We start from the raw sequence: 53,882 nt of genomic DNA on the forward strand, positions 1-53,882 counted from the left end.
CGTCAAGGTGAAAGGAAATAGCCTTAGTTTCTTTTGTGCTTCCGTCACGGTGGCTGGTTGCACACAAAACTCGCAGGTTTCAGCAAAGCGGCTCAAGTGTTCATGAGGACTCATAGCTTCAGTCCCATCGAATTTCTTGTCCCTCAAACCGTTGAGGACAGTTGTCTTGATGTCGAAAGCTACGGGGTTAGCTGGTTGAAAAGTATGGGTCAGTTGACCGCGATGAGTGGCTAACCCGTAGTCTCCTAGCTTAGGTCTCGGTGGTACAACTTCTTCTCCTTCCATAGTTGCAGATTTAGGAGAAGAGATCGTTTCAGATTCAGTTGAGAGTGGCTCCGGTATTTGTTCTCGAACACCCGGTGGAACAGACTGAGCTAACCTTTGCGACCGGACAGCTTTCCGAAGTGCTCTAGCAGTCCTTTCAATTTCCGGATCGTACTCTAAGTCGTCTGAGCTCTGTTTACCTCGCATAAACAGCAAAATACCTTAGTAGCACTGCACAACGCAAAGTAATCAAGTGAATATGAAAGCAGAAAAATAAAAATTAAAAACAGAAAATTAAATTGCAAAAACCCTAAATTATAACGTAATTGCCTTGTTGAAATAATTCAACAGTCCCCGACAACGACGCCAAAAACTTGATAGACGTTTGGCAAGTGCACCAAATACTATCGAAGTAGTAAAAATATCGATCCCACGAGGACTGTTTTTAACTTCAATAATTCAATTTCGTTATATAATTAGGATGTGTAAAGTTTATTTTTAGTTTTCCACTAGGCAGAAGATTTGGTTTGATTTTATGAAATCAAATAAAAGAGAAGATTTGATTAAGAAAATATGAGAGAAAGATGAGATCAGATCCGTCGAATCCTCTAAGTTCCCCTAATTGGTCTACTGCACCTATTTGTTATGAATCCTTTTCTAATTTACGATGATTAACAAAATAGCCCTAATCAATCCCTTGAGTTAGGACCCTCTTCTTAAACTACAACCCCTAATTCCTTAGGTGGTCTAATAATTCTTGAAGGTTTTACCGAACGTTAACCTGTTATCACTAACAAACGATTATCTATTCCTAGACTAACCCTGTTTATTAGAACAATTCAATTAGGTCTAAGTTGAAAGCCATGGTTAGTGGTCATTCATTCTCACAAAATCAAGTTATATGTGATCAAGATATAAAAAGCATAAAGAACGATTGAATTGAATAAACTAGAATTGAATTCATAAACAAAATAGAGTTTCACAGCAACATGTGTCAATTAGGGTTACAAAGATTCATCTCGGATCTAATCTCTAAGAGATTTAGCTACTCATAATCGAGTTTACAAATAGCATAATCAATGAAATAATTAAAACATACATGAATTGGTAAAAGGTTGAAGAAATCGCCCTTCTAGCCGTCTCCGATGTCTCAAAATCGCACTTTGCTCTCCAAAATCGTAACCCTTTTTCTTCTGGCTGAGTGCAGTATTTATAGAGATTTATGGGTCTGACCTAGCAAAATCGCGCCGCGCCATGTATATAGGCGTGCCGCGATTTCCTCTTTACAGGAAGTGTGTATTTTTTTGTTCCAAAATCGCGGCAAGGCTCCATTTTGGCGTGGCGCGATTTGGTCTGGCAGAACTTCAGTTTTTCATCTTTTTGTACCCCGGAATAGTGAAAATTGCATGAGAACTCTAACAAAATGTCACAATAAGTCCTAAAAATTACGTAATGACAGCATGTCATCAATTTATATTTTCAATACAATATTTATTGTTTCATTCTATTTTAAGATCCTTATCTTGTGCCTTAAGGGCACAAGTTAACATTTTCCTTAGGTTGTTTGTTCTCTAAAAGAAGAGATTCATACGCAGTGGAGAGCAAACTTTCGGTGTGGAGGATAAATGGACTCACTTTATCACTCCAACGCTTAAGCCAGTAATATAAGAGGTGAATTTGTGCAAAAAAGTGATAAATGAATATACCTTTGGATCACGCTTATATAGGGGAAGAAGTTGGGCAACCATCTCCATGATTTGTGACATCATCTCTGGAAGCCGCTAATAAGGGCTTTAAAATTGAAGATTACTACGTTTGTTAGGTTGTTTGTGGACGGAGGCCCAGACTGATGTCTGAAACAATTACATATCATTGAATGGTTAGATAAAGGTATATTAAAATAATGGAGGATCGGGCACCAGTATAGGACATTATTTTCTTATAAACCAACCTGCTTAAATCATCAAATTTTCTCAAACTGTTACTGTTAATATTAATACCTAAAACCAGGTCTGTTTCTTTGAAAGTTTTCTACAAAATTTGCTTTAGGGACCAGACAGGCCTGTTTCTGAAATGTCAAAACAAAAACCAAAATTAGAAAACAATACAATCTGCAAATTAAGCTTAAATTAGATCAAATATTAAAGAAAGGAATATGAAAGAAACTTTTTAATATTTAAACATGAAAATTTGAATCTTGGATAGACATAAAAACAGGAAAAGGATTTTCATTATTTAAACAAAATTTAATTAATTTCAGAATAGAAAGAAAGATGTGATGAAAAGAAAAGACAATATTTTGAAAATCACATCACACATACGATACAGGGACATAACAGATTTCTTTGACAAATGAAATTCAAAATCCAAATGTAATGCAAGACCAAACAGAGCTATGAAGCTATATCGAACCTTGTAATCAGATATATGATCTATCATTCAAAAATTTCAGTCAGAACTAGAAGTATGAAATATATAATTAACTACACAAATGTTTAGAAGTTTGAGGAGAAATAATATACATAGAATCAGTGGCGTATCCAGGACCCTGGGCCAGGGGGTGCAAAAAATTTAACTTCGAAAAATTCAACCTCTAAGATACTTTTTTATTTTGCTGATAAAATATTTTACCAAATTTTAATTTTTCCATTGTTCCAAACTATCCAAAAGCATTATTTTGGAACCAAAAACATGCTCATGTAATACAACTCTTATTGGAAAATTGTTTTTTAGGCACCCATGATTCGCTCTCAAACAACCCGAAATAATAAAAATATTTTCAACAACAATTAACTACCGTTGAAGAATTTTTTTTAAATATGGTTAAACCAAAATAGAGCAATTAGATGATGCTAAAAAGCAATTTCCATCTTAGTGTCATTAGACAAAAATAACATTTGGAAGGCCCAATCCCGTAATAGCATAACACAGTACATAACCCTAATTATTTGTTGCAAGGAATATGCTGCCGCACTACATCTTCTTCTCTGGTTCCACATTACTGATCTCAAACTAAAACTAATTATGCACTCTTCTTTCTCTAGCCTGCTGCACCTCTTCTTCACTTCTTTTTCTTTTCTTCAGTTTCTTACTTATTTGTGAGAAAAGAGTGGATCACGGGTGCAAAGAGAAATTTTCAGGGTATGCAAAGTGTAAAATATATAGCATTATGCATGTAAATGTTGAAAGTTCAGGGTGTGCAGGTGCATACCCTCAACTACATGTAGATCCGCCCCTGCATAGAATAGAAAACAATGACATAAAATTACAATTTACATTAAGGGTCTATTTGGATGAACAACTTATTTATATCTTATAGCACAAACGCTTATCATAATAAACACTTATGCATAACCTTACAAAAGCTATTTTTATAGAAAAAAGATAAAATAAAGTTATTAGTTTTTTATATGCTATAGGCTATTGTTAAAAGTATTTTTCTTTGAAGGAAGCTAAATTAATCTACCGAAATCAACACATGAGAATCGAACCTAGGTCTTAAGGAGAAACACACTTCAGACTCGAACCAACACTATTAGATCAACCCAAATGAATTTTTTCCATAAACTATATTTAGAAACTTGTAAAAATAAATCGAAAAAAGCGTGCGAAAATTGTTGTGTCTTTATAAGTTTTTCTAAACAATCTCACAAACATATAATTCAATATATAGAATGAACAATGACAAAGAGGAAACAAGACTCTTAACCGCACAAAGATTCTAAGACGCTTCTTATCAATTTTCCAACATAACAACAAAAATAAAATCTCAGTTAGAATGAGTGAGAATGAGATGACAGTGATAATCGATTATCTTTTGTAGCTGAAGAATGCTTTTTATCTTTTCCGTCAACGGTCAATTTCATTATTAACCAGGCGGTGGTGGGGCACTTGTTGTAATTTAATTATAGCCGTTGGAGCATTTGGAGGTTCAAACAACTATATAATAATATCGTTTTTCTTGCGTTTTTTTTTTTTTTAAAAAAATAAATGATATTCATTCATTCAAATTGATAGAGCACATCGATATAATGTAAATTCGTTAAAAACAAAAAGGATGAATCTGCGAACAAACTCACAACATCCATGTTAATAGCATAAAATGGCAAAGTACAAAAGCCTACACATATGACTATATTCAAGTCTTTGGAATATCCAATCTTCGGATCTGCAATGTTGACGACACCAAAGTCATGGATTGGATCTGCACTGGATCTAAGCTGATATGACAATCCAAACCGAACAAATACCTGAATAAAACAAGAAAGACATTAACCCCACACAAAGACGAGGAACAAAACAACGTTGTACTAAGAGGAAATCACGAAAGAAAAAATGAAATAGATGTGAAAATCACTTATTTCAATAAAAAGGAAAGAGAAAAACGAGTTAGAGCGACGATTTTGGGTCAATAATTGACCCTAAATCACCCCTCTTTGATGGATGAAGGAAAGGATGAAGGAAAAGAAACTATAGTTTTGACGACGGCTCACAAGAGAGAAAGAGAAGAGAGAGATAGTATAAGTTTTTTCTTGCGCTTATAATAAGATTTTAATTAATATACACTTTAAATCTACAATTATTTTAAAATTTCAACTAAAGATTTTCTAACCCTCTTCCCTTTCTCTCTTTTGGAGCTGTCACCAAAACCCTAATTTTATCTTCTTCGTCCACCAAAGAGGAGTGATTTAGGGTCAATTTTCGACCCAAAATCATCCTATAACTCGTTTTTCTTTCTTTCTCTTTTATTGAAATAAGTGATTTTCACATCTATTTTGTGATTTCGTCGTCTTAGTGTGACGTTGGTTTGTTCGTCGTCTTTGTGCGGCGTTGTTTGTCTTCCTTGTTTCGTTTAGATATTTATTCGGTTCAAATTGTTAGATCAGCTTCAATCCAATGCATATCCAATCAATGACTTTGGCATCGTCCACGTTGCAGATCTAGAGACATGAGTATTCTGAAGACTTGAATATAGTCATATGTGTAGGCATTTGTACTTTGTCGTTTTATGCTATTAATATGGATGTTGTGAGTTTGTTTGCAGATTCATCCTTTTTGTTTTTGGCGAATTTGCATTGTATCGATATACTCGATCAATTTGAAAGAATATCATTTATTTTTGTAAAAACAATCTACAAGTATTTTACGCATATATATAATAATGTATTTTCATATTAATTGTCATATTTATTGATTGATGTAACAACATATCATTGAATGTATGTACTTACTCTTTCTAATTATAATTGCCTTTTAAAATTATGTTTGGATTGATAGATGTAATAGAATGTAGTGGGATGAAGTGGTATGATATTATGTTTCATTGTTGGGATTTTTAATAATTGAATGGGATGGCATGAAACATGGAATTCATTCCATCCTATACCACCATCTTTATTTTCTCTAGCGTTCAGACGATCATTTCGTATGTACGCTGATAGGGCCAAACCGCAAGCGCACGGCCTATCGAAGTAATAGTAGTAAGTAGAGTTATCGTTCCGCTAGGGAGTTGTTCAACTTAATTAACTTTTAATGAATGATTAGAGGAGAGAAAGTTGATAAGAAAGAGTTTGATTGCTGTAGGTAAAAACAATAATAATAAAGGGCCTTAGGATCATTGGTTCATCTTAATAACTAATCCTTCACTAGACAAAACCTAAACATCTAATTTCATGATTTACACACTAATTTCTAAAGACCGGTTTCCCTTAGCCCCTCACCTTTCCGATGAAAGTCCGGTGAGAGTTTACTTCTAGCAACCAAGCCTATTTCGCTGACATGATTACTAGAAGATGCATAGAGGATTGAAACTACTCTTTGTCTCAATAATTGCAAAGACTATTTCACTGTTTTGCAATTATTGTCTAGATTCACTTGTTCCAACATCAAGACTCCGCTCTCGCTTTATGAATTGATGTTTGGGATGATGGATTAACGATTATCAAACCCTCCGCTTTCGCTTCCACAGTTTGATAATTGTTAATCCACGTTAAGACGGTGAATCTAGATTAGAAATTAGGGTTACATAGAAATTAGGGTTTAGACATGTTTTGTTTAGGATTGAGTCATTAGACTCCCCAATAATCCTAAGACTAAGAAGTCTACTCACTCATGTTCATCGTAGACATGGAGGAAGAAGAGAGAAATACGGTAAAATAAATTGCAAAGAAAGTAAAAGGGAAAATAAAGACTTTTATTAAAATAGCAATTGAAATAAACAAAGTAAAGCATGATTGTTTATGGTGGAGAGCTACTCTATTTATAGCTTTACATCTGACTTAGAAACTAAGCAACTAGAAGGATAAAACGGTAAAGCTGCAACAGGGTAACTTGGGCTTGAAGAAAAGCAGCAAAAGAGTATCCTGGGGACGGGCACGGCCGTGCCACATGTTGGCACGGGCCGTGCCAAGCTTCTGAGTTTGGGGGAACTTATTTTTGTCCCGTATCTTCGTATTCTTGCGCTGTATTTGCTCCAGTCCTCTTTCTTTTGCTCCAAGGCACCTTCCACCATATATTTATTCCTAAAATAAAATAAAAGACAATTTGAAGTAAAATATTCTAAACTAAAATAAAATGCAATAAAATAAAATCAAATCTAAAATAAAACTAAACTAAATAAGGCAATAAATAATACTATCTATGACTCATCAAACTCCCCCACACTTGAATCTTTGCTTGTCCTCAAGCAAAAGGCAACAAACATAGTAGCAACAAAAGATTGATTATGGCAATATTAAGAACAATGTGTCTCAAAAGAAAGGCTTTGCTTCAAGTACACTAATTACAACTTCAAACACTTCTCATGAACCTATTCTACCCAACATCAAGTCTCAAGTGAGTGTGTGTGTGCAGTCCAACCCTTTTCTTGCTCCTGTATAAGACAGATATTATGAGGAATAGATTCTATCCTTAGTGCTAAAGTAACCGAGAAAAGTCCTTTCTTCATTTCGTATAAGAGTGATGGGAATTAAAGTTAAGATTGAATTAATTTAACAATTAAGCACAAGGGGCTGCAGATGCTTAGGGGCTATCTATCCTCGTAGGAAGTCTTCTCGGATGTAATTGTCCTTTCCCCCTAGATTCAAAATCACCCTAAGCAGTGCTGCAAAATTATTATTTGTTTCATCTCCGCGTAGGAAGTCTTTTTGGATGTAATTGTCCTTTCCCCCTAGCATTGATGAATTTGTTTCACTTTAAGTTCAAATTAAGGAGTCACCACCACAATTAGGAAGTTAGGATGTAATTGTCCTTTCCCCCACATGTTGGTGCCATTCTCCTGCCCCATTTAACATTAACAAATTAAGGAGAATATAACAATTAAGAATCAATTTGATTAATTTTCCCACACAAACTTATACTACTTTTACTCTTAAGACTTTAAAGGGTCTAAGTTAACACTAAAGATAGAACGTGCTCCTTAAAATACCTATTTATACATTTACTCAAGGATTGCAACCGGGTGCTTTTCTCATTGGAGAATTTTCACATTAAAACAAGACATGGGTATAGCAAGAACATAAGAAACACAAGAAACTATTTTCATGTACAAGAAGCAACCTAAGGAAGAGACAAAACAAAAATTTTCATGCCATATTTACATTAAAAACAAGCTACTTAGTTATGCCTCTTGCTATAAAAACAAAACAAAAGAATAAAGTTCAAGGGAGTTTGGGAACACTACGACTCTAGACACTTTATTAGGCCCCCCCCACACTTAGGGGAAGCATTGTCCTCAATGATTCAAAAGAAAAAGAAATTAAAAAGAAGAAGAAGAAATAGAATGGAAGAAAGGGGTGCAGAAAGCTCACAGTGTGCTATAAACAGCAAAAATTGATGAATTTTGGGATCTGCAAGCTGGCACGGCCGTGCCAACCTCAGCACGGGCCGTGCCAACATTCTGTTTTCTTGCCCCTCATTTTGCTTGAAAAACATGGCACGGCCGTGCCAATATTAGCACGGGCCGTGCCAACCTTCTGGTAAGGAGGCTTCAAAAAATTTCAATTTCTTGAATTCTTGTCGAATCATACTTGGACAATTACCTACAAAACAACTTAGAACAAAGAAAAACAAAACAAAAGCAGTTAAAAGCGTGGGTTGCCTCCCACGAAGCGCTCTTTTACCGTCATTAGCTTGACAAAAAGAAAAACAACTTTAAGGCGGGTCAATAAGTCTCCAAGCAGCCACTACTTCAGTTCCTTCCCCTATGTTGTAAACCTTTAGCCTTTGTCCGTTAACTTTGAATGGTCCGGTTTTTTCAGAAAAGATTTCAACAGCCCCATAGGGATAGACCTTGCGGACTTGAAACGGACCCGACCACCTAGACCTTAGTTTTCCTGGAAAGAGCTTCATCCTAGAATTAAAGAGTAGTACAAGGTCACCAACTTTGAAGTCCTTTTTAAGGATATGTTTATCATGCCATTTTTTTGTTCTTTCTTTGTAAATGCGGGCATTTTCATAGGCATCTAACCTAAGTTCTTCTAGCTCACTTAGTTGAAGTTTCCTTTTTTGACCGGCTAGTTTTGGGTCCAAGTTAAGGTTCCTAATTGCCCAATAAGCTTTGTGCTCAAGTTCAACTGGGAGGTGACAAGATTTCCCATAAATTAGCTTAAAAGGAGTCATTCCAATGGGAGTTTTGTAAGCTGTTCTATAGGCCCAAAGAGCGTCATCAAACTTACTTGACCAATCTTTCCTAGAGATAGAAACTGTCTTTTCAAGAATGGCCTTTATTTGTCTATTTGAGACCTCAACTTGTCCACTAGTTTGCGGGTGATAGGGTGTTGCAACTTTATGTTTCACTCCATATTTTTGTAAAAGTTTTTCAAAGTGTTTAGAAATGAAGTGAGACCCTCCATCGCTTATGACAACCCTTGGCACCCCAAACCTTGGAAAGATAACCTTTTTGAACAATTTTATAACTACATGTGCATCATTGGTGGGGGAAGCAATGGCCTCAACCCATTTGGACACATAGTCAACAGCCACCAATATGTATTGATTACCAAAAGAGGAAGGAAATGGCCCCATGAAATCAATACCCCATACATCGAAAATTTCAACTTCAAGGATGTTGTTTAAGGGCATTTCATTCCTTTTTGTAATATTACCGGTGCGTTGACAATTGTCACATTTAGAAACAAAGAGATGCACATCCTTAAAAAGTGATGGCCACCAGAAACCAGATTGAAGTATTTTAAAAGAAGTTTTTTGACTACTGGCGTGGCCACCATAGGAGGAGGAGTGACAATGGTGAAGAATACTACTTACCTCGCTTTCAGGGATGCATCTTCTAAAAACTCCATCCGAGCCTCTTTTGAAGAGGTAAGGCTCATCCCAATAATAGTGCTTGAGATCATGGAAGAATTTTTTCTTTTGCTGGTAGTTCAAGTTAGGTGGTAGTACTCCTGCTGCAAGAAAATTAACAAAATCTGCATACCAAGGTGTGTTAGCTTGTGCCAATAAGAAGAGTTGGTCATCCGGGAAGGAATCATCCAAAGGCAACTCATCCTCATTGGGTTCCCTAAGGCGGGACAGGTGATCAGCTACAACATTTTCAGTGCCTTTTTTATCCTTTATTTTAATGTCAAATTCTTGGAGGAGCAAAATCCATCGGATCAATCTTGGTTTGGCATCTTTCTTGTTTAACAAATATTTTATGGCCGAGTGATCTGTGTAAATAATGATTTTTGATCCTACCAAGTATGACCTGAATTTGTCAATAGCATAGACTACTGCTAATAGTTCCTTCTCAGTTGTAGCGTAATTTACCTGTGCCTCATCAAGGGTCTTACTTGCATAATAAATGGCGTGCATCTTCTTGTCTTTTCTTTGCCCTAACACAGCCCCAACTGCATAGTCACTTGCATCACACATTATTTCAAAAGGTAAATTCCAATCTGGTGGTTGTATGATTGGTGCAGTGACCAGGGCTTCTTTTAACCTGCAAAATGCTTTTAGACATGCATCATCAAACACAAAATTTGCATCCTTAAGGAGCAAGCTTGTTAGTGGCTTAGTGATTGAAGAAAAATCTTTAATGAAACGGCGGTAGAATCCCGCATGTCCTAGGAAGCTTCTAACTTCTTTGACCGAGGTAGGAGGAGACATTTTCTCAATAATTTCAATTTTTGCTTTATCTACCTCTATACCTCGTTCAGAGACTAAGTGTCCTAGGACAATTCCTTCTCTTACCATGAAGTGACATTTTTCCCAATTCAACACTAAGTTCACCTGTTCACATCTTTCCAAAACCTTTTCCAGGTTAGTCAAACAATTATCAAAACTAGATCCATGCACAGAAAAATCATCCATAAAAACTTCCATTATATTTTCAAGAAAATCAGAAAAAATAGACATCATGCATCTTTGAAAGGTAGCGGGCGCATTGCAAAGACCAAAGGGCATTCTCCTATAGGCAAAGGTACCAAAGGGACATGTGAAAGTGGTTTTCTCTTGGTCATCAGGGTGAATAGGTATTTGGAAAAATCCAGAATAGCCATCTAAGTAACAAAAGTGTGAATGCTTAGCTAACCTTTCTAACATTTGGTCTATAAAGGGGAGTGGGAAGTGATCTTTATGGGTTGCTTTGTTAAGCTTCCTATAGTCAATGCACATCCTCCAACCGGTGACGGTTCTAGTTGCAATGGATTCATTTTTATCATTCTTAATGACTGTGAGACCACCCTTTTTAGGTACTACTTGAACCGGGCTAACCCATTTAGAATCAGAAATTGGATAGATGACACCTGCATCTAGGAGCTTTAAGACTTCTTTTTTCACAACTTCTTTCATGTTAGGATTTAGTCTTCTTTGGTGTTCAACGGAGGGCTTATAGTCCTCTTCAAGCAATATCCTATGTGTACACAATGAGGGATTTATTCCTTTAATGTCATCAATGGTGTATCATATGGCTTTAGGGTATTTCTTGAGAACATAAAGCAATTTTTCAGTTTCTACCTCATTCAAGCTTGCATTCACAATAACAGGGTAGGTTGAGTTAGGGCCCAAGAATTCATACCTCAAGCTTGGTGGGAGTGGTTTGAGTTCCACCTTTGGCGCCTCTTTTGGTAGAGGGGCTGCTTCTTCTTTCATTAATTCTTCCATGCCCAAACCTTCCATGGGAGGGTTTTCATTCAATAGCTCCTCGTAGGCTTTGGCATCTCCTTCTAGCTTTGTACCTGCATCACTAACCAAGCATACTTCCAAACCATCATGTGTAGTTGATGCTAAGGAGCATTCTTTCACACAACGGTCAATTATATCTAACATGCAACAAGAATCTTTAATGGAGGGATTTTTCATAAGTTTAGCAAGTTCAAATTCAACAGTATCTCCACCAACATTAAATTCCAATTTCCCATGTTTAACATCAATTATAGCCCCTGCGGTAGCAAGGAAGGGCCTTCCCAAAAGTATGGGTACTTGGTTATCCTCCTCTATTTCCATCACAACAAAGTCCGTAGGGACGTAGATTTCTCCTACCTTGACAGGGACATCCTCTATGATTCCAGCTGGATACTTAAGGGAACGGTCTGCTAATTGTAGGGTCATCCTAGTTGACTTAAGCTCTCCCAATCCCAATCTCTCGTAAAGAGATAAAGGCATCAAACTGACACTGGCTCCTAAGTCACACATTGCTCTCTTTACTACTTCAGACCCTATGACACAAGGTATTGAGAAACTTCCTGGATCCTTAAGCTTGGGTGGCAACTTATTTTGGATGATGGCACTACATTCCTCCGTAAGGTTCACCGTTTCACTTTCCTCAATCTTTCTCTTTTTTGAAAGAATTTCTTTTAAAAATTTAGCATAGGTGGGCATTTGAGTTAGGACATCGGTGAAGGGAACATCAATGTAGATTTTGTTCATCATTTCAATGAACTTTTTAAATTGCTCATCAAGCTTAGACTTGGCAAATCTTTGAGGGAAAGGAATCTTTGGTTTAAAAGGAGGTGGTGTAACTTCCTCATTTTGTAGTTTCTCACTCTCTTCTTTAGCCATCTCACCTTGCGGTTCACTAGTCTCTTCCTCACTAGGCTTGACTCTTAAGGGGTCTTCTAATTGTTTACCACTCCTAATTGTAACGGCGTTCATTCTAGGTTGGCAAAATTGAACAACTAGAGAGAGCTGAGCTTCTAAGACCTTATTGTGAGAGAAGATAGAGTCTACTTTTGATGTAAGTGAAACAAAAGAGTCATTCAAAAGTCTAGTTTGATTTGCAAGCTCTTTGAGCTGCTTGGTTTGGTTAAGAAGATAATTTTCCATTAGAAGTTCAAGATTAGACTTTTGAATAACCTTTTGGTCATTAGCATAACTTGGTGGTGTTGTTCCTTGAACCAAGGGATTTTCATTAGGGCTTTGGTCAAAACTTACCCCTTGGTTGTTTTGAATAAAGTTTATTTTCTCAACACTACCTAGTTTGCATTCACTACATGTTTTACAAGGGGATGTAAGAGTAGTGTCACTAACATTAAGTTTTTCAAATTTGTGGGTTAGTGCATCAATCCTAGAAGCAAGGTGGTCATAGTTAGAGACTTCGTACATACCTGCCCTCTTTTTGGAGGGTGAAGACTTTGTAGCGAGTTCTTCATCAGTCCATAGAAAGAGATTTCGAGCCATGTCTTCAATCAATGCATAGGCTGTTTCGAAGTTTTTGTTCATTAGAGCACCACCTGCAGCTGTATCAACAAAGGTTTTAGTAGCATGAGATAAACCATTGTAAAAAGTGTGGATGATCAACCATTCTTCTAGTTCATTGAGGGGGCAAAGTTTAAGCATGTCCTTAAAACGTCCCCATGAATCATGAAGAGATTCCCCTTCTTTTTGAGTAAATTGAAAAAGCTTTGCCCTTAGTTGGCCGATTTTTGATGGGGGGAGGAAACGGATGAGAAATTCACGCTTCAATTGGTCCCATGAAGTGATGGAACCAACTCTTAGGGAATGGAACCAATTGAGAGCCTTGTCCTTTAGAGAAAAAGGGAAGAGATGTAGTCTCAAGGTTTCTTGGTTTTTCTTATATGTTACGGTGAGCCGCCAAAAGGTTGAGATATGGAGATTGGGATCCTCATCGGGGGATCCCGAAAAATAATTTTGCTGCACCATCTTAAGTTGGGCAGGCTTAATTTCAAAATCTTCATCTTCAACCGTTGGATACACAATAATAGCGTATGGCTCTTCCATTGAAGGAGTCACGTATTCCTTAAGAGCACGTCTTTCAGCCATGTTGGTATTATTTTTATGCTTTCCAAGAAGTTAATGATGAAGAAAAATAAAAATAAAAACAGAAAAAGAAAGAGAAGAAGAGAGAATTCTAACCACTAAGAAAAAGCTAATTAAATTAGTTAACTCCCCGGCAGCGGCGCCAAAAACTTGATAGGGCCAAACCGCAAGCGCACGGCCTATCGAAGTAATAGTAGTAAGTAGAGTTATCGTTCCGCTAGGGAGTTGTTCAACTTAATTAACTTTTAATGAATGATTAGAGGAGAGAAAGTTGATAAGAAAGAGTTTGATTGCTGTAGGTAAAAACAATAATAATAAAGGGTCTTAGGATCATTGGTTCATCTTAATAACTAATCCTTCACTAGACAAAACCTAAACATCTAATTTCATGATTTACACACTAATTTCTAAAGACCGGTTTCCCTTAGCCCCTCACCTTTCCGATGAAAGTCCGGTGAGAGTTTACTTCTAGCAACCAAGCCTATTTCGCTGACATGATTACTAGAAGATGCATAGAGGATTGAAACTACTCTTTGTCTCAATAATTGCAAAGACTATTTCACTGTTTTGCAATTATTGTCTAGATTCACTTGTTCCAACATCAAGACTCCGCTCTCGCTTTATGAATTGATGTTTGGGATGATGGATTAACGATTATCAAACCCTCCGCTTTCGCTTCCACAGTTTGATAATTGTTAATCCACGTTAAGACGGTGAATCTAGATTAGAAATTAGGGTTACATAGAAATTAGGGTTTAGACATGTTTTGTTTAGGATTGAGTCATTAGACTCCCCAATAATCCTAAGACTAAGAAGTCTACTCACTCATGTTCATCGTAGACATGGAGGAAGAAGAGAGAAATACGGTAAAATAAATTGCAAAGAAAGTAAAAGGGAAAATAAAGACTTTTATTAAAATAGCAATTGAAATAAACAAAGTAAAGCATGATTGTTTATGGTGGAGAGCTACTCTATTTATAGCTTTACATCTGACTTAGAAACTAAGCAACTAGAAGGATAAAACGGTAAAGCTGCAACAGGGTAACTTGGGCTTGAAGAAAAGCAGCAAAAGAGTATCCTGGGGACGGGCACGGCCGTGCCACATGTTGGCACGGGCCGTGCCAAGCTTCTGAGTTTGGGGGAACTTATTTTTGTCCCGTATCTTCGTATTCTTGCGCTGTATTTGCTCCAGTCCTCTTTCTTTTGCTCCAAGGCACCTTCCACCATATATTTATTCCTAAAATAAAATAAAAGACAATTTGAAGTAAAATATTCTAAACTAAAATAAAATGCAATAAAATAAAATCAAATCTAAAATAAAACTAAACTAAATAAGGCAATAAATAATACTATCTATGACTCATCATACGCTCTTTTTATTGTGTTAATGCACATAAATTACAAAAAAAAAAGTATTTCTGTAACTTTGATTATATTATTTTGATTTTGATTAAAATTATAGTTATACATAATAGATATTTTATAGTTTCATATTATAACAAATTATACTTATATTTTTTAACGATGACAAAATTATAACAAATATAATTAAAATTCTTATATTTTAAATGACACAAATATAAATTATTTGGGAGGTATGCAAGAGAATGAAACCACTTAATTCCATCATTACTCCTTTACCCCTATTTTATTTATTTATTTATTTTGTCAAGTAACATAGTGGCTAGAATTCACCTTAAGTAAGGTGTTCTGCATGTCCCTACCAACTGAACTATGCTCATAGAAACCTATTTTATTTTATTTTATTAGTTCATCACTGCACCGATTCTAATGATTATATTGAAGTGTTATTGTGCACATGTTTCTTCTTGTTCTGTACTAGTGTGTGACACCCGTGCGTTCGCACGGGTTGAATTAGCTAATCAACCGACTAATAAAAAGCAAGTTATCACGCAACCATACGAATCACACAAAATGCAAATCAATACATCAATAAAACAAACAAACCAAATCACATAGTGGATCAGAGTCCATTGTACAACACGAACGACCAAGGCAACACTTAAAGTACAACTAAATCATCGAACATATTAAACATTAAACCACACCCACAAATAAACATAAAGCATAACACACGTCAGTCAGACAATTGGACATCGCTAAACTCGAACACATACGAAATTAGACAATTGGACAACGCTTGACTCGAATTGCCACTAAACGTACTAAGATATATCTTTGGCCCAGTTTGACAATTGAAGCAAGCCATTTGACTACCCTTTGTTCACTTGTGAGGTTATAAACTACATAAGACTTCAACAATATATAATAACTAAATGCCAATACATATTTATTCAATAAGATGCCTTCCCAAATACCATGAGCAGTATATTACCAAATCTCCCATTAACAAAAGTTCAATTTCAATGGTACATTCATCACAAATTTGTAAAAACTCTGCTAAGATAAATTGTTACAGAGAATATAAGACAAATAAAAAAATATTTTAATATACATTACCAAGATGTTCTCATTTTACATTAACTGCTGAACATGAGTACACTCGTATTCTTTTTAACAATATCTTCATAATATCTCTCTAGTGCTCAATACTCAATAAATTGCAAAAAATAACCTTACAAATAAAAAAAAAAAAAATTAAAACATCAAGCATAAATAAGATCAATTAACTTTTTATAAAACAGATTTAACTTGTGTTCTCTCAAACCATGCTTTCCACCACTTCATTGTATGCTTTCGACATCTATCACACAAAGCCTGCACAAAAAAGACACCAAATAACCCACATCTCATCAGCAAAATGACATGAAGAGATGAATAAAATAACTAAATTTCACATAGCATAAATCAACCGACAGCACTAAAAGCATATAGTCATTGATTCCATGATCAAATTTGACAGTAAAATAAGAGGTTTCAGGACACTTTAATAGATAATAGATAAATGGTAATATACATGATAGCATAGTAGGTAAATCCATACCATAATAGTAAAGGTAAAGTTGTCATCTAGAAAGGAAAAAGGAAATTATATTTTTTAAGATAGCAGCCACCTTTTAAGCATAAGGACAACACTTACATTTGTCATCACAAAATTTCTTGAAAGGTTTCTCCACATTTGAGTCTACACATACAAAGTTAGTGATCACAATTTAGAGATTGTGTTCATGACTCAATCAACGAATAATGGCATGTATCAAATTAATTAACTATAATAATTAGACTATGTAATGAAGAAGAGACACACGGTATAGCTGAGATTGATTATTAATTTCTCTGCTATTTATAACAGCTTTTGATTCAATAGTGAAACAACACTGCTATATAATGGTATTATTTTTCAAGTACTATACTAAATATCTATGTTTTAGACCAAAAAACGAAGAGAAAAGACAATGTTGGTAACAAAACTAAGACGACAATGTCAATAACAATGTTGACAGTATTTTAATATACATTACCACACCATAGTTGAATATGCATTACCATAAGAAGGCAATGACAAGTATATATGTCTACCACAATGTTCTGATTTTACATTAACTGTTCAAAATCTACACAATGTTCTCATTTTACATTAACTGCTCAACATGAACTTGTTTTATTTACTTTTGAATCGGCAAAATTTATTACCACACAGTCAAGGCAAACAGGAAGGGAGAGAAAAAAATACAAAGATACAGTTGACACAAGTGAACAGAACCAAGACAACAAACACAGGCTACACAAAAAAAACTAAAAAGCCCCAAACATAATTCCCAAAACAACAGCACCAATCAAAACACCATCAAGGGCTTGAACATCCCACCCAATTTGCTCAAAACCAAAGCCATCACCACCCGAAAAAGTTCCAGCCAGACCCGCAAAACTGAAACCAGAAACAACCGAAACCAGCAACAACATACAACAGAAGAAAATAACCATCATCTGAGAAAACAATCTCCATGGTACCAACTCCATTCATAAAACATACACAGGGGACACCTTTAAGCGGCTCAAATACTCAATCTTATTCAACGCACACCCTTTCAAATACTCAAACGGAATAGCCAAATTTGGGGGAGTAATCATGTGAACACCAAACCAAGAGAACACCTTTTGCCAAACTCTAGCAACCAAGAGATTACTCATTCTTATTAACAAATAAAATTCTTCCTACCTTTCTTATTTATCAAATGTTTATGTCCCTCCTTGATGCTAAACTTTTTTAGACTACTCAAATCACCTATGCTAGATGTATGCATAAACCAGTCTTTTTGGTCATGAGTACACTCATTCTTATTCACAATATCTTCATAATATCTCTCTAGTGCTCAATACTTAATAAATTGTAGAAAAAAACTCTTACAAATAACATCAAGCGTAAGATCAATTAACTTTTTGTGTGTTCTCTAAAATCATGCTTTTCACCACTTCCTTGTATGCTTTCTACATCTATCACATACACCCAGTACAAATAAATCGAACATCAATAATAAAAGCTTATAGTCGTTGGTTCCATGATCAAAGTTGACAAAACACGTATAAAAAGGAACCAATCAGAGCAATGTGAAATCTCCAAAAGTTAGGGAGTAAATCAATAACAAAACATGCATATCATGTCACACAACCAACCCCATCATAATTACTGCAAGAAAAAGGAGAAACATGGTGAAAGTGTTGCAAGACAGATAGGCCAAACCTTGATAGAATATTCCAAATCGTATACCAGCTTTTTAATTGTGCCTTCAGGCTTGTATTGTGCCAGAGTATAGTCCATGTCAAATCCCACACCAAAAATGCTCTTCATATTCAATGACCGGTTACAATATATATGTTCTAGAAAGATATAGTCCAAGGGATGGAGATAGACCTCATAATGAGCTCATGCCCATATCATAAAGCATTCAAAGAAGCATGAAATAGATGATTCAACCAAGACTGCAGGTGGAAGAAGTTAGAAGGGAAACCTATCAATTTTAGAAAGAAAAAAAAAATAGATGAACAATAAGAGCAAGAAATCAATCACAGTGATGAAAATGAACACCAATTTCTTTCCCCGCCACAGCTCCGTCACTTTCTCTGTTATTTCCTTCTCAGTGATGGATAGGGTGGTGCCGTAAGTCTAAGTTCTTAAAGGTTTGTAGTAATCACATAATTCTAATATAAAAGGCTTGCAAATCTAAAGAGTGTATTTTATTCGCAGCTTGTTAAGAGATTGATATTGATTGATATATAATGCTAAAATCATACACATAGCCATTGATGCGTCAAATAGACTCCTTGAGTATGTGCAGGGAACACATGATCTGTCAAAATTAGTGCATAAGAAATATTGATCTAACCTTTACTTGTTGAGCTCTTCTTTTAAAATGAAACATGCCTTCATCACAAATTAGTTTGAAAACTGTTAATGTCTTTAAGATATGTAGAAGAGTTAAAAAATTCACCTTCAAGCACTGCAAAGTGGCTCTATTATATAGACATTTGGTGTCTCTCCAATATAAACTTGATGAAATTAATGAGAAAAAATTATCATCTTTCCATGAGAGAGAGAACAGTATAACAAACAAAAGGCAAATATTTTTCTCATGGACATTTTCTCAAACACCTACAATGCAGTTTATCCCTACTATTGATTCTAGCCCTACTAAAGTACCCACCCCTCAAAATCAAGTAGTTTAACAACTAAAACTGACATTGGGATAACAAATCACAAAATTTTAACAGCTTGACATATAAACTTGCAAAGGGAACAAATAATTTTACCTCACAAAATCTGCAGAGAATGGTAATATTATACACAAAAGCTGATTATAAAAAAGAAACATAGGGAAGATAGAAATTTACCAAGAATTGATGTGGTAGATGCTTCAAACGAATAAAAGAATAGCAAGAACAAACCAGCAAGAACACAAAAATTAGAATAAACAAAAAGACAGCAATAAAAAAATAATGGAGAAGTTGACGTTAAACTTACCCTATCCTTAATTCTCCACGAGTCCATCCCATGAACAATGTCAGCCAACATATCTCCATTGCAATAGCAAAACTCACTGCCAAAACAAAATTCTGGAAACGAATTTGATTGTGAAAGAAAAATGAATGCACACAACCATTAAATATAGCATCAGCACCACACAGAACAATATCATGACAAAACGGCAATCAGGCACCACCAACAACAAAACAAAACTGCAATCAACAAAAGAAGACAAAACCCATATAAAATGAAAGGAAAAACCAACCCCACCACAGAGAAATTATGGACCCGAATTAAAGTACTGCCGGAAATTTTTCAAGTACCGGACCCATTATCTGACAAATCCAACTACAATCTCTGCAAAATCCGTATTAACATCGGGAACGCGCGAGAAATCCATACAAAGAAGTCTTCTTCGAGCAACTTTCAAATTATAATCCACAAACCGACATAAATCCCCAAATTAAAACAGCCATTGAAGAGTTGGATCTAGCGCAAATAAACCCTCCTACAGGACGATGTCCCAAAGTAAATCCCTGCACAATCCACATAAACAACAGTAACGCGCAATCAAGGTCTGCAAAGAAGTCTTCTGATAGCAGCTTTCGGATAATTTCACAAAAAAACGACGGGAAAGAAGAAAAGAAAGACCCACCACAAAGCAGCTTTTGAATTATCCACCACAAAGCGACGGAAAACCAGATCTCGAAGGGGCCATGGAGGTTCTGGATCTAGCGCAAAGAACCCTTTCTACAGGATGCTGCGTTTGGAACAGGGAAGCTCGCTATGTTAAGATTATAGATTTATGTTTCCTCTCTAGCAATCTCGTTGATTGTATCATTTCAACAAATTTTGTTAAATTCCATTTTTTTTCTTTCTTAAACCTTTGACTTTGAAATTAGACAAGACGTTACAAAACTTGATGGGAACACCCCAAATGAATAGTTTTGTGAAAAACTGAAGCTATAAGAATCTTACTTAAATTAGGGTCTCAATAATAATTAAATGAGAATATGCTTGGTTGTTATTGAGATACATTCATTTATTGAGAAAGGAAACATAAAATACCTAACAGATTCTTGTGTTTAGAAAATGAATTTAACATAAGATAAAAACATAGGCTTGGATTTTTAGTGATTTGTTATTACGACAAACCAATAATCCCTAAACGCTCGTATAATCTGAACTTTAAACCAAGAAACTATTGAACTTTTAAACTCTAATCTTTTCAGCTAATCAACACTAGAAACAATATCGGTAATTACTTTTAACTCCCTGTGGACAATTATCTTTTTACTACTCGATAAGAACCATACGCTTGCGGATTCGTGTCAACTAATCTACAACAACATTATGTAGACTAACTTTTTGGTAATTATGCATGAAATCTAATGGTAAGATCCCTCTGCAGGTATCACCAAAAAAACTAATCCAAGTGAATTCAGAAACAAACGATAGTAATACCAAATATCAAATATATCATGGAGTACTAACTAAATGTAAATCTAAAGAAAAAAGAGTATTTTCAAAGCATACCAAAATTGAAGGCAAATAAATCATCATTAGAAAGATGGATTACTAATCCAATTTAATTCAGAATAACAATCATACCAAATATCAAAAGCATTGAATCATATATTTGAAATAAAACAAATACAGTTTCTTAAAACTGGAATTTTGGCAATAGATATAATGTGGATGTAGATCATTTTCATGTACTAACATTTATGTTGGGCTTCCAATACATACTTCTACATATATAAACAAAATATCAAATTTACAAGTATTCAAAACTTTCTAGTTAGAAGATTCAAATAGAAGTTTTAACCTAAACAAAAACATACTATGATAGTTTGCATCACTAACAAAAAATAAGTATGAAAAAAAAAGTAACTACTGAGAGATTTCAATGGAAAGAACTTTAGTTCATGCCCTTGTATCATGGCTTTAGTGAGATTGTGGGTTTAAAAAGCTTTTTCGTTCAAGAAAATATATAGGACTTAAAGTTGCTTGTGTTTGACATATGAAACAAAGAGAATGTAGTCTGATGTTAGATGCAAAATTGTAAAAGATCTAGTATGAATATTTGAGAAGCATTACTTTTATAGTGGCGCAGTTGTTATTATTAGAGTGGTGCTAGCATCACTCTTTTTACAACACCCTCTCCACCACTCATTTTTTTTATTGGTTTAAATCATGGTGGGTCTCATTTTTTGGAAATGGGTTCCACTTAAAGTGGTGAGCCATACAATGGTTTCTTCCAATAAGAAAATGAGTGTTGGAAAGAGAGTGTTCCTAACATTCCTCTTATTATTAACAATGGATTAAAGATCAATTATGCATGATTCCAAAATCCCTCATGATCCATATGATAACAAATTCCAAAAACAAATCATAGTCTATTTAAAAACTTTTCATCTAAGGAGATATTTTATGGCCCAAAATATGATGCACCAAATCACAAGGCAAGGACCCTTATAAAATAAAAATAAAATAAAAAATTAAAGATATACAAAATGCCAATGAGCATAGCCAATGAATTGATATTACAAAGGTGTACACTACTTGCAGACACACAGAGGTCCAAAATAATTACAAAAATGAAACCAAAACTCACACCTATCATTATGACTATCAAACTACTATTACTCATAACTTTGTTTACCTTTTTTTTTTTGAAGAGACACTGATATATAGCAAACTACAATATGAAACACCTCTGCTGCGCAACAACAGTCTACATGCCAAAATCCAACTCCGAATTATGGAGAAAATTATCTCGAACTCTCTCAGAATTATACAGAGAATTACCTTCAACCAGCTCTGAATAGTTACACACAAACCTCTGAATATGAAAATCCAAAACAGAGATTGCATTAGCATATATTTTGAAGTTATGATAACAAAGGCTAATACATTATTCGACAAAGCTATAGAAAAAACATTGAAAAAACCTATTAATTGGAACCTTCAATTTCGAAACATGTTAGCTACTTGTGTTCATTCAATTTGCACTTCCTCATAATTTTTTTCTTTATCATGCTTACTAAACAAATTTGGAACATGTTTGACTATTTTATTTATACCTCACAATGATGTCAAGTTGTGATCAAGTAAAACAATAGGTGAATGACCCTATGCAAGCTATCCAAAGAGGTCAATTGATAAGTACAAATGCAAAAACAAAACAAAAAATAATCGGATGCCATACTTAACCTTTGACATTAAAAAACTACACTAACAATAGAACATTACTAAATATCACTTATTTCTTAGATCTAGATTAGGTATTAGTATCTTCAGATTAAGTTTAAAGAATAAATAAAAATTAAAAGTAGAATATTTGGTTGATAAAGTCATAAAGTAACAAATTTTTATCCCCCATTTGCATTTCCATCTTTGTAAACTTCTCTCCTTCAATCAATTAGCCTGTCAACATTATCAATTTATGTAAAAAGTAAAATAAAACTAAAATGACTTATAAATGTAAAGCATGGCAGGTTGGACTTAAATGGGTTGACAAATTACCTAACTACTGCTCAAATTATCATGTCTAGAAAGTAGCATACATACATACTTATAAGTCAGTCCTTGAGATGATCCAAATGAGTTTCAACAAAGAAACCATTTACAAACAGAATGCAACAACCCAATAAGAAAAAAATATGCTTCGGACCTGAAGCTAGCCAAACCACCATCCCTAAAATAAGAAAAAAACCAAAACGTAAAGTTCATAAATACAAAAAGAGACCTGTCAAATTTAACAAAAGTAATAAATTAAAAGAAAGCCTCAGTTATCCTTTGTTTCCTTGATCTTAGCCAATTGACAACTACAAAGAAAATTGGATACAAGACATAACAATTTGATAGCTTTTGTTTCTTTGATCTTTGCTAATTTAAGCACCATGACAACATGACCAGTTTGCAATTTTTATACAAATAGGGGCTATAATGACAGCGCCTAACACATTCAAGGAGAAAGATGGCGGTTTAAGGATCAAAGAACACATTACTATGAGTGGTGACGTATAAACATAAGCTCTTCATTGTTGGTTATAGTTTTTTCTCAACATTTATGCTTCTTAACCTCTTGTTGAACCCTTCTCCTAATTTTAGACCTTTTTTTGCTTACTTGTAACCATTAAGAAGGTTGAATAAAGTAAGAAGAAAATTATTTAAAAAAACCATTTTTATCCAAAGTCATATAACATGGCAACAAACACAGTCGTATCAAGTAAGCCGTCTTCAACTATAGAGATATCTTCCCGTCAAACAACACTTGATTCTAAAACTCATGTTTCATGGTTTCCATTATTAGAACAAAACCAAAACAACCACCATAAATAACAAAAACAAAGTAAAATACAAAGCAAAACAACGTGAGCAAACACACAAATAAGGTGTCATCTTGTAATAGAAATTCTATAATTCTATAAAACAGAAATTCACAACCCCATTTAGTTCTTCAAATATTTTAAATAAAGCTCGAGACTTTTCAAAACAAAACTTAATAAAACAACCAATCTAGCAAATGGTTTTGTTCGAAATTTCACAAATGAAAAGTAAAACCAACGATTTTGAGTTGAAAAGTTCATAGTTTTCTTCTACAAACATAAAATTAACAACTTTCTTGCATGAGAAGGTTAAATAAATAACAACTGAAATTAAAAAAAAAAAACTCCAATACTTGGTAACCCCAATTGTTCAATTTTGATTTTTTGTTAAATAGTTGCATTTTCTCCAAAGGAACACTCATATGTAGAATTAAATTTGATTGAACCACCGAGTAAGAGAAATCTGACCCAATAGAAAGAGAAAATGTTTTGCAAAGGTAAAATGGTGGTAGAGATTTCTAAGCCCTAACAAATTGATAGAAATTAGAGGAAGATAGTGAGAGGGAGTGCACCTAAAATTGATGCAAGACATTCCATCCCAACCATTATCCTCCACTCCTCACACATCGTTACTTACGATTTCACCGAAATCTGATTGAAATTTCACAGATTTTATCGAGAAAGTTATAGCTGCACGGCACACATCAGAATGAGTCCTCAGGATTTACAATTTGGCTAGCATAACCTAATCAACAGTGAGCAAGACTTAACTCAGGAGGTGGCTTCCGGCGTATTTCAGATCAAAATTGTTGTCTCCACTTTTCAAAAGGAAAGCCCAAACACATATATGTGACTGGGCGAGTGCATTGAGCCTTGTGACCTTTTCTAGGAAAAAAGTCATGGAATTAAATGTTGGGCAAGTGGGTTGGCTGCACTTTGAATTGGAATAGCAAATGAGTCTTTGGAAATAACAAATCATAATTATGAGTTGAGTTGTAGGTCTCGAAAATAATTAATTGAGGATTTGGGAGGGAAATTTGAATTTGAATTTGAAAAAACATTAATTAAGGTGGTCTAAGCTTGCACCACACACCTTACTTCTTAGCCTAGGAGGGCAACATTATAGCTTGACCTAACAAGCTTATAAAGTAAGAAAGATTTTGTTTAAAGGCACACGTAATACAATGATACTTAATTATATTTTATTACTTATTTTTCTTAAAATAATTCTATCTACTTACTTTTTTTAATACTATAATTTTAATATCAACAATTCAAATAAATTTCTAAGGTAACCACTTTAGAAAACTATCAGTCAACATCAAATATATCTGGGTGAGCTTCTGAGGTAACTCCAACTTCTGAACCATCAAAGGCAACAACGGGTTCTGAGGGTTGTTCAAGTTTTGTAGCATCTTCAGTGATCTGTATCTCTGCAAAGCTTTCAACTAACTCTGACATTTTATTGTCAGACCTTGGTCATCAAATTTGATATGTATTGATTCTTCAACTGTATTAGTTTCATAATTATACACTCTTTGATTTCTATGGAGTCTGCATCCTCTTAAGAGGTTCTTATTCTGATAAACAAATTCCTTCTCCCTTGTTTCTGTTGACACGATAAATCATTGAAGCTAGCTTGCTTTTGCCAATGCCATCAATGATAAACTCCTCAAAAGCATTACCATATTTGTTTAGAGGTCTATCATCTTTCTTCTGAATATATGAAAGCTAACCTTTTTCCAAAATATCATTTCTCATTGAAATATTTTCATTATTTATCAAGAGATGTCTAGTTTGATATTCCATAAACTTGGATTCCTCTCAACAAATCAAACCTTTTTTGAATTGTTTTTTTAAAGTTTTTGATTTGTCTAAATAACGACTTACAAGTTCTTTGACATCATCCACAAGCTCTTCATGAGTCAGTTTAGAAAATACCTCATCAAAGCCTGATTAGCTTCTTCATCATCTTTGTCAGATTTTGACTTTTTGTCAAGCTCATCCCATGTTGCCATAAGACTTTTTGTAGAGCTTTCTTTCTTTGACTTGTCCTTTAAAGGTGAGAAAAACACAAGAAGGGGGTTGAATTGTGTTTGCTTTTTCTTCGTTTTCTCCTAAGTTGAAACTACTGATCAGAAGCAGATAGAATTCCACTTCTGAAGTAAAGTTCAGGATCTAAATGCAGCGGATAAAACAGAGAGAGAGAGAGAGAGAGAGAGAGAGAGAGAGAGAGAGAGAGAGAAGAAAGATACAAAGCAATTATACAGATTCCTTCCACAAACCGGAAGTAGTCCTGTCCCCCTGCACCTCCAAGGAGTGTTCACTAAAAATGATCTTTTGCCTGATATGGTTATTGTCATGTGAATGATCAATTTCAAATCCATTCCAAATCTAAAGGAACATCGTTGCAGGCATAGCTGTTTTTCTTGTCCTGTAGCAGAGACAAAAACAGAGTAGTGGAGGTAGTAGTTGTACACCTCGTACAATTGTACTTTGTCAACGCTCTTTAAAGAACAAGCATCCAATGCCTTCAAATCCTTTCAAAATAGTCGTTGCTTCACTCTTCTGGTCTTCTGCAATGCTAGGCGTGATTAAATCCTTTGAACAGCCTTTGAAGCTTTAAGTCTCTCATCTTCTGATGAACTTCAGCTTCTGGTGATATTGCTTCTGATGAGGTGCTTCTGATGACCTTGCTTCTGATGATGACGTCATCATTTCAGGAGTACTTGACTTCAAGAGCACTTGAATTCAGATGCATAAAGCTTCCTTCTTGTTGATTCCATTGCTCTCATTTGTTCTTCCAGTACCTAAGCTTTAAGTAGACACAAAATTTTTGTCTATCGTCCTGTACACTTGAACAAATATTAGCATATCCAATTGACAATTTTTAATACCTTGTTATCATCAAAACTCCAAAGGGTAGTGTTAAACACATTTTGTTCCAACATCCTTCTGTAACTCTAGATAATTAGCTATAAAGTGACCAAGTCTCCTGTGGTTGAAGCTTCCTTTCTGATCATCTTTCTTGTTCTTGTAGCCTGATCCTTTTGATCCACTGCTTTTACCTGGAAACCTCATTTTCTTGGTCAGGTACTGAAATCTTTTGGTCAAATATGTTATCTCTTTAATATATGAATCATGATCAGATCCTCCATTAGGAGTCTCTTCTTTTTATTCAACAGTTTGAAGAGCTTTAGCATATTTTCCCTTAGATTTCAGAGCAATAGATTTTGACTTCTTAGCAGGTTCCTCTCCAATAAGCTCAATCTCATGACTTTTGAGATAACTTATCAGATTCTTCAGGCTTAGCGTGTTCAAATTCTTTGCTTCATGAATGGCTATATCCTTTGGTCTGAACCTGGTAGGAAGACTTCTAATAATCTTTTTGACATGGTCAGGAACACTATAGCTTTTATTCAGACCCTAAAGGCCGGATACAAGAGTTTGAAACCTTGAATACATGGTTTAAATATCTTCATCCTCCTTCATTCTAAAAAGCTCATACTAACGAATCAATTGGTTACCATAGCATTCTTTACTTGTTGTTTTCCTTACTAAGTATATGTGATGCTTCCTTTAGAGTTTTCTTTGAGCTTCAATCAAACTCTTTCTATCCACTACCATTCCTTATGTATCAATAGAAAAATTAACACCATCTTTAATGATGTCCCACAAATCATCATCAACTCTTATGATGTGATTGTACATCTTGCTTTCCACTATGAGAATTGAGTTTAATTTCCATTAAAGGATGGAGGTGTAACAGAGTAATTGTTCTTCTCAGAGGAAGAATTATTGTTGTTGTAATCGTACTGAACTGCAATACCATTACCACCTGTACCAGAACTACTACTACAATCAGAAGATATGTTTTTCTCTTAGGATATTTTCTGTGACATGGTTATTTGGCTGAGCATAGTCCGTTCTCTGATACCAACTGAAGGTGAGAAAAACACAAGATGGTGGGTTGAATTTTGTTGGCTTTTTTAAACTCTTTCTAAGTATTTCACTGATGAGTCTGAATGAATTCAGAGTTTGGCTCATGTTTTGAGTGCAGGGGATTAAATTAAACACAAAGAGAGGAAGAGAGAACGTGAGACACAAAGCAATTATACTAGTTCATTCTACAAACCAGGAGTGGTCCAGTCCACTTGCACTCCTGTTAGGTTTATAGACTTGAGTTGGCCGCATTTTGTTAAAACCAGAGATCTAGCAAGATGTCGAACAAGACGTCTTGACATGTTGGCACAACAATATAGCCTGCCTTGTTCCGCTTTCTTGGAGATTACATTTTAAACGTGAGATCCCTGAAGATTATCTGAAGATTTCATTCACAAGGAGAGTTGACCAAAAAGCGTGTGGTTTCTAGAAGCAGAGATAGGTGGTTATTATTTAGCGTGTTTCTTAATAATAATGTTGTAACATTTAAGGAAACATTTTATCTGCTTCATGATTCTGTGCTGAAAACCATGTGGTTCAGCTGGATGTTTGCCCGAGTTATGCATCAAGTCCATTCTACATTCAGGCTATATAAAGGAAGACTCAAGACCTAATTCACCACTGAAGCCGTCATTCACAAAAGTGTCCTTTAGGGTTTTAGTCTATCCTTGTTATTTACGAGCCACCCTTGTATCATGTTGATGCATAGAGTATGACTGTAATTGAGTTGTAAACTCTGAATCACTCAAAAGGTTGTAAGCAAGAGTTGATTTTCTCTCTAAGAGTGTGTCTCCATTATTTTTGTTACTACTGAGTCAATCGTTGGGATTGTGGTTGAGATGAAGTGAGAGGGGGATCTCATATCTAGGAGTGTCTTTGATAGAAATTGCACGGGTAGTTATTAGGTGCAAAGCTAGTAGACTGGAGATAGTTTTTATGTACGCTTCAAACTAATACTATTATAGTGAATTTCCTTCCTGGCTTGGTAGCCCCCACACGTAGGTGACGTTGCACCGAACTGGGTTAACAAACTACTTGTGTTTTTACTTCCTGCTTTATTATTAGAGTTTTTGTTTGTTATATGTGTTGTCACGATGTCTTGACATCTCACTTGTCCTGACATTGTGTATAATATATTTACTGTGTGCCAGAATTTTAATTGGAATCAGAGCAGGCACCCTATTCTGTTTCTGGGTGAGCTCCAGGGAAAATATTTTCTTGTACGATGGAAAAGGAAGGCGGACAAGCTAACATACCACCTGTTCTGGATGGGTCCAACTATGACTACTGGAAAGTGTGCATGATGGTATTCCTTAAGTCTATTGACAGTAGGACTTGGGAAGCCGTTCTAAAAGTTTGGGATCATCCTCTGGTTAAGGATAAGGATGGCAAGGATACAACTGAGTTGAAACCTGAAGAGGAATGGTAAAAGGAGGAAGATGAACTTGCACTTGGAAACTCGAAAGCCTTGAATGGCTTGTTTAATGGAGTTGACAAAAATATGTTCAGATTGATGAATAACAGTACCGTGGCCGAGGATGCTTGGGACATCTTGATAACTACACATGAAGGTACATATATGGTTAAGATGTCAAAATTGCAGTTGCTCACCACTTAATTTGAAAACCTATGAAAGATGATGAATCCATTCAATACTTTCACATGAATATCCTTGATATTGCAAATGCTTCAGGTGCTTTGGGGGAAAAGATGACTGAAGAAAAGCTAGTAAGAAAAAGTCTTAGGTCTCTTCCCGGGAAGTTTGATATGAAAGTAACTGCCATTATTAAGAACATCTCATCTGACATCAGCAAAAACAGTGATTCTTAGAGAAATGCTAAGGCTGAAGAACAACCAAATCAAGAAAAAGGTCTTCAATGCAATGGGTGTGATGGTTTTGATCACCTCGGATCTGAGTGTCCTACTCATCTCAAGAAATAACAAAAAATCTATGTTGTTTCCTGGTCTGATGAAGATGATTCTGAAGAAGAACCAAACGATGAAAGTGTATATCATGTCACAGTGCTTACTGGAAGGTGTGATTCAGATGAAGACTCTTATGGTGATGATATTACCTATGATGAACTGTTTTATTCCTATGAAGAAGTTTGTCTTGAAAGAGAGAAACAAAAGAAAATTATTGTTAAGCTAGAGGATGAGAATGAAAAACTTCTATCAACTGTATCTGATTTACAAAATGAGGTAAGGTTCTTGACACATAAACTAGATAACATGACCAAATCTGTTAGGATGCTAAATAATGGTTCTGACATGCCGGATGAAATCCTTCTAGTTGAAAAAGGTTTTAAAAACTTTACAGTAGTAGGATTTAATTCTCAATTTGTGAAAAAACAAGGTGAATCTTCTAAAAATATGTTTGTTTTTCCATAAAGTAAAACTGAGTTCATAATGTCTAACAACATGTCTAAACAACATGTCTATTTGCAAAAGAAAGCCAAGTTTGTACCTTGGAAGTGTCATTACTGTGGTAGGAATGGTCACATTAAGCCCTATTGTTTTGAACTGTATGGTTATCTTAAACGTCATTTATAGCCTAAGCCTAATCATTTGGTAATCAAAGAATGGAAACCTAAATTTAGCAACACTTTTCATATAGTTCACACAACCCTTTGAGCTTCAAAGAATTGGTACTTTGATAGTGGATGTTCTAGGAACGTGACTGGTATAAAAAAGTACTTGGTGGACATTAGGCCTTATTCGACCAGTTTTGTCACTTTTGGAGATGGAGCTAAAGATGAAATCAAGGGAGTTGGAAAGTTGGCTTGTACAGGGCTCTCGAACTTGATAGTGTTTTGTATGTGAAAGGGCTCATTGATAATCTAATCAGCATTAGTCAGTTGGGTGACCAAGGAATAAAAGTCATATTTACCAAGTCAGAATGTTTGGTTACTAATGAGAAAAAATAATGTCATTATCAAAGGAGAAAGGTCAAAAGATGACTGCTAATTGTGGAAGCCTAAATAAGAAAGTAAAGTTTGTGAAGAATTGCAACTTGGAAAGCAAACCAAGATGTTAGAACGAAAGCTGCAACATCATACCATTTCAAAAATTCGTGAACGTCTTCTGGATCTAATTAGTGGTGCTCAAGATGAGAGTACTGGTGGAAAAAAAAAAGACACTCATGTAGTTGTTGATAGTTACTCATGTTTTGATGAGATAAACCTTTCCAGAGATATTTATCAAAGAATTCAAAGAAGAAATGTTGATGCAAAGATCTTAGGGATCATAAGAAAAATGTCATGATTCATAAGCCAAGGATCAATGCTTCTCATGAGGAACCTGGACAGTTCATGACAAATAGGATGAGAAATTTGGGCCTTGGACCTAAAGATGTAAATGTATTATGGATTTACATGAACATATCTAATGAAGAAGGTGCTGATATCAGAAACAAGGTTATGATTGTTGACAAAACAGAGGCTGTTGAAGAGAAGTTCATGGTTGCTAAAAAATATGTTGATGACAAGTCGGATAAAATTTCAGAACATGTGCAGTCTGAACTTGACATTGCTGGTATACATGTGAGACAAGTGGAGAACACTGGTCATGTATCTGAACAATGTTAACATCTATTGAATGGTTCAGTATTGAAAATAGTTCTATCTCTTTGGTCAACAAAAAGCAAAATAGTGAGTTCATGTATTCTATTGAGGTTGAGTTCATTGCAGAAGGAAGTATTTGTACTCAATTAAATTGTATGAAGCAAATATCTTTATAACATAATGTAAAGCAGGATTTTGTGACTTTATACTGGAAAAATATGAAAGCTGTCATCATCTCTGAAAATATCCTTCAAATCAGCAGGAACAAACACTTTGACATCCATAATCATTAGAAGATTGTCACTTATGAGCATGTGATCGCAAACAAGAAATTTGGAGACATACCTTTTAAGGTTTTGAACGCAAGGCTAATTGAGAAGTCAAGGGTTATTTTGGGAATTTACTTATTTAAATTGTAGCAATTATAATTTAAGCGTGCATCGTACATTTTCTCTTCCCTCCATTTAGTGGTGCACGCTGTTTTAAAGCAATCATCAGAAACTTCCCATAACTTCCCACCAACACGCCATCAGTTTACTTTAATCTACACTATTCGCTCTCAATCTCTCTCTAGACTCAGAGAACTGACCTACACCGCTCCCATCTACCAAACGCTTCCACTCCCTCGTACTTCAAAAATTTTGTTTTCCATCAAGATGATTTTTTTGAAGGATCAAGAAACCAAGATATCACAAGCATCTGACCAAACTTCCCAACTCCTTCTATGACACGTGCTACCTGGTCTAAGGTAAAAGTCGGTTCATCACAAGTTGTGACTGAAGATGTTCCTATTACGGTTATTCCAGGTCGTGTGCCCACCAAGAATAATACCAATACAACTGATGCAAAAAAGGCTAGGCCTTCCCATGTAAGTGAACCCTCTCATCACTCTGTGTCTGTTGAGTTGCCTACTAGAAAACCTAATAATGTTGTTTCACCTGCTCGTGTCAAGAAACCTCATTCTATTACTAGTTTTTATGTTAATCCCTTGAGTATACCTGATGTCAAATGAAATGCTAGTACTTCTACTAAAAACACTCTTGAGTCTGATAATGTTGTTCCAACATCTGAAAAAATTATTGTTGTCACCCCGTGTCTAGATAACCCTAGATCTGCTGAAACAACAAGTCAGACTAATATTGTTGATAACCGTGTTGATGCTGGTGTTAATGGTTCATCCTCTGAGAATGTAGTGACTAATCATGTGTCTGATGTGCCTAAGACTGTTGATGTTCCCATTGATGAGTCTCTCAAGGAAACTTTAATCCTTTCTAATGTTGTACCGGATGTCATGACATCATTGGCTAAATATGATGCTCATGTTGAAACCACCCAAGATAACCCGCACAAAGAGTCTGAATCTTAATCAGCCTCCAAAAGTGAAAACTCCCAACAAAAGGTGGTTACTGATGATTGTGAAGCGCAAAATGTTTCTAATAAGGAAGGTGTAAAATATCTGTCTGAAAATAGTGGCTCAGATAGTGAGTATCAAAACATGATTGACATTGAGAAAAATGAATCTGAAAAGGATGATGATAAGGCTGTGTCTGATAATGGTACTGATAAAGAGAAGAATGTTTATGTTTCTGATGATGAAGAAGGCAAGGATGAAGAGTCTTTTGGTGTTAATAAAGATCAAGTTGATGGTAGTGTGAATGTGGAGTATATGGATTCTAATGATGAACCTATAGGAAGGAGATTGGCTCCAGGAATAGCAAAAAGATTGAAGAATAGGAAAGGAAAGGTTATTCTCACTGAAATCCAACCCTCAATGGCTACCAAGAAGAGTGGTGTTGTGGGTTCCTGCAAAAGGTCGGAGCAAGGTAACTGTTCTTGCAACCAAGAAATGGTCTCGTAAAAGGACAGAAGTCCCCATAAGTTACTCTGGCTATGATATCGAGCAAGATGTCCAGGATATCATGCCACCTGGTATGAAAAGAACTGCTGGAGGAAAGAAAGTCCTTATTAATGTTCCTAAGACGCCTATAGATAATGTGTCTTTTCATCATGTGTCCAATGTTGAGAAATGGAAGTATGCATGTCAGAGGAGATTAGCTTTGGAAAGGGAATTCGGAAAGGATGCCATTGAATACAAATAAGTGGTGCACCTTATTGATGATGCTGGTTTAAGGAAGACTGTTAGTGATTTGGAGAATGTTATGAGAAGCTGGTTAAGGAGTTCATTGTCAACATTCCAAAGGACTGTGACACTCCTATGAGCAAGGAGTTCATTAAGGTATATGTGCGTGGTAAATGTGTAGCGTTCTCCCCTGAATTGATCAACAGGTTTCTGGGTAGGAATAAAGAAGCTTTTGTCGAGTTAGAAGTGACAGACAATCAGATCTGCAAGGAAATCACAGCATAACATGTGAAGCATTGGCCTGTCAAAGGGAAACTGCCCTCTAGTAAACTTAGTGTGAAATATGCCTTACTCCATAGGGTTGAAGCTGCAAATTTGGTGCCCACAAATCATACCTATACCATTTCTACTGGTCTAGATAAATTCATTTATGTGGTTGGAACTAAGACAAATTGATTTTGGTGCTTATGTGTTTGAACAAACTGTGAAGCATGCCAACTCTTTTGCTGGAAAGATGCCTATAGCATTTCCTTCTTTTATTTTTGGTATCATTCTTAGTCAGTATCCTAGTATTTTGGTTAGCACTAATGTAGCAAGCAAGAGGGAATCTCCTCTTTCTATGTATTTTAAGTTGTTTGCAGGGACACATGTCTCAGACATTGTCGTGACATCTGGGAAGGAGGCTGCTAGATCAACTTCCAAGGAAGGTATAATTGGGGAACTTAAATTTGTGTCCATGTCCTTGGAGGAAACTATCAAGTCTAGTACTGAGTGGAAGATAAGTGTGGACAGGCTGATTATGGCTCTGACAAATCAGAAGGAAGATGTAGACTTGGCTGAGGTAAATGAGGATGCCGCAGGCAATGAAGATGAGGATGTGGTTGGAAATGGCAATGATGATGATCATGATGAATCAGAAGATGAGACTTGACTCTTTTAGTTTTCATTTTTTCATCATGTATTATTTTTTCATTTGTGGGTTATGCCCTGGATTTGTATGCACTGTATGTTCTTGGTCTGTAATATCTACACTATTTGTTCTGATACTTATGTTATAATGCTTCAGTTAGTTCATTTATGCTTCTTTACATGGTATTATTTCATAATTTATGGCTAAAAGGGGAAGTAGTGTGTAGTATGTGTGATGAAATGATGTTCTGAATAATGTTCTGACATGTTCTGATATGTTCTTATTTGCATTTTCTGAGCGGGAGTAGCTCATATGTTATGGTAGATTTTCATTATGCATGTTTATTAAAGAAGTATTGCCTGAGGGGAGTAATTTTTCTTACTGATCTACCATTGAGGGGGAGCTTTATCTATTTACTACCTTGATGATACCATGTTTAAGATGATGCTTGTATGTTCTTGTTGATTGAATGCATGTGGGTGGGTGTGTTCTGATGTACTGATGTCATACCAGATGTTCTAACATCCTGCTGTGAGAATTTATTTTTCTCTGAAGTATTTTATGTAGGCGTTTATTTCTCCCTGGGTTAATGTTTTTATATGAGAGTTTATTTCTCTCTCTGGAGTTTATTTCTCCTGTTCGTTCTTTCTGTAAGGTTGGGTTCTATCCAATTCTGATGTGTATGCCTCTAATGTTCTAGATGATGTCTCAACATGTCCATTATGCAATATTTTTAAAGTTGTCTTTTTAAAAGTAATGCTGAAATTTTCCTGTTATCTTCTTTAGTGATGAGTTCTTATGTTAAAGTGAAAGAAGGTATGATTGTATGATCTCTTGCTCATGCTTTTTATCTATGGAAGTTCTTTGGTTATGAAGATTTGTGTTGCAAAGGTCGTTTTAGCCAAAAATTTCCAAAGGGGGATTCTGAATATTTGATTCACGTAGAGAGTTGACAAAGAAGCGTGTGGTTTCTAGAAGCAGAGATATGCGGTTATTATTTAACAGGTTTCTTAAGAATAATACTGTAACATTTAAGGAAACGTTTTATCTACTTTAGAATTCTATGCTCAAAACTGTGTGGTTCAGTTGGTTGTATGGCCCGAGTTATGCATCAAGTCCATTCTGCATTCAGGCTATATAAAGGAAGACTCAAGAACTAATTCACCATTGAAATCGTCATTCACAAAAGTGTTTTTTAGGGTTTTAGTTTGTCCATGTTATTTGTGAGTCACTCTTGTATCACGTTGATGCATATAGCTGGATTGTAGTTCAGTTGTAAACTCTGAATCACTTAGAAGCTTGTAAGCAAGAGTTGATTCTCTATCTAGGAGTGTGTCTCCATTACTGTTGTTACTGTTGAGTCAATCACTGGGACTGTGCTTGAGAGGAAGTGAGAGGGGGATCTCATATCTAGGAGAGTCTTATATAGAAATTGCACGGGCAGTGATTAGGTGCTAATCTAGTAGACTAGAGATAATTTTTATGTCCGCTTCAAAATAATACTATTATAGTGAATTTCCTTGCTGACTTGGTAGCCCCCATACGTAGGTGATGTTGCACCGAACTGGGTTAACAAACTACTTGTGTTTTTACTTTCTGCCTTTATTGTTAGAGTTGTTGTTTGTTATCTGTGTTGGCACGATGTTTTGACATCATTCTTGACATCTCGCTTGTCCTGAGATCGTGTATAACATCTTTACTATGTGCCAAAATTTCAACTTTCAAGGTATTTTCACTATAATCAGTAAAGATTACATCTACTCAAACACACAAGCAAGAGACATCCAAATGCTCAAGCATACAAGCAAGAGACTTCTGATGCTCAACCACAACTGAAAGAGACTTCTTATAATCAAACTTAATCAAATGAAAGATTTTTTGTTTTTACACTTGATATACAATCAGAGGTGTAAACAATTACAAAATAAAGTAAGACTCTTAAGACTTTAGAATTTCTAAGATGTGAACTTGGTAAAAAAATTCTTAAGTGTTTTTATGCTTTTGAATTTGATAGAGTAAGGGCACAAGTTATAATCGAAGAGTCTTATTATGTTATTCCAGTCTTTAGCTCCTTATATAGAGAAGGATTTGAGAGACGTTGTTTTATCTTGGTTTTCGGGTGTCAAACATTGATTACGTTTAAACCTTTTTAACCTTTGATATCTTATTTTTTCTTTGGAAGGGAAAAAATAAGCAAAACCCTTGAGAATCGACGTCCGGGAGTTGTTTTCGCTACGGGAAGGTGTTAGGCACCCATAACGACTATAGTAACCTATAGGAACCGTCCTTACTTTCTACGCGCGCGCTTTATCTATAAATGCTATTTGAAAAATGACATTTACATCTAAGAGTTTACTAAGTGAAGAATTGGAGGGAGAAGAAGATGCTTGAATTTTTTATTTTATTTGAATTGAAGGAATATTGTTTCCTTGCCTACGTACCCTTTCAAGGGATCAAATCCACCGTAGTTCTCTTCCAAATATGTTTTTGTTTTCGTTGGTTGATTTTAAGTTTGAAAATTGGAATTTTGAAGAATGGAGATTGAGAGGCTTCATGAGCATTGAGATTTAGGAAAAAGTGGGGTTTGATTAGTGATTTTGGAAAAAAAAAAGTCAAGTATGATTAATTTTCATTGAAATTCGATTAAGAAAATAAAGAGAAAATGCAAAGGAGTTTTGACTCCTATATTTTTTGGAAAAGGTTTTCAAGTGATGTTGTTCAAGTTTTTTGGAAAATTGATTTTTCTAAATGTAAATCCTAAGCATTCATCTAAACATGCAATCCTAAACATACATCTAAACATGCATAACCAAAGCATACATCTAAAGTAACCATGTGAGGTGTGTGCTAGTGTCGGTGTGAGTGTCGGTGTACATATTTAGAGTCCATTGTTCATATTACATCATTTCCCTACATACACACTACTTCCTTGTGGGAACTTAATCCCACACAAATGAATTAAAAGCAAAAGAAAAGTAAAGAAATGAGATGAGAAAGTGTGATGGAGAATATGCTTATGATGTATGAAACGTGAAACAAGAAAATGTTAGTAGCATAGGGTAATATCAAAGAAAATAAAGCAAGTAAAATATCAAGACAAAAGCATAGAAAACTTCACAAAATAAAGCCAAAAGTGCAAAAATATAACTAAAATTTACTCACAAAATGCAAGAATCATATTGCCTGAAATTCTCACACTCTAATACATTTTTCCAAAGGTTTAGAATCAGGTCTTAAAATGAGAATTAAGGCAACATGATGAACTTGACATTTCCAAAGTAAACTTAGGCATATTTGCATTATTTATTCACAAATGTAACTTGCAAACCAAGTAATTAACCAAGGTTCACACACAAGCATCGAAATTATATACAAACAGTAGCTAAAAATTCATAGAATCATATAACATGTATACCAAACAATCATCAAAAACATAGAATGAAATTGAGCAATTTTTCATAGGTTTTTTCACATGACATCAAGAAATAATGCAAGAAAATGTGATAATATTTTTTAACAAAATTTTCAGTAAACGAAATGCATAGAAACATCACAAGAATAACAAGAAACATGTACAAAAAGTTATAAAAAATTTTAAGTAATTTAGAGCATGATCAGAGGTGTAAAAAGCTAAAACAAAGTGTAAAATAGCAAGAAAATAAGAGGAATCACAGGATCTGCAAGAAATAGGCCCAAGCCCAAGGTCTTGATGGATCCTGGACTATCCAAACGCATTAGGAGCGTTGGATTGATCCATCTAGATCTAACGGTTGAGGAACAAGGAGAAGGAATCAAAGTGAACCGGTCCGGTTCAAGCGAACCAAACCGGTTCGTTTACACCTACAAAAGCCATTTTCGGTTCAAAGCTCCCATAATCCCCTCTTCTTCTTCTCTCTACAAACTTCTAGTGAGAGAAGGTCTGCAAGTGCAGCCTTCTTCTCCGATCGACCTTCACCAGTCCGGCGCGGTGGCCGACCACCGCGAGGTGGCGGCACCACCGCGTCGGAAATTTTTTTTCGCCCGATTCAAAATCTTTTTAGTTTTTTAACAATCCTTTTTCGTTCTAATCACAAATCCGGGCTTAGTTTTTCAAGAAAATCAACGGTGAAGCGTAGATCTAAGTTTGAAGTTTGAAAATTTTTGAAAGAGAAAGTAACAAAAAAAGATTAAATAAAACTTCTATATCTTTACCTCAAGTCGAATCCGGTTCGCAAGTTTTCTTTCCTCTCCGATTAGGCTCCGGCCGCGAGTTTTTCTCCTCCTCCTTGTGATTGCCGCGAGCTTCCTTCCTTTCCTTGCAATGGCCGAAATCGGCCTTGTGTTTGTAGAGAGAGATGAGTCCGAAAATGACCAAATCGGCGATGAACAGTGACGAATTTGTTATGTATGGGTGATAATGGTGTTGATTGATGATGATTTTTGTGGTTAGTGTTCTTGAGAAGAATGATTGGAACTTTTTTGTGGATGAACATTCATGAGATGTTCATGATGTTCATGAGGATTGTTGATGAATTTTGGGTGTTTGATCCAAAAGAGAAGAGAGAGAAAACTGAAAATGTGTTTTTGTGTGATGTGGCAGAATGAATAGTGTAAATGATGAGTTGGCCTATTTTTATAGGTGCCATGCAGTGATTCTGAACCAATGAGAAAGTGCCATGTAGACTACAAGTGTAACAAACTTTGACTGATCTCTAACTGCTTTGACTTTTGGGACTTTTCTGCAAAAAAGGAAAAATACAAGGACTGGACTGCAATTTTAACAAACTGGACTAAAAAATGCAATTTTTAGAAACTTTAGGACTAAAAAATAAAAATTAAAAATAAAATTGAATTAAAACTGGTAAACGGAAAATAACGTAAAGTGAAACGATTAAAAATAACAAAACGGACTAAAATGAACCAGCTACTTAAATGAGGTACTTCAAAGTAACCTCTCTCTGTCAAAATTTTGCGTGAAATGACCGAAATGCCCCTGGGGGCTAAAATGACTCAAAATGACTCAAATGCAATTTTTAAAATGGTTTTTTAACAGGGAATTAAAGCAAGAGTTTATACAAGCAAATTAAAAGACTCAGAGACAATTTTTAGAGATTAAACAGAGTTCCAACACAGGAAATGACTAAAATGCCCCTAGGGGCTAAACTGACTCAAAATAACTCCAGATGTAATTTTTGAAATGGATTTTATCATGAGAGTGAAACAAGGACTTATACAAATCAAATGAAAAGACACAAACAATTTTCAAGGACTAAAATGAATTTGAATGCAGGAAATGACTAAAATACACTTTTTCATGAATTTTGCAAATAACATTGAAATAAAATGCAGAGAAATATGCAATTGATCAGAGGCCAATTCAAATGGCTTGAAATGCAAGAAAGATGTTTTGGATGACTTGAAATGCAAGAAAACATGGACAAATACACAGTTGAAAAGATTTGCAAAGCTAAATCGAGAGATAAAGCAGAGTAAAATGTCAATGTAAACAATAGCAAATTGGCAATTCTTCAAGAATAATAGATATATATCAAAGATGAAAGAAAATTTTGAACAAGTATTTTTAGGTCCAAAATTAGGGTATAACAGATGTTTGAGAGTGCCACCGTATTAAGAGTCCTTGAGAAGCTATCAAATCAAGATGTTGGAATGTTGCCTGATATGGTTCATGTCGTTTGAAAAGACATTTGAAATCCTTTTCTTCAAATAGAATTATATGTTTCATTCCTTTTGTCCTTGAAATTGACTTAGCACGTGATTCAGAAGAAGACAAATTGTACTAGATCAGATCCTGAAAGAGACCCTTATCAGAAGAAGACAAAGCTAACGTGGCTTATATGTCCTTAGAGTCTGGATACCTCATAGTCTAGATGACTTAGAGTGTGGGTGACTCAGAGTTTGGTCTTCAGTAGCTTCTGGAAGAATTCTTCACTTCTAATCACATTGTTGACTTCTGATTGACCTTTCTTCAAATCTTCTATAAAGTCTTTAGCTTCTGTTGTGCTTCTGATGCTCTTATATATGTTCAGACCTTGATAAATTTTAATCTATAGTCCTGCACACTTAAACAATATTACCATATTCAATTGTTCTTCAATACTTTTTTATCATCAAAACTTTAGAGGCATTGTACAAATCCAATTTTGTTCCAGCAGTTCGAGTGGATTATCATTCGTTCTTTTATGTGTTGCAAGATGAGATATCACAATACTATCACACAGTGTGAAAAAAAGAGGCACCTTTGAAGTTTTCGTTATTGGCATGACGATTATAACTAAATCAGCTTCCTGCAAAAGATAATATGATACATTATGGAATCATTTTGTGTACATCAGGTCAGTGTGTGAGTGGTTATGGTCAATCTGAATGTGTAGATCATCTTTTTGTGGGTTGTGCTTTCTATGAGAGCATTTGGAAGCATATTCATAAGTGGCTTGGTATACAAGCGGTTGAATGCTTACTAGTTTTTTTTTTATCATTTCCACCATTTTACTTACTTAGTGGGCGATGATAAAAAATTAATGTGTTGCTCTTTATGTGATCTAGTTATCTACATTTTGAACTATTTGGAAGGATAGGAATAACATTACATTCTAACATAAATATCAATCATTATAGCAGCTAGTGGATAGCGTGAAACTCTCTTCTATCATGAGGTTACAAGCAAGTATTAGTAATTTAGCATTTGACATAAATATCAATCATTACAATAGCATGTGTATAGTGTGAAACTCTCTTCTATCATGAGGTTACAAGCAAGTATTAGTAATTTAGCATTTGGTTTTTATCACTAGGGGACCCAACCCATTTAGTGTTTTACCATGATTCATAACTAAGTCTTTTGTATTTATCTAGTAGTGGCTTTGGCCCCTTGTTGGTTGTCTGTAACTCATGTAATTTTCATGAGTCCTTGCCTAGCACTTCTTATGCCAGTGTGGATCTCTGTTGTTTAATATATTCCATATTTTTTTATTAACAAAAACTTTGATATAATTTTGTATTTCCAAAAAAAATTATCATCATACAATACTTTTAATTTATAACTAAATATGTTGTCCCTTTTTCAAAGTTTTATTTATAAAACTAATTTTCTTCAATATTCATATTGTTGTTTTTCATTTAGGACTTAACCCATATGTATTACGAAAGGTTAAAAGATAAATAAATAAATGTAATGAAGTTTAATAAAAGAATATTGAACTTAGATGATAATCAAGAGTTTTATCTGAAACCTTTATTAATATTAATTGATAAATCTAGTGAGATAAGGTGTTAAACATGACAATTTTTAGTCAAGTCACCTAGTGGCTAGAATTTCACCCTTTTAAGGTAAACAAGTGGGAAGTATGGGGTTCGAACATCAACCTCTACATATATAATGCAATAATGCAATGTCCTTGCCAACTGATCTATGTTCACAAGGACTTATACACGACATATTTATTAAAAACATTTAACATTGATTTCGCTGTAAAAAAATATTGATTTCAATTATATGAATTGAGTGTTGCAAATTCTAAATGCTAAAAATATTTTTATCGAATGGAAAATGTTAGTAATTAATGGGTAGATTAGTTTTTCTCATTTGTATGGGTTTGAACCAAGGGCCTCCAACTTCTTATCCTTTAGCTCAAACCACTTGACTTACCCAACCCTCCTCTAAATGCTAAAAACTATTTAACTAGAGTTAACAAAGCATGAAAATTTCTTTATAAAGCATTGAAGAAAATTTATTTATTACATACAACTGAAGAAAAATATGGTTCACATTCTCATGTTTGTTTATGCTTTGGTCTTCTCTTTTTTTATATTTCTTGTTGAAGCAAATATGGGTTTGTCAATTTTCACACAAGTTCTAAATTTTCTAATATATCTTATAAACAATATTATATCACCTTGAAGTAACATTCATTTTTCTTATATGACCTTCCAGTTGTCCTTCGATGTGTTTCTGATGATGATTGTCCAAAGGTGCCTATACCTCGTGTTTTGAAGTGCATTTCAAATTATTGTTGTCTCCTCAGGAAAAATTGGTGATGTTTGTAACTATTATGTGTAACAATAACTATGTCAACTCTAAGCATAAAGTTTGATTTTTACATAATAATGTAAGAACTTTTACATTTTACTTTAAAACTTGATTTATGTGTGTATGGCCTTTTAATTTTCATGACAACCTCAAAAGTGTATTATGATATTATTCACAAGTATTCTTACCTTTCTTTTCTCTTAAATAATATCATTAAAACAACATCATAACAGAATTATATTAAACTACTTTAGTAAATGTAACAAAAAAAACTAATTTAGTAAATAAATGCAATATACGATTATGTAAATTCCTTAATTATTATACTTCTATATTTAGTATGTATTTAGTAAAATATTAAAAAGGATTAAACTTAGACTTTTATGCCAGAAGTTCCTACAAATAATTTACTATGCTCATTAAATAACGTTGCAATATGATGTATGCAATTTAAATTTTTACTATATTTATAATTTATAAAAGTTAAAACAAGAATGTATATTTGTTATCATTTAAACAATACTCTATAATATTTCGAAGAATTATCATATTGATGAGTTAGGATTCTTTACATTTATTAAAATGAATGAAGAGCCTTGTTAATATATTATCATAGTGTATGAAGAATATAAACGCATGCATTTTTTTTTGACAATAAATGCATGCATTTTTAAAATGGGAGATATTAATTAAATATTTATATTATTGTTTTATGTATAAATATTTAATTTTTTTGTCAAAAAAATTAAATATTTATACATAAAACAATAGTAATCTAGATATCATCGTATATTCTACGAAATGAATATGATATGTACTCCATATCAACAAGGAATATCAACTGACACGACAATGACTTTAAAATTTCATTTAATTATTGTTTTTTTGTTACAAAGAAAAGAGTATAATCTACAGCACCAAGTTCCCACAAATCTGCATGGACGAGGCCTGATCAGCCTAAATGAGGATATGTGTGAACAAAGAAGTACAAATTAGAGGAAGCACCAAACTTAGCTAGGAAGTCAGCTTAACGATTTCCTTCACAAAGGGTGTGGGCAATGGAAGCAACCCAATCAAGGTTTCGAAGATCCTTGACGTCTTGATTAAAAGTGGCATATTTGCGGAATCAGGGAGTTGATTCTTAATTAAGAGGGTGTTACATATCCTAGTACAACAGTAAGTATTATGTTTGTTTTACAAAAAAAATAACTTATATCAAACAACAGAGACCATGCTCAGTTTTGATTTTCCTCAAATTCACAAGAATTCTAAATTAAGTTTGTAAAAGTTGTTTTTGAAGCAGGATCGTAAGTAAAATACAGCAAGTTAGGGAGAATTGTGTTTGGATAGATTTGGATAGCTTTTCACTTATTGGTTCCCCTTAATCAATTGTATAATTTTATCCTATCCCTTAGCATATGCCTTTTCTCTTTGTTGACAACGTGAGATCCATTGAACAAACTGACTTCTGATGCTCAACCATAAATTAGTCGATTATTTCAATGAAATATGAACAGATAATAATACATGATTATAGACATAATCATTATTTCTAGAGTATTAGCACCTATACATGGCGTTAACAAGATCCGTTAGATAATAAGGTGATTCCTCGATCATACAAAATCAAAAGTTCATTTGTAGAGTGCTAGTCGGTAAAATCATTGAGAATATATTTAAACCAAATATTACATTGAATGCATAAATCTTCTACAATCATCCAAATTAAAAGTACTACATAAAATCCTTAATATTTACATATATTCCCAACACAAAAGAGAGTTTAGTTACCCATGGAGACATTAACTAACAAAAAAAGGTAGATTGATGTTGGAGAAGCATGATTAAGCTTTAATCCTAAGCTCCCTAGGCCTTATATGTCATTGATCACGGCATCTACTATTTGTTTCTCTCTTTAAAGTGTTATAATACAAGTGATGACCCAAAAATATTCATTTAGACATTAAAGAGTTTCTACAAGTTGTCATTCATAGGCAAAGTTCTCCTATCCTAGCGAATCGAGCTTTCTTAAAGATTGTATGGGAGTTTGAGTTTCGAAGACTTGGAGAAACACCAATTTCAAGGGTTACTTGAAGATTGGGGGTTATGGTTGCTTAGGATTGAAGATTAGGGTAATTGAGGGAATACTTTGTCCTAGATAGAGACATATTCTATTAAGAAGAGTAGACTTACCTCGACACGAGGACAAAAGGGGGAACTACTATAAAAATTTTGGCGTTCTTCTCTTCCCTTTCCTATTTAATTTTGCTTCCTATGTTGTGTATGAATTTTAATGTTTGTAGCTGGTTGATTTAATTGTGATCCTTTTAAGACTTAAACTAATTTTAATTCATTGAATTAAGATTCTTTTCAAATTATTCAATTTCATCACAATTGAACGTCAATTAGGTTTCAAATCATTAATTCATATACATTGTGGTCCTTAGTGTTTGTTTGTTTTATTGCAATAAGTTTTGGTTTTAGCTTGTCTAGTTTTGTGAATTGTGTTGTTGAATATTGAAATTTAATTGTGCCTATTAAGATTTTATTTTTGAACATCTCAATTCAATAGTGAATCTCAGTGTTTAATTCATTATCTTGATTTTTATTATCCTTATTGTGCATGAATCTGAAAAAGTCATACTTTTTTCTAATCACGCTTTCGCTAAACTCTTTTGAATTTTCAAAAACGTTATTCACCTTCCCTCTAGCGCATATAGACCAACACACCTGGTCCAAAAAAATCATGGAACAAATAAGACTTGTAACACCCTAAATCCCAACGGTATTTTTATTTAATGATAACTATATATTAAAATAAAAAGGATGTTACACATCATCATTCATCTTGCATATAATAAATAAATAGTGCATCGTATTCAACAACGGAAAATACTTCGATAAAACTTCATAATTAAAAAATATCAAATTCTTCATCAACATTAATGAAAAATAACATAAGAAATCATGGTACTGTAACGATATAAAATAACGACATTCAACGTTTAACCTCAACCCTAGTGTTACAGATCAGGGCAGGAATTTATTCGATTACTTGATGATGTAGATAAATAGCTACGGAGGTATATTCGCGTCGCCACCTTCTAAGCATCTTGCATAGCTAAATCTCCTATTCATGTGTATTTATGCCCCAAGAGTACATACGCCAAAAATATACAAACAACCGCAAAGAGGTTATAATTCACATCATAACATTATATTGGATACATGAGCAACAAATTATATCATCATATCATCATCAGTCATTCTTCATAAAAAAAAATTACACCATTCACCTTATATAGTCATAAAACACATACATCAGAATGCACACACCTTTGATATTTACACCAATTCATATCATTAGCACATATTACAGTTCACCTAATCATGACATATATGTAACATACTTAATTCTTAGACCTACATGAATGCCGGTACCATATCATCACAATGATGTAAGTCAGAGTTGTGTTACTAAACTTACATCCACCATTCATCATTCGTCATTATACAGTTGTTTACGAGTGTTTTTGGTATACTTAATCCTTTACATACATTCTTTATGACTCTTTTCTCTCGCACCGGTACTTCGAGTGTTTTAGAATTTTGTATAGGTGATTTGCGACCTGTTTTCCCTATGGAAAACTACTATTTATACATAGGAAATAACTTGGAAATAAACTAATCCCACAATCAGCACTCCTTCCATGTAAACAACCGCTTGTCTCCCACGTTCTCCTTTGAGGAAACCGCTTCTCTTTTGAAATTCAAATCTTCCCGATCTAAAGGTAGTTGCTTGACTTCGACGGTTTTGATTCTTGACTCGTATCTTGTCGAACTTTAAGGCTTTGATGAGTCATAGATAGTCATATTTATTGCCTTATTTAGTTTAGTTTTATTTTAGATTTGATTTAGTTTTATTGCATTTTATTTTATATTAGAATATTTTACTTCAAATTGTCTTTTGTTTTATTTTAGGAATAAATATATGGTGGAAGGTGCCTTGAAGTGAAAGAAAGAGGACTGGAGCAAATACAGCGCAAGAATACGAAGATACGGGACAAAAATATGTTCCCCCAAACTCAGAAGCTTGGCACGGCCCGTGCCAATATGTGGCACGGCCGTGCCCGTCCCCAGGATGCTCTTTTGCTGCTTTTCTTCAGGCCCAAGTTACCCTGTTGCAGCTTTACCGTTTTATCCCTTTAGTTGCTTAGTTTCTAAGTCAGATGTAAAGCTATAAATAGAGTAGCTCTCCACCATAAACAAGACACCTTTACTTTGTTTATTTCAATTGCTATTTTAATAAAAGTCTTTATTTTCCTTTTACTTTCTTTGCAATTTACTTTACTGTTATTTTCTCTCTTCTTCCCCCATGTCTACGATGAACATGAGTGAGTAGACTTCTTTGTCTTGGGATCGTTGGATAAGTCTAATGACGTAATCCGGATCAAGCCAAGTCTTAAACCCTAATTAATTGTTACCCTAATTCCTAATCTAAATTCACCGTTTTAACATGAATTAATTATTATCAAACTGTGGAAGCGAACGCGGAGGGTTTGATAATGGTTAATTCATCATCACAGATATCAATTCATAAAGCGAACGCGGAGCTTTGATATCCGAACAAGTGAATTTAGACAAGGTTTGCGAAACATGAGAATAGTCTAGCAAACCTTGGGACACATAAAGTTTCGATCTTCAAGGGTCCCAAAGGCAATCACCCATGAGAATAGGTGTGGTTGTTGGAGGGATACACTCACTGACTTCGAGAGGAGCTGTGATATGCTAAAGAGAGACTTGTCCTTAGTAATTAGGATTAACGTTTAATTATAAGTTTAAGGCTTGCTTGTGAAAAGATTCGTTATTATGATGAACCAATGATCCCAAGGCTTTTTAATATTATTGTTATTTACCTTCAAAAACTGCACTCTCCAACTTCTTATTTCTTTCTCTTCTAATCAATTTCTAAAAGCTAATTGGATTGACCAACTCCCTAGCGGAACGATAACTCTACTTACTACTATTACTTCGATTGGCCGTGCACTTGCGGTTTGGCCCTATCAGGCTTCAAGACTTTTTCATGTTAAGTCCAACATCTCGTCGAAACTCCTTTAACTGAGGAAAAGACTTTGATTCCTGCAAGAGTAAAAGTCAACTAATGTTGACCACATTAAATGAGGATGGTGAAAATACCAATAAATTGCCCCCAAAAAATGTCATTTTCGACTGAATATATTCAAAGGAGAGAATTGTCATTTTTGAGAAAACTCTAAGTATTCCAAAGCATGACATCGCTAAAATTATGACTTTCAAGAGTAGTCATTTCAGGTTTTCTTTCTCCCTGCGATTTTGAGATCTTTTGGGCCACCACTTCTGCAATTGAAAATTTAATGGAGACTTTCCATTTGCCCTGAAACGCCATGTCTCCCTCGATGTCTTCTCATCTTCACTTTCGCACGTTTCCCACTCTCTTCATCATTAGGGCGCCTCTTTCTTGTCGATCAGTTTTCTCTGAACTTTTAACTTCCTACTAATCTCAAGAAGTTAATCTCTCATTTAAGACATGCGGGCATTACTAGATGAGGAAGGTCAGACATTTGTCCCATCAGCTGTTCTACAACTTCATTGCTTATAAATTTCTTTTTCCCATTTCATTTGCCCATCCATTCTTCCATCTCTCCAATTTTCCATTGTTAAAGAGATTAAATCTTCAAAAATGGAGAGGCTCCCAGACGACTCTCTACTTGTCATTCTTAAAAAGGTTGCTTCCTCTAGTGCTAAGAACTTTTTTAGACTCAGAGCAACTTCCGTTCGTCTCCGGAGACTTGCCAAGAACAAAGAAGTACTTAAGGTCTTGTCAAGAAATTGTCTATCATATTTTCTGACCGCCAACCTTGCGCAAAAAAACAAGCCTTCCTACAACAAATCTCTCGCAGTGGTCATGCAACATGTAGCGTGGCATCCGCATCTCGAAAGTTTCAACAAAGGGAGCCTGAATTGGAGGATATCGAAGGGATTTTGCATGAAGCAGTCGTCCACGGCTCCGACGGGGCTAATTATATCTTGATGATGGTGAGGGCCCTCGCCAGAGGTGGATTTTCACCAAATGAAGTTTTCCCTGTCTTCAAAGACCTCTTTGAGCGCCGACAACTTATCAACTGTAGAAAGGCAATCATGAGCACTGATTGCTTCTGCCAACTAAGGCATCTTCACCCTAGTTTAACATACAGGTTTTTGTGTTCTTCGTATAAAACCTGCAAAGGGGATGGAAGAAAGACTGATACCTTTTCGCCCCCTCCTGGTTCTGAAGAAGACTATTTTATGACGAACATATGTCTTCTCTGCTGATTCGACACCGAGACTCTTTGGTGTCTAGTTCATTTCTGCTTCTCGGGCTAGTCAACTAGGTTTTCATTTTAGGGCCAAGAATTAGTTTTTGTTATTAGGATGTCGAATTGGTTGGCAATGATTGTACCCATATTTCGACACTTGTATCTTGGCCCGTTAGTTTGCTTTTAGTTTAAAAGGCACCAACTAATTTTTATGAAGGTGTCTTTTAGCAAAGTTATAACTAAAAAGTGGAAATCACACCTTGAGGTGTGGGTTGCTAAAAGACACCTTAATGAGTGGCTTCTAGCAAAACCCATATATATATATATATATATATATATATATATATATATATATATATATAATAAAAAAAAAGTATTCAACATCACTATTCAACAAAGCTATTTGCTCAAAGGACACCGGCTAAGAAAGAAAGAAAAAAATTTATGTTAACAAATAAAATTTATAAAATTGTAAAAACTTTATTGAACCACCTCCCAGAATACTATTTTTATATTTGTTTTGTTTGAACTTTTGATTCCTGCATTAAAAACAAAGCAAAAGACAAACTACGTACATGTATTATAAGCACTCTTTCTTTAAAGAGAGACTCCTATTCAATTTGATGTTGGAACAAATCCAAATATTGTTACTGATCAAGTAAACAAATTTGCAGCCATGATGTGAAGTGTACTAACTCTTTCCTCCAACATACCCACATTGTTGCAGCCATATCTGTATCGGGATACGTCTAGATACCAACTTGAGTAATTTTATTTTTGACGTTATGTTATGTTATGTTATCTGTATCTGTATGTCCTAAAGTAAAAAATATTCCTTGCCAATGCCAACCTCTTTTCCTTTACTTAAATTCCATTTCATAATTTTAATCTCCAACTATTATTGATGAAATTTTAACTTCTTTTGTTATAAAAATTAAGTTTTTTTCAATTATATTGTGTATTTGGATTTTGGGCTGCACCAATGTAATACTCCTACATGAAATATCAATGGATAAAATGTTATCTATAATCCCTTCAACAAAAAAAAGTTTTTTATAGTGCAAGTCTTAAATATAACAAAATTTAACTATTTTCATCTTATTTTATTTTTTAATAAATCTTCAAAGAGACCAAATTATAATAGTCACTAAAATTTTTAACTAATAGAGAGGCCAAAAAATTAATTATACTCACTAAAATCATAATAGACGTGAGATTAAATACGTTTCCAGATCGAAATGAAACTCATTTTAAGACTATGCTTGTTGTGTTAATAATTCATGAAAACAAGGAGAGTATTACTTTTCCCACCCTATGTCTTTCCTCGCTTGTCCTATTTTTTTCCAATTTTACCCCTGGTCCGGATTACGTATTCCGGAACGTATTGTTAGTATTCTTCAGATGTTTCCGGATTTTCAAATCCGGAATAGTATTTTAGCAGAACTTTTGCAATTTTAAGCTCTACAATTCGTAAAATAAAATCCGAATAAAATAAAAAACAGAAATAAAAAGACACAAACATAAAAACAACCCATTTTATTAATATATGAACAATACATTATAATAATTTTCAAGCTTTTTAAGCTTATTACATAAGATCCTAAATCTATTTCTAATCTCCTAAGAGCCTAATTCTAATCTCCTAAGAGCCTAACCACTGCTATGTGATAGGACATAGCAGTAGCTTGGCTATTGGAGGAAAACCGGAGGAGGGGGGAAGAGGAGGGCGGGAAGAAGAAACCAATGCCCCTGAGGGAGGTGGGGGTGCTCAGACTTACGCTCAGACAGGCGAAGCTAAGAACCACACTCACCCACATGACCCTCAGACGAACCGCCATTCGTTGCAGCGCGGTTCCATCCTCATTGACCGTTCATACAAACCCTGAAAGTTTTCAACGAGACCCTTATCTATGAAAGGCCAACGATGGAAAACCATGGTTGTAGAAGGAAGAAGAGGAGGAGAGGGATGGTGTGAGAAATGGTGGTGTTTGGAAGGGTATTTATAGGGAGGGGTGGGTGAAAAATGGTTGGGAAGCCATAAATGCAGTCAAAAAACGTGGTAAAACACGTTTTTTTGACTTGACCACTGTCAAAAACGTGTGGTGCAGACCACCGGCCATGACATTGACGCGGTCCGGAAAATACAATCCGGAATTCACCTTTGGTTTCCGGGTTATATTTTTCGGATTAATGCGATTATGGTGAACGAGGGAAAAGTTGGCACTTCTTTGTAGGGCTAAGGACATTCCGGAATGAATAATCCGGAATGATTCAGCACTTTTGAAAGAGAGCCATTAATGTGGGTTTGGAAGGTTACAACCACTAACACGTTTTCATTGACTATATTAATGACCTAGGACTTGTTTTAGGCTATAAATAGGCTTCCATCTTCAACAAATACCTTCATTCTTCACTTCACCTCTTTTCTTCCATTCTCTTCAAATTTTTTAAGTTTTGTAGGAGTGTTTGTGGTGTCATGGTCATTGTTGACCGTTCCTATGAACCCTACAATTGCATTGCAGCTTGTGTGGGGTTCATATAACGGTCAACAGATACCCTTGACATCAAAGAAAGACACAAAAAAGCACATAACATCTGGTCCAGAGTACGTTTTCCGGAAATCACTAGCAATCTTGTCCGGATTATATAATCCAGACCAGGGGTATATTTGGAATTTTTGCAGGGCGCGCGAGAAGGCCATAGGGTGGGAAAAGTAATACTCAAACAAGTATTATCCAACCATATACTGATACACCGCAAATCAAGAACTATGGCCAACAATTAAATGGGCCAACAACTGCACTTCCATACAAGACTATTTACTTTTCTCACCTTACTAATTTCTCTCGCGTGTCCTATTTTTTTTACAAAAATGTCCATGTGATTTTTGAATTTTATAACCTGAATTGAGTTTTACCTTTGTTTTGGGTGGAAAAATTAGCTTTTTACCAATTCGGATTTTATAATCATAACACCCAAAAAAATAGGACGCTTTCCTTTTTTTTCTTCAGATTATATAATCTGAACTCCCCTATACACCATTATTCTAGGGAAATAATCCGAACTGCATCAACATAAATTTTGAGCTTGTATGTAACATGGATAGCCGGTTTAAGGATCATATTAATCTTCATAACTTTCACCCGTCTGTTTAGGTCATTGTTAACTATTCTAAGTCGAAAATCCGATTTTCAGGCTACTTGATCATATTGCACCTAAACTTTCCCATAAAATAAGAAAAAAAATCAAGGTATTTTTCTCTTGACTCCCCTAGAAAGGACTTCTTTGAGGACTCCGCCCTCAAAATCCAATATTCCATAGTTTAGACCTATTTTTAATTTTTTTTATTTTTCATATTCTCAGAAAAAATTCGAAAAAATTTGTACTAGTTTTATTTGTTTATTAGATTTTTTTGTGATATTTTTCTATTTTTATTTGACATGTTTTATCATTTTTCACTTTGTTTTTTGTTGTTTTTAAAAGCGAAATTCGCAACTGCTGAAATGGGAGAGATTCTGATTCTGCCGAAATTCGAACACATCCAAAATGTGTTCGGATTATATAATCTGAAACCTCATGGGTATTTTTGTAAAAAAAAAAAAGGCCGCGTGAGAATGTAATAGAGTGGGGAAAACTTCTCTTCTTCCATAAAATTTTGTTCATTCCCACCTCGAACTACCTAAAATAACCTCAACGTGAGTTAACTTACGTTTAGTACCAACAACGTGACTTAACTTGTGTTGATTTTAGGTAAACTAACAAACCATCAATTTTTGACATAGATGTTGTTTTTCTAAAAGCATAGATGATGTTTTAGAAAGAACATTTCATTCACTAATACACTAAATCTAAACATAGAATACAATCAAAAATTTAGTTTTAATTTCATCTCCATTCAAATCGGGCAATAATTGAAACGTTGTGTTACATTAAATTACATTCTCACTATATATGTAGTATCATTATGATGTTTGATTTAAATTATATTATTGAAAGTTTGTCGAAAATGTTGGCATTAAAGTGTCTTATACTTAGTATAAAAATTTGGTAGTCTTTTTGAAAACTCAAAAGAATGAAGAGAATAAATCACATGTATTCTACCGAATCAACTATATAGGTTATCACATCGAATTCCCTCATATAAGATAGATAGCAACCAACAAGAATACATTCAAATATATTCTTTTGAATTTAATCCTACTGCTCTGCCAACTGACAAGTTTCAATTGTCAGATAAGTATGATCAAGCACAAAACATCTTAGAAATGCATTCTCGTTCATCACACACATCTTATACGAAGGAATTTGATGTGAAAACCTATATAGTTGAGTCGGTAGAATACAAAATGTGTTATCTTCATTCTTTTGAGTTTTCAAAGAGACTACCAAACCTTTACGCTAAGTAGAAGATATTTTAATGCCAACATCTTCAGCAAACTAACAAAAATTAAGCTAAAATCCAACAAAATAATGACACAACATAATAATACTACCTAAACATCTTCATTAGGCCGAATCAAACTCTTGAGAATATCTTTAGGCGATGTCAGCAACAAAGCATCCATCTCGATCGTCGAGAACATGTTGTGTTGGTCAAATATAGAGAACATACTCCTCACATGGTCGTCGTTCGTGAGCATCATCCGGCTGAACGTCAATCTCCCGATTGAGTCGAACGATGAACGTTCATACCAATTGTCTTCTATAACACCCCTAATTTATATTTTAATTTATTAATTGAAGTTAGTAGGTGAAGTTTAATTAATATTATGATTGGTGTTATTTTGCTTATATATGATGAGTTGTTGTTGAAAATAGAATAAGATAATGTAGTTGGGTGAGAAGTGGTTTGAGAAATTAAATGAAACGAAGAGAGGAGTCCAAACAAGATAAATAAAGAGTCGGAGATGTAGAAAGTAAGATTTAAATAAGTGGGGGAGGGGAGAAGTAAAATAGTAGGGCGTGTGAAATGAGGACAATCATATTGAATAGTGAGCCCAAGTATAAATAAAAATATTGGATTAGAGATCAGTTTTGCTGATCAGAGAAAAGAGAGAAGAGAAGCAGAATGAGAGAAGTGGAACCCTAGTGCAGCAACATCGAGCCAAACCGAAGGTTTCCACGGATTCGAGGTAAGGGGGAGAATCTCTTCATCTCTAGGGTTTATTATTTAATTTTGGGGTTGTAAAGAGGTTAGATTAGGAGTGTTATCTTGATGATGATGAGATTGTTGAGGAGGTTGATGTGTTAAGGATCAGAAATGAGGGTA

At 34.7% G+C, this 53,882-nt stretch overlaps 1 protein-coding gene and 2 long non-coding RNA genes across 8 annotated transcripts; 1 reads left to right on the forward strand and 2 right to left on the reverse strand.

The window, feature by feature from the left end:
• Positions 1-11,163: 11,163 nt before the first annotated feature.
• On the reverse strand, positions 11,164-13,482 carry LOC146928821 (uncharacterized). The gene is made up of 2 exons (XM_085707135.1): positions 12,833-13,482; positions 11,164-12,688 (listed from the first exon to the last, which is right to left on the reverse strand). The coding sequence occupies exons 1-2, from the start codon at positions 13,480-13,482 to the stop codon at positions 11,164-11,166; spliced, it is 2,175 nt and encodes a 724-aa protein (XP_085563261.1).
• Positions 13,483-15,925: 2,443 nt separating this feature from the next.
• On the reverse strand, positions 15,926-20,227 carry LOC146928822 (uncharacterized). Of its 6 annotated transcripts, none has more exons than XR_015005873.1 (4): positions 20,079-20,227; positions 18,143-19,959; positions 16,541-16,585; positions 15,926-16,218 (listed from the first exon to the last, which is right to left on the reverse strand). It is a non-coding gene; the product is annotated as an uncharacterized LOC146928822 (long non-coding RNA). The 6 variants fall into 6 exon arrangements; XR_015005878.1 differs by having other exon boundaries at positions 17,810-19,959; XR_015005876.1 differs by having other exon boundaries at positions 17,270-19,959.
• A 21,253-nt stretch (positions 20,228-41,480) lies between these two features.
• Positions 41,481-42,465, forward strand: LOC146928823 (uncharacterized). The gene is made up of 2 exons (XR_015005880.1): positions 41,481-42,081; positions 42,183-42,465. It is a non-coding gene; the product is annotated as an uncharacterized LOC146928823 (long non-coding RNA).
• Positions 42,466-53,882: the final 11,417 nt, after the last annotated feature.

The sequence above is a fragment of the Medicago sativa genome, chromosome 4 (genome assembly GCF_051527215.1).
Source record: "Medicago sativa cultivar Bolivia chromosome 4, Bolivia_mono, whole genome shotgun sequence".
Lineage (NCBI taxonomy): Eukaryota > Viridiplantae > Streptophyta > Magnoliopsida > Fabales > Fabaceae > Medicago > Medicago sativa.

Bases quoted from the DNA above. Each gene is read 5' to 3' on its own strand.
- LOC146928821 (XM_085707135.1), bottom strand. From the start codon at position 13,482: ATGGCTGAAAGACGTGCTCTTAAGGAATACGTGACTCCTTCAATGGAA. The intron at 12,689-12,832 runs GTCTTCACCCTC...TAAAACATGTAG, and splicing joins GATGAAGAACTCGCTACAAA to TGAATGCAAACTAGGTAGTG.